The sequence below is a fragment of the Mycetomoellerius zeteki genome, unplaced genomic scaffold, assembly GCF_001594055.1.
Source record: "Mycetomoellerius zeteki isolate Tzet28-1 unplaced genomic scaffold, Tzet1.0 scaffold382, whole genome shotgun sequence".
Classification (NCBI taxonomy): Eukaryota; Metazoa; Arthropoda; class Insecta; order Hymenoptera; family Formicidae; genus Mycetomoellerius; species Mycetomoellerius zeteki.
This window is the reverse complement of record NW_017257373.1, coordinates 684,789-756,877: the sequence shown is the minus strand read 5'-3', so window position 1 is coordinate 756,877 and position 72,089 is coordinate 684,789. Positions and strand designations below refer to the sequence as shown.

Sequence of the window (72,089 nt, the reverse complement as noted above, 5' to 3'; positions counted from 1 at the left end):
CTTACTTCTTTTTCTCTCTTTTTGATAAAGAGGAGTGCAACAAGCGCTGAAATTTTCAGTGCGACAAAAACTTTTTAGGAAGATGTCCCACCAGTGGCCAGTTAACCTTAATTTGGAGCAACGCCAGTGCGCGGTTATTAAAACTTGGCGCACTGTACTGTAGTAGTTAAATATTCAATTTCCGTAATCTTACAGTTCTATATCGATTTCGCTGGTGAAAACTGCTAGAAAAGGGCAATGATTGTGTCAGTCGTATGTAAAATGCGCTTTGTTCGCAATGTAGTCACTCGTTTTCAAGGAAGAACTAAATTAGCTCGGGAAAATTTCCTGACAAACGAGAACTAATAAAACGAGAAAAAGTTCGAGGGTTTTTTGTTGCGAAATATTAAAAGTTTCTGCAATACGTTTATTCACCTTTTACACCGCGTTTTTCCTTCTTATTTATCGGTAATGTTGATTTATTTCTGCTACGTTTGAAAAATCAATAATGACAAACCTTTTGAACAAAAGTTAATTTAAAGCAAGTAATAAGTTGCCCTTTAAAGGGAAAAATAAACGTTTGCAAAGGAATTGCGAAACGTATTTTGCATTCAATATGCCGTTTGAACACTTCTCTCGGAACGACCTCAATTAGCAGATGACGGGTGTTTCGTATCATTTGAATTTTTCTTGCATCAAAGGAGGATACTCATATCTCGGAGCTTTTTTATTTATATATTCCCATGAGATACCATTTATATCATTTAATTTTCCGAGAATCTTTGCGATTTAATTGCACAAACATTTCCCAGAAACTTTGCCCTTCCGTTTTGTTTCTTTGTGTACTAAATGAATTAGTGGAGAAATAATATGCCAAAAAATAATTAATCTCTCTATTTATATAAAGCTTTGTAAATACTGCACCACTTCCAGTGCCTTTAATAACATTAATTAACATTCTCGGGAATTATTAAATTAAATTTTCTTTTCTATGTATTGCCTGTGCAACACACGTTTCCTTGCACGTTTATTTATCAAACTACTCAACTTCATTGCAAAATATTTCCGTTTTATGGTCAAATTTCTCTAAAGAGGATCTTTTTTTTATTTAGATTTTGTACTTTTTATCTTTTTATTTTTTCCTTTTCGCTCGCGCAATTAATGGTACAACTCAGTTGCTTTATTTCATGAAAGAACAAAGAGAATCGATGGATCCCACATTGTAAAGTCCTTTTGTGGATGCGGGCATTCCGAACGACGTTAATGCTCTCAATTGTACAAAGAATCAGCTTTCCATGCATTTGACTGTTAGTATATGAGTAAGTAAAGAGTCAAACGAAAGAGCATCGCTACGACGGATACATGAATAATGCGTGGGAGCTTTACCTGGATTTTGATGTCCGCGTTTACTTTTCCACGGCCTTAATTCGCTATCCAGTGTTTTTCGAGTACGGCTGCCTGGCGAAATGGTGTTGGAGATACCGCTTGACGGAGTCCCTTGAAGCTCCTTACTTATCACTGGCGAAAGAGGAGCATTCTTGATAAAAGATTTCCAGCTGTCGGGGATAAAGAAGACGCGGATCTGAAGACGCAAAAGGATTTCTCGGAGAATCCGGTCGTTTCCGCGACTGCGTTAAAATGTCCTCAAAGGTGAAGATTCTAACAAAGGAAACCTCTCAAACCCCGATCGTCTCCAAAGGTGTTACAATATCACTTTCGTAACAAACTTCTGTCGCTTCTTTGTCGTGTATTTACATGAAAAGAATATTGAATGAATCTCAAATTATTAATTTATAATAATGAAAGAATACTGCTAGTATTGCTCTTTGTAATAATTATATATTAAATATTAGTATATATACATACATCAATGTAATAAAAGTAAATCTAATGAAAAAAGTTTCTAATTTCTCTCTTTCATTAAAAGATGTTTTAAATATTTGTTTTCTTAGTTTAATCTTCCGGAGCTGACGTCAAAATTTGTAACACAGTTACTGACACTGGGTTTGTGAGACCCACTTAATTTATATTGATTAAAAGGCAATTCATTTCAAAAAATCAAAATCATATAACTCATGAATACTAAGTTTGTTTTAATAACAATTCAAAGGAGGAGAGTCAATAGGACTATTTGTGGGCTCCCTACAGATTTCCGTTAAACATTTTTTTTTAACAAAATGATATATTTAAATTAATAATTAATTAAGGTTTTATGAATTTTTTTTCTCATAATTATTTTTGATATTTCTAATGAATCATCTCATACCATACAAAAACTGTTTAATTGAAATCAACAGGGGTCTCAAAAACGGCTTTATTAATCTTCCTTTTTGTACAGACGTTTGTGTAACCTAAAGAATATGATTGAATGGTTCCAATAGATTGTCAGCTCCGGAGGGTTAATATGTTTGAAAAAGGGTTTATCGCAAAGTTTTTAAATAAGGCACGGATTGTAAATTATAATAGATTATAAAAAATAGTAACTCTATGTATCTATCGTGAAACAGAATTAATAACATTCCGCCAATGAAGAGATTGATGAAGATTTATCAGAGGGAGCATTTATTTTTTGTAGGATACGTTATGTACATGCGGCTCTACAAGCTCCGCCCAAAAGAGCAGGCCACCACTCCACTTCCTTTCAACATTTTTATTTAGTAAACATCGTAATATCATAGTATGTACAATAATATATCTATCTATTCTAACGATATCACTGCGATTACGGATTTCTTCTTCTGCGTTCACTTTTTTTTTCATCTTAATCTCTTACGCTTGCGCTTAGCAAAATCGTCGATTAGGATCTACGGCTCGTCGAGTTCCAGTTCCGTCGCACTGTTGTCGGAGCGCATTCTCGCCGACATTTAATTCACGATCTAGTTAATCATTAATTTCTCTCGGCGCCTATCACCTGTCGCTATCGCGAAATTTCGCGTGCGCTTGTGTCCGCAGTTATGTGCACGACGCGTAAATTGAGCGTAGCGCCACGGACGAGTCGAGAGAGGCGAGCGACGCTCCGTTGCTAAAACTCCCTATTTCCTAAACATAAAAAATTGAAAATTGCACTTTTCGTAGCGCTGAAATTTTTTTTCCGATAACGAAGCGTGTATACGAAAATACAAACGAGCAACTGCGGGTTCGGATCGTGTCTCCAGAATTCGTAAAAGTTTTTCCAGTATTTGAAAGAAAAACCGAGATTGTATTCATCAATGCCAAGAGAAAGATAGTTCGAAAGTGAAGAGGCAGAGAAGGAAACGATCGCATTGACTACGGCGTGAAGTTTCTCACCGAGTTTGGATATCAGGATGAGGATGTGGGAGAGGGCTCGCGGACAACCACGGACTTCGAATTGGATTCCAATCGCGCCTGGAATTCAATTCTCGACTTCGGCCAGCCACGTGGAATGAACGAAATTCGAATTCGTTTCATCTTTCCGAATTCGGGCGTCAAACGGGCAATGATGCCGCGTTCATCTCATTTTACGGAGTTGGAAATTCAGAGCGTGTCCGCTTCTATTTTATGCATTATAGAAAAAGTTCCGCTGGATTCTATTCACTACAAATTCTTCAGTCAGCTTCGATCCTTTGTCAACGAAATCTCGAGACACCTAAACATTTCAAGAAATTGATTGAAGAAATTATCGGCATTGAGCTTCGGGAAATAAAACAGATGATAAGGTTATATTCTTTAATTTCAGATTAATTTTATTTATATACAAATATATTTCTGATTTTATTAATTTAATAAAGAAAATGTATAGAAAAATTTAAGAATATTGCAAACCAATAAACTCCCATGTTTTCGATATGGAAACATAATTTATAAAGTGATGGAGAGACTGCGATTGAAATAGGCACCTTGTATAATTACAAGAAATTGAAAGAAAAAATTAAACATTATTTTTCTGTGTTATACTTGATTATAGTGAGTGACTTCAGCTTAAGTTCCTTTCATTTTCATTTGTAAATCAACTTTTGCGCAAAGCCACGCGATGCCTGGTACGATATTCGGTCACGACACTCGGTCGCGGTCGACGGGGATTTCGCTCGCGTGTATACACGCCGCGTAATAAAACGGGTGTTCCATCCAATAATTCGTATTATTAGAGGGTAATATCAGGAAGGGAGAGAGAGGTGGGCCACCCGAGCTTAGCGTCATTGCAGTTGCCAGTGGTTTTGCCCGAATCGGACAATAATTGCGCTCGAGTTACATTTTGGAAGATGATGAATGCCGCGTAATGGCTCGCGTGAAATCGTGTTTGATTTCAAATCCACCACGGACGTTTAGCCCGGTTAATCATTGCCCTGAAGGAATCGAAGTTACATTGTAAATAGAGGGAATATTATCACAAGCTATTGAAGCTTTCGAGAAGAATATTAACTGTTAATCCTAAATTTAGTAGAACTTTTTAGTAAAATTTTTATATAACAGAATTAACATTTTTAAACATTACATATTTTTTATAAAAATGTGTTAATTTATCATTTATTGTAAATTGTAATAAAGGAAATAGAATTAATATTAATATTATTTGTACGTTACTTAATCACAGCCAAATTGTATCTCCTTAATTCATATTAACGTATCTTAAAGTTTATAATTTTATGACAACCAAATTTATATATATATATATATATAAACGTTGAACAATAATAAAAAATAAATCTGTGTACAAAAGATTGTTCTTCAATTAATCCTCATTAAATGGAGCTTTTCTGATCAAAAGCAATTTCAAACAAGCTTTTCTAATCAAATGCGATTTCAAACGAGCATTATCCATTAGCTAAAAAGCGCGTGAGAGAGTTTAAATAGTACTATTGATCGAATGGAATGAATCGTAATAGGATATCAACATAACACTGAATTTCAAAGACTATATTTATTCTTGTTCGTGTAAATGTAATTGGAAATTAGAATAGTGTGTGTTCACTTTATTTTCGAATCACTCGCGGCGTATCGGTTTGATAATCATGGAAACGTGATAGTGTAGAATTTCAAACCATGAGGTTAAATAATTTATTTGCATTTCGGTAATTGTTTATCATCCAGACATCGTTTAACTGTATCGCTACCTTTTTTTATGTTATGCGTATTTTTTGCGCGTTTGCAAACAAATCAACTGTAGATTGACTGAACGAATTTCTGTTGTACGCGTTTGCGAACATCTTGCATTTAACCGGAACAACCAGGGTCATCGATACGCCTCCCAACGTCCGCCCGGTAACGGGAAAATCGATGTGGCACGCATTGCGGACTTGGTTCCGCGACTCAACGGCGCGCTTCCTATCTCTTACACCCAGTTTCCGCCGAAAAGAAAGAAAAATGCCTGCAAACTTTTGTTTCGGCCTCGACGCTCGTACCCGCCCGCCCGCGCAATTATTTTTCACCCAACTTCTCATTGTCTTTGGGAGCCGTATATTCCACCACCGAACCACACGTGTAAGCGTGACTCTAGCAAGTTCGCCCCTCGAGAGAACTTCCGAAATATTATCTTTTCCACCCGCGCTCTTCTCTCGGAATTATGAGCTCATGTAGCAAGGCGCCGAGTGGCTCGAGATTTCTTTACGACCTCTTTTTTCGACTCTTTATTGACCGTTCTTTTTTTTTTTAGCACGATATACAAGAGGAATAATGCCAAGAAAATATACGAATAACTCATAGCGAATTCGATCTACATTTCTTTATTTGCACTGCACTAGATTAGTGCATATTAAAAGCTGCTACACATTAAATTAGGAAAGTTAAATATTAAATGTAAAAACACATAAATATTTTACGTGATTAACTCTCAACTATAGCTATGAAAATTATATCTATGTAATTGTAAGTTTTTCGTTTTATTTGAAGAATGCAAATAAACCACCTTGTACTGTTAAAAAAAATTGTTCCATTTACAAAATTATTTTATTTCTTGATGAAGAATGTACGTATATTTAAGTCAAACATATATTTGAATTAGATACATACACTTTCTAACAAAAGAAATGAAGATGAACTATATTAGTTTAATCAAATGAACATTTCTTTCTCAGTGTACGACGATTGATAGAGGAAGGTTTAATTTTTTTTATCTACAATTTAAAATTTCATTTATCGTACAAATTATATAATTGCCCAAAAATGTTCTCTTTGAGTCCAGATGACCCGTTGCTGTAGTCGAGAATTAAATACCCAGTAACGATACTGTCACGTTGTTTAACAAAATATACATGTATTATTTCATTGTTAAAGTTGATTAAATTAGATGATTAAATGCCACTGTATTTAGATACTTTATATAAAACAACCTTTTTAATGTGCATTAATTTCAATGTAGTACAGGTGACCGAATTCACCATCAGAAAATCGCTTTACAAATGCATCGAAAGATTATATCACACTGTTAATTACGATTGTTGTGCATTGGAAAAAGAGTCTGATTGCTTTAATTGGAATTCTGGTTGAAAATGGACAAATCAGAATTTTGAATCTGTTACAATTCTAGTTAAAATAACCAGATTTCTGATTGATATAATCAGAATCTTCTGGTTCGTTCATTTTCAATCAGAAATTTTTCTTAGTGTAGGTAAAACATATTTATTGCGAAAGTTCGCGTGATTTTGTGGTAAGTCTTTCTACCGAGATAGTTTGGCTAAATATTTTAGTGATCTAAATAGAGCAGACTGAGAGAAACATTTCGTTTATATTAAGCGACGAAAAAAACGAAAGCGATCGTGCGCGTGTATATTATGCAAACAGTATACAGCATATAAAGAAAAGACACTCGACCTCAATACATATTTTTCAGCATCGCCATTTTAAAAATGTGAAATTCTTCGAAAATTCCTAATCTAATTGTAAAAAATTTAACAAACTCTAACAGCTGTAATATAAAATCTTCGATAAAATCTATATTTCTTACAAAATGATAATAAATAAATAAGAAAATATAAACGGTATTCGCGCGTTTTAATTTGGAGATCCTGAATTTTCCGGGAAGATTTTTCTTACATTAAGCAACAAAAAATATGAAAAGTGCGTATATGTTGAAGAAAAAATTAATTTTAATACGCGCATCATTCTAGAAACACTCGTCATAAAATTCTTTGAAAACTTCTCGCAATCTAACGCATAAAAATTTAAAAAACTTTTATAGTTGTAATATAAAATCTGTTTCTTACAAAATTATAACAAATGGATAAGAAAATATAAGTATACGCGTGTCTTCCAAGATTCTACTTTTCTGGACGGTCGTGGCAATGCGTGTCTCTGCCTTTCTTCATATCGCTTCTCTCTCGACTCATCGCGTTACTTAAATCGCTTCTGACAAGCGACTATCCGTGCCGCCCTGGGAAGTTCTATCGGATCAGGTGGGAGCATCCACCTTGCCAATATATCAGGGTCGCGTAGGAGCGCGAAGATACAAGCGACTTCGTTTCGTCGAGCGCGAATGACCCGAGCGATACTTTCGATACTGTCCGATCGCACTGGCCGGGCAACTGACGATTTTTCTTATCGGCTTTTCTGGACGATTCTCGCGACTTCGACGTTTCTGCCGATGTTAGCAAAGTAAATGCATCGACAAATAAATGAGCGGTATATTTCATCCATCACGTGCTCTGTTGCACTCTTAAGCTGTACCTCTTCAATATATAGTTGCTTTCCATTTACACCAATTCTCACTTGTGACGTCATAACTCAGTTGAATGCGCGTTCCTCTTGCATTCTGACAAGTGAGATTCAGCTGAGTTTTTACCTACAATCTGCACAAGATCGAGATCGCATGCTTACTGATTGTGAGAGAGAGAGTCTCGTAAACTTATTTCTAAAAATAAACTTATGAACCTCTGTTGTTATGTGATAACTTTTTACCAAAATAAGCACAAGTAGTGACGTCATTAATTTGAGTATGAAATACTCAGCTCTCCCTTTAGACTCAGATTCATTGGTGTGTAAATGGAAAGCAACTTAATTGTTCGATAGAGTATAGCCAAGAATAAATCACATATTACGGAATATTCTTGGACATTCGAATGAGAGAAGTACGTAATGGAAATATAGTTTTACAAAGAAACTTAAATTTCCCAACAAAAATAAAATAATCGATGATAGGATAAAAACTAGAAACATATTTTTAAAAAATTAACTGTATATGAAAATCAAAATACGCGATTATAATATGCATTAAAAAGTCTTAAAAAATGTTATCTGTGAAACATTTTTTTTACACATTTTGGTTTTTCGATGATATTCTCTTAAAATAAAATATATTATTTTCAAAAAAAGATTGTTTTACACCAATTAATTTTCAATAATGACATAAAAAAGAACGTATCTTTTAAACTTTTTTTAGCAATATATTTTAAAGAGAATAAAATTGGTTTTTGACAACTGTGACACGTTGTTGTCAATACCAAATCACATTTTGCAAAAAAAGTTCTGTTCTATCTAAAAGTCATATTTCAAAATTATAAATATGTACGTTTGTATGGACCATTCTATAACGGAAAAACAATCTAGGCTAAAACTAAAACTTAAACTAAAATAAATTGGTAGAAAATGCATTTTCCGCGGGAAGCGAAGCTTTTTCCGATCAGGAAGGGAGGTCAATCGTCGCTGGCCAGTGCTATCTGGCAGCATATCACATCGAAACACACACAAATAGAAAGTGAAATTTTCTCCCTCTCTCTCTCTCTCTCTCTCTTTTTCTTTCTCGTTACGAATTTGGATCTATGATTCTTTCACGCCACATTCGTCTCGGATGCATCAAAAAGAGCGAGAAGACGAGAGATTGGCTCGAGCATCGAAGTTCCTCCATGCGGAAAGGCGCAAGGCGTGTTAGTGTGACATCGCGCAAGTTATGATACAGACATTATGTACAAATTCGCGTTTGGTACACGCAAATGCTAACGCCGATTACGTCGCGATCGCGGGCGCTCGCTTTTGAACGAAACAGATTGAACCGATGCATTAAGATCGTCATTAGACATAATCCGTATGTAGCTGCATAGGAAGCGTGTGTCTGAAACGTCGTCGGTGTGTTTGTACTTCACAGATCGGTGAATTCAACATGTGTCCAACGAGCGCGTTAACACGCGCGTCATGTTGATTTGTGTCTATATGTGTGTTTGTATGTCTGTGTGTGGTCTATATTTTGCGCACGCGGTGAAATCTCTCTCCGTGCGTCCGTCTTTCTGTCTCTGCCTATCGCGCTCTGTTTGTTCGTATCACTATCTCGATTCTGTTACCGTTAGTTCAGCGATATAATCGTTAGATGGGACAAATGACGACAGGAGTGCTCGACGTTTGATCAACCACTCTCCAGTAACGAAACAATACGTGAAAACTACCGCCGATACCGTTGCATTGATACCATTGCTTCGTTTCCGTGCGCTGATCTCGTGAATCTCCGTATAATCTTTCCTCTGTGAATTTAATTAAAGCAACAATTTATGCAGCATAGCTTAAGCGCGTAATTAAAGTTGAAATATAAAAAGATATCGTTTTTTACGATCTCCTTGGTAATCCAGCCCGAATCGTCGAGAATGTTAGATAATAAGATAGCTATTGCAAGAATAACAACGTATTAATGAAATATCATTATACAAGCAGCATTTAATTATTGCATTCAGCACAAATTAAAGAAAAAGTTACAATTATGGCAGTGGAATTGCGTTCTTCTAACAATGTGTATACATGTATGTGCGTTCTCATGTATTGTTTTGTTTTGTTTCTACAAAAAGATACAATAAAATGCAATATGACAATTATTGAATATGAAATAAATGGGCAGAACTGATTGCGGAATGGAGGAAAAATACATCGAGAAAGGTGTAATTGTGTGACGCATACGATTCTTCTGGTCTAATCAATCGTCAAAATTTAAAGCGCTCATTTATATTGACATAATGATTATTTATGCGCGGCTCGCAATAATCGCTGGCGATTATTGTATTAAATTGCCGTGCACGGTGAGTCCCGTTTCGATTATCCAACCGTTTCATTCGCATTTATTTGCAAATTAACTTTTACACGCGCGTCTGCTAAGTGCGTTATTATCTCTTTTTCATAATCACGCTGCACTGACGCATGATTACGCGTCGTATCAATCATCATGTCTAATTATTAGTTGCACTTAAACAATCAGGTAACAATACTAAGGTTTAGTTCTCATAAATATATGTAATTCCTAATATCTAAATTTGATCATTTTTTATGCACACAATATGTGTACATTATACATATATCAAATAAGTACTCTTAAAATATTTCTTGTATATACGTATTTAACATTTTTATATTTATTAATAAAAGTATATAAAATTTATATTATAAGGAAACAAGATAATAGATATCTGTGAATAAAAGGTTTTATCCAATATTTTAAATGTAACTACAAGGGAAGTTTCACAACTGTCCGGAACCAATTTAATTCTTCATGAAATATATTGTAAAACATGAAAATTTAAGAGACGTATTTTTTTATACGTGCGTTAACTTATGTTTAAGTGGTGAAACACCCCCAGTTGTGAAACTTCCTTTAAGTTAACGAAAAAGCCTTATCGGTTTAAGCTGGATCTTAGTGTTTAACTAATATTTTGGTATAACTTTATATACATATTCAGTTCTGTAAACTGCCGAAATTATTTTCAGTTTTGAAACATAATCCTAAACTGAACTGGGATAGTAATATTACACATTAAATTGGGAAGCGATTTATTGATGTTAATAAGTATCTTAAAAAGTTATAAATAATGTGATGTTGATAAGTATCATCAAGAGCTGTAAATAATTATTGCGAAAAATATCACTTCAGCCACGATCACACATTTCAATTAAGTTAGTAAAAAACAATTAAGTTAGTAAAAAAGCCTCATTAATCTGAACTGAATCTTATAAAGTGCTTAAAAATTAAAAAAAATTTTAGTAGAAACTGGCAAAAATTACGTACGTCATTCATGTTTTATATTGTTTACACATTAATTTCGATCATTAACATCGGTTAATTTTATGTTTCCAACAGGAAATTCCGTCTTTGAATGTATTTCGATAACCTCTGTACTGTTGAACTGCGTTAATTAACGGCTAATCATGGACGATAGAAAATTAGGCCATAATCCAAGTGCGTAACAATAGACTACTTAAGCTTACAATTAGTTTATGCTGATTGCATTCAATTATTGAATTTCGATGCCGTTATAATTCAATCATGAATCGAATGAACACAAATTTCGATGCATTTTTCATGATATGTGAATGCACTCTGTCTTAAAACTCATTCTTTGATATATCAACTTAAACTGAATATTTTCTGAAATTTCTACATATAGAAATGTATTTAATATAACATTTATGCGGTTATAACTGTGCAAATTAATTGCTTAGTGCTATCTAATGCGTGTATCCGATCAATAATTATAATTGATATAATTGATTTGAGAGTGGCTACGTATTTACAAAGCGAACAACATAAAATCAATATTTCGTTCAGTCTAGCATGCGTCAAAATTTACGTATGAGAGTCATTAATATCAATTTTAACGTTTTGTTATGAAAAAATGCTACGGTAAAAATAAATAATACTTCCAGTCGTTTAAATTTTTTAAATTTAACGACGATACATATATATTTTCTGAATAAATGTTAAAGTATTTAACTTTGTTTTTCATAAAAAAAAAAATAAAAAGGATAGCGGTTAAAAATGAACAATAATAAATGTTACGAAATAATTAATGAATTAAATTTATTCTTTGAAAAAATACGAAAATAACAATGTTTCGATTCTATTTATGCTTCATCAGTTTGATAAAAAGTACAATGAAAAAAAAAAAAAGATTGGCTGCTGCAGCAAATTAGATGGTAAAATATGGCATAGCATTTTTAATTGGCTGCAGCAGCCAATTTTTGGTTACGGCAGCCAATTTTTGGTTGCGTTAGCCTATCCGCAATGTCAGTATAGGATTTCGATAGGCTAACACAACCAAAAATTGACTGCAACTAATTAAAAATGCTATGCCATATTTTACCATCTAATTTGCTGCAGCAGCCAATCTTTTTTTTCCAGTGTATTAAAATATTATATAATATGATAATGAAGCATGGTAAGAAGAGGTGAAAGACTTTAAGCCGTAATTAAAATTAGACAACAGCATAAATTGAAAATATTATACAGAGAACAAAAAGTAAAACAGTTATTCAGTTATTCGATACATAAATCTGTGAAATCATATAGCGCTATTAGAAAAGAAGAGAAATCAGAATGTGAGAACCTTTTGCAGATATAAAGTGGAATATTACAAAAAAGGATTATAAAACCGATCAATTCTCAAATCACCTACAGTACAAAATCCTATAAAGTGGCTGTACAATTTATAACATTGAAATACGCGATTTTGGAGAAGTGTCAAAATTCGAGGTATTTCCAAACACAATATAAAACTAATCACAGAGAGAGAGAGAACGATCCGAGCCCGAGTTGCCAACTCGGCAAATCGCGGTGAAATTTATCGCGAGAAACGTCGCCAGGACTGAAGATAGCATCTCGGAGAGTATGTGAGTAGCGCGCAGCCGATTATCGCGCCGGCAATTTTATGAAATACGGAAAATTGCCGGATCGAGCACTCCAGTCACGTTTTATTTTCCATTGAATCCCATCCACGTAGCTTGCATTCCCATGATTCGACTGCTCGTAAAACGTAAACCGTAAGGCAATCGCTCCTCGCCTTAACGCTTCTCGTAAATCGGTTTCTCGCGATGCGGATTACTTGGATTATCGTAGGGGGATGGAAAGGGGAGACCCGCGACCTCTCGATAGCGGTCTTCTCATCCGTTTGTGGGTGAAGGAGGGCGGATTTCGTGCACCAGATCTACCGCGAAGCACCCGCGCTTCCGGCATTAGCATCGACGTTTACTTAACTAACATAAGTACCTTCCTTACCGAAAGATGCAATTCTCCCTCACCGAACGCGACTGCGTTCGCGTCGGGAACGTGTGCGATTTCATCGCGACCGAAATGACGGAAGTACGCGTATTATCGAGTTTTTCGCCTTAAATTCCGGTGCAGATCAGCGCGAAATCAATAATCAATGACGCACGAAGTAAGCGTTCTTCATTTTCTTATAGGATTGATGAGCAACAACTCAATACCATCGTCCCGTTCAATGTCAGAGAACAGGAGGATCAGATTTATAGGAGCATGTATTCGTGAACGTTCATGTGTCTTGCACTTTCTGGTTACATAGTACGCATCACATAATCTGGCGTATCGCAAATAAATTATAATTCACGATGCCTTTTTAAGGAGTAATAATCAATTAACCGAGGGCTGCTACTTACAAGAAGAATCGCTATTTTTCCTTGATTGGCAGTTTTCCCTCCTCTCGTAAAAGCATCGTGAATTATGCGCAGCGCGCCAACTGAACATACTCTATCTCAGTCCATTCACGGAATCGTTTCATGTCCCGTATAAATTGCGGTTGTCCCGCGATCACGTCTGCTGGGCGGACGCACGTGAAAACGCGTTCGCGTAGACAGAAGGAACGTACCGCTTCGGCCGTTGGCGTTGTTTTCGTTTTCGTTTACACCGAGGATATGTACAAAATGATGAGGGACACCAATAGACAACTCGAGGACAATATCGGCCCCGCGGTCCCCGTCTGCATCGCTTCCGGTCGCTCGCCTGTAATACAAAGACATCCTGGTTAAGGCAGCGGTGTCTTAGCGCTGAAATCTCATTTTAACATTTCTACACGGAAAGGTTTTGTGGAAGTACCTAAAAAGGACTCCGCACTAATCATGTAGAAAATTGGAACCCGGTGAAGTTAGTTTTCATACATAATGTAGCTGCGTAGTTGTATAGTGAGTTAAGTCTGCGATGTTTGTTTTCTTGCTGGATTGCTTGCGTTTTAGTAAATTACTAGAAATTCTGCGTTCTGTATGGTATTCTAATAATTTACTGAAACGCAAGCAATCCAGTAGGAAAACAAGCATCGTACACCGCAGGCTTTAGTTTTCACATAATGTAGCTGCGCAGTGAGATAGTTTTCATAAATAATATAGCTTATAATATGGTGAACAAAGGATATCATAGACAAGATTCAATAATAAAAGTAAAACTTGTGTTCTGTGAGCACAAATTTTACACCGTTGAGAAACTATAACTCTAAAATTATCCATTATTAAGTCTTATGTATGACATCTTTTGTTTATTACACTATATTATACGTTACATTTGTACTCATAGAGCATCTTTGATACACCATAACTAAAAATCCATTATTGAGCCTCGTGTCTATGACATTCTTTAGTCATCATATTGTGAAGACTAACTCGTTTAATCGTGACTCCATTTTCCATCATATAATTAGTATGAAGTCCTTCATAGATACACATCTAAAAATAATTATTTGATCATCGAAATAATTTTATAGAACTCCCAAATTGATTGAGAATATTAGAACTTTTTGTAACATTCCTCATCATGCTTGAGATTTCTACATAATTATTTTGATGTAATAAAATTATTTTCAGTTCTGTATCTATTACAGCTAAATTTTTAGATTTTAGACATTTTTAGATCAGCAAAATCGTTCTTTTCTTATTACGGTAATTCGCTGAAGAGAAAAAAGAGATAAAGATTATAAAGAACATATAGTATAGGTATCTCTCTATTTTTTCTCTCTTCCATCATGACAGGTGTTGTATTATCTTTCTGACTAAAACTCGGCTAACCAGCTATACATTTTTATTACGTCACTCCTGCTTCTGTTACGTGGTAAAACCATTATTACGAAAGGTTCTTCGGGATTTATGCCGCGAGAATAAATAAACCATCCATCAATCTATCAAGTCTCATTCAGCGAATATAATTTACTTCACGCGAACCGGAAAGGCAAAAACGGGGATGGTGGAGGGAGAGGGTTGAAGCGGCTCGGAGTTCCCGGGCGTGAGCTGGATAACGAGAGCTTACCGTGCAGCGCGTGCTGGTGCCACTATGGATATTTTCACATGGAAAGTTATTGAAATACTAGTGACGTGTACCGCGCGAAGAAAGTTTCTCCGTTGGTGTGACTGGTGAAATTAATTGAATCGCTCGCTCGCTCGCTTGTGAGCGCGTTCGTTCCGCGTCGCGGAATGCGTCGGCTAAACTTTTTAATGAATGTCAACTACGAACGATACATTCGAATAAATGATCCTGTTTTCTGGCACGCAATTTGCCGGACCGCCGGGCCGTGCGATCGCCACGCCGGGAATGTTGATCGCGACGATTTCGCCCATTGTAAAAGTTTCGAGCGGGCTGAAGCGGCGTATTAGGCGCGTCCTCTCTATCCGACATTCTATCGGATATCGGTCACTTCGTAAAACGAATCGAAGTACAATTTCCGGACGTCCCCACCGCCTGTAATGTCCGCGGAATTTTCCGACTCGGCCCTCATAAATTCTCCAAGTTTCGTGCCCACGCGAAAAACTTTCGTCCCTGTTTCCGTTTGTTTGTCCGCCATCCGCATTTCTTATAGCGACATAGGAAATTTCACAAGGATTTTTCGACGGCCCTTGCTGAAACGGTGGAATATAGAGGCGAACTTTTCGAAATTGTTTTTAACGCGTTGTAACTGGAACTCCGAGGGATTATTCCGAGATACGCGGCTAATGGCAAAGTTTTCATGAAGTGGAGGACCTATATATTTCTTTCGATGCGGAATATCGGTCGCGCCAGCTAAGGCGAGCGCCCTCGTTCTACGCGTGTGCGAATCGAAGAGTAATTTCCGCCCCGTTCAGGCGGTATCAAGCGGGCAGCTGTAAATTTCTGCGAGCTTTTAAGGTGTCGTATTCTACGGACAGATCGGGATTTCGATGGTAAAATTTTAAGAGCGCGTACTTACAGGCTATTTTATTCTGCTCATCGTGGTTTTTTGTTTTATAATAGACATGTTAATCGATATTGCTGCAATAGATTTCAAGCTAACATTTCGAAGAAAGTTATTGAGTTATTGAGAACGTCAAAACATAACGGAAATTGAACACTGAGGTATTCTACCGTATATAATTCATTAACAAGTTATATACTACTCACGATATTAAAACATAAAAAAGCGACGATATGAGTATAGCGCGATAATTGATGCGAATAAAATGATAAACAATAAATTAATTACAAATAAAAATAAATATAAAAATAAAAAGTAAAATTTCTATACGAGCCACCGTAATTGTTGAAATTGTTACAAACTGAGTTTGTACTTGACTTTCGCACTGCCAATGAGAAGGACTCAATCCAGAGTCAAAACGTTCGCAGTTAACTTCGTTGTTACAACTTAACAAGTACACTCTGTCTATAATTGTTCGCAAATTGTATCTTGTCGCTTTATAAATACATTATTTATGCACCAATAACCGTGAAAACTTATATAGGCATTTTACTTGTACCTATTTGATTTATTCTAGAAACCACTAAACTTTTTTTATATTTTTATAAATAGTTAATTCTTATTTCGCAATTCATGCAACTCGTACGCTTAATGCAGATTTAATGAAAATATCAATACATAAACATTAAAATTAAAACGAAAGGTCAAGTATCCATAATTGGAATTTAATAAATTAAATTGATTGAAGTCTGACTTATTAAAAGACAAAAAATTATTATTCTACGTTTAAATATATTAAATTTGAATTTTTATTATATTTTTTATTTTTAAATTTTACTAAATAAATAAATTGTCAAATAGAAAAAATAAAATTATAGAAAAAATATTATAACCTGAAAATAATAACAATGTTATTTAAAATATTTAAAATGTTATATATATTTAAAATAATAAGTCAAATAACTATTTTTATTATTATATGTACAAATTCATTTCTCTGTATGCTCTATGAGATATGAACTACCAGTCACAATTTTTAAACAATAACAACGTATTTCTGTCATGTACAATATATTTTTAATAGAGAGCAGTAAAAGTTTATAAATTTTCAATGACAGGTTTTGTTTAATTCTATTAATAAAAAAATCATTGAATAATGGTATCTCTTCACGTTGAAATATATCCGAAGAGTTGAGATTGTATAATTTAAATAAAAATATACTGTTACACTTTTATAACGTTTTGAAAATGGTCGCTTGTTATACATGACACAATATATATCCGGATTATTTTCGCGCTCTATTTCGCAATTCATATATTCCACTAAACGAGATGTATAATAGGAATATCCACGAAAATACCGAGGAAAATTTGATCCGTGCTCGCGCGATGTTGTCGCGTTGTGAAAAACAAGTCGTGATAACGAGCATAATTCAATGCCTCCCGCATGCGCTTCATTAATAAATTATTCAAGCTGGGTTATTGAAGCATTCGTGAACTCCGTCAGCACCTTCGTTCGTCGCGAATGACGAAGAGCCTTATTATGCGGAACCAGTACCTCGTATTCGCGCCCTGTTAACGCGGGCGGTAACATATATATAATACATAGATATATATTTATATGTATACGCGAGTGAACTTTGCGACCGCATAATTGCTAAGAGTTTGATAGAGCGGCAAGTTTCGAACGTGGCCGAAAGCTGGGAAGGGACAGCTGCGAGCATAGACTAAACTGATATTCTCCGGCTACGGCGAATACACGAGACAGGTATACGAGGCCGGAAACCCATTAGAGTGATAAGAATTAAGAGTCATTAAGCGTGAGCCATAAGAATGAGGGAAGAAAAACAGCTAACATAAGAGAATGTGGTAGAATACATGGAAAAAACGGTTTTGCCGTATTTAAAAATGTATTTAAAAAGCTAGATACAAATCTAAAAAAAATTATTTCATTGGACTATTAAAATAATTATAAAAGACGCTCAAGCATAATGAATACTACAAAAAATTTTGCCATTTATGTATTTCAACAACGGACTGACTGTTGCAATTAATACATACATAGAAAGAACGCTTTTATAAAAGTATTTAAAAATTTAGCTAAATGCAGTAGATTTAAAAATAATTTTGTTGAACTATTAAAATAATTATATAGGTCGCTTAAGCATGGTGAGTAATATTGTAAAAAATTCTAAAAATATTCTACTACTAAGAAAAATGATTACTCAGTTTTTTCTTTTAACGGTTATCTTTAAAGCATATTTTCTTGATAATAGTCTTAAATTGTCGTAAAATATACTTGTTACAAATTAAAAAAAAACTTTTTTTAAAGAATATTGTAAAATTTTATTGAAGAATCGACTTTATAACTATAATAAATTAATCAAATTTGATTTTATTCAATAATCATGATAGAAGTATTAAACTTATTAAGATTCAGAATATAAATTTTGAATATATTTTGAATAAATTTAATGCTTGTGATAAACTTATGATGGATTTGCAGATAATACAAACTATTGAAATACTTAAAACGAGTAATTATTTGAACACAGTATGTATTTTTCTGTGTGTCAGCTTGAATGTCTTACATAATTATTTTGATGGTTTAACAAAATTATTTAGATCTGCATCTAACTAAATTTTCAGCAAAGTTCTTTCCATGTAGATCTTTAGCGCAAGGTGCTATTTATCATATCCTCGTATTTCCTTTTACAAATTCGATTTCTAGTTTGAATCGTGAACAGCGAAACTAGACGCGCATTTCGGTGTATACAAAACTTTTCCGATTCACTACCAGCCCTGAATAGTTTTAATGACCGTGGACGTGAACGGCTCGGGTTTACGAACTGACTATGTGAATAGTTAACGTCAACAGCTCTTCTGCGTAGGAACAGTGATGGCTAATAAAATAATTTCGTACGCTATAAAGTAAGGTCCGATGACAGCCGGTACGCTTTGGGAATTCATTTCGGGGCGGAAATTGCAGCTTGCGGATTGGCTAGGTCGATTCGGAATTCTGGCGCCTCGAAACACGATACTTAATCGTCGCACGACAGAATTATATTAATTCCACGAAGTCGAGAGCGAATGAGAATTTAGCCAGACAAGCACATTTTTATTACTCCGTAATTGAAATTACCTTAAATCTTTTAGTGCTAATTTGGGACAGTTCGCCCGGTATGGAAATCTTCCGTCGTTACGAATTGCTTTCCAGCAATGTAATTAAAATCCACGAAGATTCGTTAATCGACGTAGATTTATGCACGATATATGTACACTGTACACAGAAAGAACCATTTTGCTAAAATATCTAAAAAGGACTCTATACTAATTATATAAAAAATTAGATCTTGGGGAGATGAATTAATTTTCACATACCGATAATCTTATTATAATGTGACGAACAAAAAATGTCGTAGACACAAAGCTCAATAATGGATAGTTTTTGAGCTATGATATATCAAACGTGATCTGTGAGCACAATTTTTGCAAATTGTTCATTATTGAACCTTGTGCTTATGTAATCTTTTGTTTACCACATATTTATAAACTACATTATATGTGAAAACTAATTTGTTTCACCGGGACTCAGTTTTACATATAATTAGTGTGAAGTCCTTTAGCTAGATACACATCTGAAAACTTTGTTGGAATCATCAAAATAATTATGTAGGACGTTCAAGCTGGTTGTTAGAATGTTAAAACTTTTTGCTGCATTGCTCGTTATGCTTGAGTTTCCTACAACATTATTTTGATAGTCTAGCAAAATTATTTTCAGATCTGTATTTATCTGAATTTTGAGATATTTCAGCAAAGTTCTTTCTGTATATATGTATATTAATTAATCCCAGCGGTTGGTTAATTCGTTGTTTAAATAAATGACAAATATGTTCACCGTTTTAAAAAGAAACTTCAAATAAATATAAGAAAGGTAAAATTTTTTTTACAGTTGATAAAGAAATGACGAGCGGAGCCTCTGCTGAAAATATATGACATGTTGTTGTCTCATGTCGCTCGTAAAATGCATCGATGAAGACGAAGCCGACGTATTCATAGAAGCAAAGACTCACCATTTAGGACATGAACCCTGATGGACGCCGTATTGGCGTTACTGGGTTTGCAGCTGTACTCCCCAGAGTCCGAGGGCTGCGCCGTTTGAATGAGAAGCCAGGAGGTAGTGACGTCACCACCCTTCTCGGTTATCACGGAGACGCCGCCCCTGGGACTGTCGTAGCTCAGGACGTTCTCATTGTAGTACCAGAAGATGTAGGCTGGTGGCTCCGAGCTGAAGCGTATGGCACACGTCAGGTTTATCGTGCTGCCTGCACCGACGTACAACTCGGGGCCGCCCAGTATCGTCGCTGTAGGTACTGCGATAAAAAAAATTTTCTTTCGTCTTCTTTATCCCTTTCCTTCCGTTCCCCTCATTCTTCCCGTGCCCCTATCTCGCCCACTCCCACTCCCTCTTGATCATCCATCTCGACTTGGATAAACTCAAAGATCCGTACGTGACAGGAAACGGTGTTTAGCGAACGAGAAGAACGAGATATCTTTAAAGCCACCCCGTGATCCGTGAGAAGTAATGAGATGTGAAGTTTCATAATAAATGCCATGTAAGTTAGGGTAATTGAAATAATGAGGGTGACACCGTCGACGTTTGCCTCTTCTAGCGTTAGATTCAGCCCCGGGATTATCGTTAAATTGAATTTTCATCAAGCGTAACCTTTCTCGTTAAATTTACTGAGAGTCATAACCTCTGAATATTTTAATGAACGAAAGCGCTGCATTGAAGCTATAATATATAATTCACACATTCTGGTATATCGGTTAATATTCGATCACAACGAATAATGTCAAATTTTTTTACGTTTATTTTTTTACGTTTAGTCTGTTAATTTACTCTTTTTCTCTATTCTTTTATTAATCATAATATTAATTCAATCTCGTTGCGAGCAGAAATGGAATTTTTTTTAAAGCTAAAAGCGAGCATGCCGCTTCGATATTACGCGAACCGATATTACGCGGACTGAAGCTGAAACGCGTACCAAAAGCGTTTTGGGAATTTCATCGAATGGTAGAACGCACGCAATACGATGAGTGAGATTAAATTTAATAAGATATGTGGAACTTACCAACGACATTCAAGTGAAACTGATACGATTTGATAGGTATGGTGGAAATCTGACATTCATAGATTCCCTGGTCACGCTCCTGTGCCCACTTTATGCAGAGGGTCCACTCAGACCATTCGTTGCTGTGGCCCGTGTTTTGTCTATGTAATGCTTGAAATCGTTGGTCACTTGTGTACGTGTATGCTCCCGCCGTCAGGATGTGGATGTCCCTGTGCCTGACCCAGGATACCTTCGCAAACAAAGTTGGCAATAATGGTGATAAATGATAAACCGATAGTCAATATACGAAGTGTTCGAGCTGTCTTTTATTGACTACACTACATTTCATTTAAACAATTGAGTGATCTCAATATCATGTGCTTCCTATATAACGCATGTAATCTTTTTATTATTTTTTCTTTTACATAAAAGTTATTTTTTAACTTGTACTTAATAACTTATAATGATTTTTTTCAGTATTTAAAGATGAATATTAAAGAGCTTTTAACGTATTATTTATTTCTCTCTAAGTATATTTGAATTGGTTTAAGAATTAAACAAATTTTTTTTTATTATCTTCTTTTAAATGAAAGATATTTTTTTTTATTTATACACTTACAATAGTAATTTATTATGTGAGATTTTTTCAGTATATTTAAAGAGATTTAAAGTATTATTTATGCTCTTAGCACGAGACATTACCGTGTCTCCTGATATTTGTCTAACAATAAGTCTTTGAATTAGTTTGAGAGCTAAAAACCTTTTGTATATTATGTATATGTAAATTATATTTTACATCTTTTACTTATTTTACTCGATAAATAATTTTATAATAATTTCTAGTTATACCATGATCTCCAACAAATTGAAAAACATTCTAATTTTCAGAAAAAAACTTAATAGTAGTAACTATATAGTATCCGCTATTTAAGTCTTACGTTATATAGAATTACATAGTTGAGTAAATTATATTTTATAACTATGAAATAGTTCTCAACTATATAGGTACATTAATTCTACATAATATAAAACTTGTATAGTTGTCATCTATAGTTGCTAGTACTAGTTATGTATTCTTCTCTGAATAAAAAGAGTAAAATTACCAATTTTCATATTATTTTTACAAAGTAGATAATGAAAAAGTTATTCTTTATATTTCCATTTATCCAAAATAATTTTTATATTTTTTAAGTGATGAATTAAACTACATATATAGAAATAAGTCTTATATAAATAGGATTTAACTTCACGAATTTAACGCGTTGTTTTAAAATTCTATCCGGCAAGAGTAACTTAACTTTCGGAAAAATACGCTCATTGGAATGGAAGCTCATCTCGATAACTCTGATAACCATTCGTGTCGGATTTTTTGCATCATGAAGTGCTTCGTACAGTACGCCTGACCAACTTTACCGCGATTCTGGAAAGGAAGGAGTGAACGAGAGGATCCGTCTATTTCCTTGCCCGCGGAACGCCGAAAGCCACCGACCCATGTCGAAACGTAAGAAAAGTTGCGGAGGAATACAGAAAGTTTCCCGGTGAGAGTTTCGGGCGCTTCTTCCGTTACCAGCGCACGCAAAGCAGATTCCCAGGCACCAGTGCCTCTCGTTCACGCGGTGTTGGCGTCAGAATGTGAGACTTCGAGAGTCTTCGGCGATTTTCTGGGAAAGACTTCGAACGGAAAATAAAAGGATTCCGCGGAACGCGGAGCGATCCAGGCGTCTTACATTCGAGATCCTCTCGGAAATTCTTCAAAAATAATATTATCTTAGAGACACCTTTCTGACATTTCAGCCCTATGCATTTTTTCTCGCGCGACTAACTTTTTTACCTTGAAGGTAAGATTAACGAGTCATCTCTCGCGCACGATATTATTAAACTTTGGATTGAATTAATCCTAAGCGATTTATGCTACGTATTGCAGATGCTATAAATATAAAATTACGAAGTGATACGAATTTGCACTAAAGATCAGTTTGTACAATTAAAATATCATTTCTTATATAATTTAGATTAATTGCGTTGCATTGCTGAATTTTTAATTGTAAGAACACCACACCGAGTGTCTGTCTAAAATTGTAATTATCATTTCAAATAGGTACAATAAAAGGACCGGTTTAATCACATCATCTATTCTTTCGTGGAATACATCGCGATGATAAGTGAATGGAGACGAAAAATTAAATTTTACTCGTGAAGAAAGTTCGGTCACTTAAAAGTTAAACCGTAAGAAAAGGCACTCTCATCAAAGCTCACCGTCTATTTTAATATTCCCGAGGATTATTGCGCAGAGACTCGTCGAGCTTTCAACGAAGTGTATGTATTTCTGTTCCAACAAAGCGAATACTTTTATTTTCCTATAGGTTTCAGATATGAAGTATGTAGAGAATCATAAAAAATCTGCATGCGAAAAGAAATTGTGTTATTATATAGTAATAGATCATATATGATAAAAAATAAATTGTATCTCTCTCTCTCTCTCTCTCTCTCTCTCTTTCTTTCAAAGAAATTACGACATTGACATTTTCGTCTCAACGATTTTCATATTATTAAGTTTAATTACCTGAAAATTATACTTGTTATATATTTTATTATTTACTGCATTAATGTGTGATTAATTAATTAATATTGGATACAACACTGAGAAAAATAGTCTGGTTAGATTAAATAATAATTCTGGTAGAAAATGTACGAATCAGAATTTTTTGGTTGAATCTACTAGAATTCTAGTTGAGATAACTAGAATTCCGATTGATATAATTATTCTCGTAAAAATAAGAATTCTAGTAGATTTTACCAAAAATTGTATAAACCGAATTCCGGTTATCTCAACTAAAATTCTAAATAAATTTAAACAAAAAATTCCGATTTGTCCATTTTCAATCAGAAATTTTTTTCAGATATATATTCTTTGACAATCAATTTTATACAAATATGTGCACTAACAAGTTTTCATGATTTTAAAAATCCCAAACGATTCACATTTTTAGGTGTAATGCGCCATATGCGTGTGTATGTATGTGTGTATAACACACAAAGTTTTAATGAAACGTTATATTCTCGCTCTCACTAAAAAAAGATTAAGATTATAATTGACATTTTCATCTCAACGATTTTCATGTTATTAAATTTAATCAACTGAAAATTATGCTTGTTATACATTTTATTACTAAATGCGTTAATGTTTATCGAAGTAAAATATATACATACATGTTTTAATGAAACGTCATAGTTTTCTCTCTTTTTCTGTCTCTCTCTCTCTCTCTCTTTGAAAAATTAAATGGCATTTTTCGCTCAATAATTTCCAAGTTTGATTATCAGTTGAAAATTATGCTTGTTATTTATTTTATTATTAAACGCATTAATATATGCCGAATTGATTAGAATTTAATTAGAGAAATGTACACAAATGCTTTCAGTGCACCTTGAACTTGTATATCTTCTACACGTTTTCGATCGTACATTATTGTATATATATATATATATATGCATCACTAAATCATAATGCTCCTAAATCATAGTGCTCGAAAAATCATACGCGCAAAACACTCGTGTTAAAATAATTTATTGTTATCGCCTGTCAACTATCCATCCCGAAAGCAATCGCGAGGCAATGGAAGCAAAACCATAACATTGGAATTCGCGGTAACGGTAAGTTCGACGCATATTAACGTCGAGGTTTTCGCACGCCGGGGTGCGCGTCCGGGGAATGCGGGAAATTTCAACCCTCCGCCTTTTCCCCTACCGGAAGGGTTGGTCTTTAGGAGTGTGAGCGGCTTGGCTGTTCGTCGATATTTTCACAGAGCTTCGACCTCGTATATAAACCGGGCGAGGTCAGGAGTGTGTCGGTTCGGCACACTGTTTCCCACGTTGCGCACGTATATACGCGCGGTGCAAATGCCGTTTACATATGTGCCCAGCGTTGGCACCACTTAGCGTATTTACTCAACGAAGTTTACGTCTTTCGCGGTGTCTGGCTAGCGGTAGCTATTGCATGGGAACAAAAGCAGTTTAGCACTTCCCAACTTATCCATCGGGACGAATGGGGCGACTCGCGGACGCGCCGGCGGCGCGAGGAACGGAGAGGAAACACTGCATCCGCACGAAAACTGCAAGAAGACGTCGGCAATGATGAATGTCGAACGTTAAGTGAAACCAAAGTGAGCGTAACGTGTGGCAAATGGTTTCTCATATTGCCTGTAAGATGAGTTAGCCGGGTGCATGCCTTTGCTTACAGAAAGCGCAAGAAGATTGCGAACGTTTTCCACCCCTTTCTCTGTTAATGACTCATTAAATCATTATTATATTTTTTTAATTCAAAAGATAATAATCCTAGCTTAAAACGTAATTAAAAATTTTTATGTTCCATTTCTATTGATTATACATATATGGGGTTCTGGTATTTATACCATGCGGGAATTTACACTGCAGAAGTAAAAAAAATAGAGGTGGGGGTAATTTGCAACCATTCTATTATATGTCTTTATATTATATTAATACCGTGTTATGATTTCAGTATTTTAGTGTTAATATTAAGCTCACCCCTATGGGATATACGACAAAAATGCAAGGGTTCATTCTATTTTTATAATCGTCTCTTTTTTATGAGCACTTTTGTACTGATTGTTAAGCGTATGGTTATCTATTTTGTTAGTTGATGTTTTTTTGCTGATTCGTCTCACGGAATCAATGGTTTATTTGTAGCTTTATTCGTAAAATATTTTTCTTTTTGTCATGTATATACTAACTGTTATCTCGTTCGATATCGACACAATAATTGTTAACATACGCGCGTTGAAAGATGCCTCGTGACGCACGTCAGAATACATTTCCAGCCTGAATATGATGGCACAAAAAACGTGCCTTCGCAAATGTCATTTAGAATTTTACAATATTCTTCGATGTCATTCGAAATCTCATGCAAGTAAAAATCAATCAAAACAAATCTTTATTTATAGTCTCTCGACTAATATTGAAAATAATCATTGAATTAATTTATTGAAATTTTTTAATTATAAAGAGTTGCAAAATATTTGCTTTGGTTGTAAAAATTTAAAACACAGGCATTTTAATTTAAATAAAATGATCAAAGTAAACGTACACGATGTGTGCTATGAGTGTTTTGTTTTTTGTCCGTGTGGTTTTCTGTTTGCAGATCTAAAATATCTAAATAATGAATAAAGGAGAAAAGGTTTTCTGCACGAAATTGTAATTCGTAAAATTGTTGGCAAAGAGACACATCACAAATTCTTGTGTTAATAATGAAAGTACAAATAATTCTACTGTTTTTTAATTACATTTTTATTGCTTTATTATTTTGTAGAATATTGTATTTTTACTTCAGTAATTTCGCCTCTTTGACTTTTTTTTTAATATCCATACGAGCTGCATTGCGTGGAATTTTGTTGTTTTTCTCCTGATAATCCGATAGCGTTAGCGCGCTAATCAGACGGGCGTTTGTATCACGAAATACGATTAAAAGCTCTCTCTCCCCTTTTGATATCACGTTGCATCAAGTGTGTATCGGAATTTAATCTATCAACATTGAATGAAGATAATTTCAGTATTGTGCGTTTCCTGAAACATTCGATTGTATGCATGCCTTCAGTTAAGTAGCGAAAATGTGAAATACAATGTACGTGCAATATTGGTAGAATATATGTATTAGATTTATTTATATTTATAAAATACATTTCCTCTCGCAAAGTATTTTGTGTTATTAAAAAAATACATTAGAAGACAGATTTGATAGTGTTACAAATTGTTCAATTATTTTCAATTTTTTAAATATTTTAAGTATTACTGAACTCTTTTGCAAATGTTGCAAAGTTTTCATTAAAAGGAAAAAATATCCTGTATATTTTCTTTTAAACCGAATAACATAATAAGGAAAAATAAAATGTAATAAATACTAGTATTTCTATTTTAAGTTAAGAACTATTTTATTAAATATTTATAATATCATAGAAGTATTTAATACTTTTCTGGCAAACATTATTTTTGAAGCGACATTCCTGCAATTTTTGATTGAAAAGTGATACAAATTCTTGTTTTCTTTTTTATTGTTACAATATTCGGTAGCAATTGATAGTTATTTGATACAACTTTACGAAATAAAATCAAGTGATATTATGTCTGGTGACCTACATAAATGTTTACAAAATTGATCACGTCCTGACTATCTGTTTCCAAGTTTCATATTTATTATTTTACGTATAAATATAAATCTCGTAGAAAAGAAACATCAGCAATATATCCAGAAGAGAAAGTAATTTTATTGCTATTTTAAATGGCCGAAACAAATCTCTTCGATATATACAGTATTTATCATCCTGTATATTTTTATTCATTTAATACGAGCAACGAAGTTCTTATTCTGATTATGTTTAGTGTAACATTAGAAGTGACGTTAGAATAATTTACTTTTCTTCCCATAGAATTAAACATAATAAACGTTTTCAAAACGTTTCAAAGAAAGGAAAATAATTTATGAAATGTAGAGAATACGAAACAATTTACACATATTTTTAAGATATTAGAGTGAATTAGTAATACTTGCTCATACTTACTTTAGCAATACTTACTTATTGGCTTTGCAACAAGTAGCCTCAGGGAAAACTAAACTAACTCGTAAATTGACTTTCGCGTTGCGATAGCTTAACCACTAGTGCGCGAATAATTAAATTGCTTTGTGAGAAAACAGAAATGCGGAAAAATTTTTCAGCGAAATCCTAATTCTATCATTAAACATAGTTACTACGTAACGCAACAAAACAATAAAGAAAATCAAATTTTTTCGTCTATACATGTTTATTGCGACGACGCTTTTGCAGACGTTGCACAATAGTGTTTCAATTTAGTCTTCTCTCTCTCTCTCTCTCTCTCTCTCTGTTTCTCTCTTTCTCTTGTTTTAATTGTTTTATCGTTTTAATTATTCCGTGACAATTAAATACAATAAAATATTGTTTTTAATAAAACAATTCCTAAAAGATATATTATTCAAGTTCAAGATATTTTATTCATTTGCATCTTATGTTTAATTAATTAGTTCTCGATGAGAGTTTAATGAAGTGCTATCTTCTTTTTGTTAGATTCTTAATCTTTAATTTTTATTCTCAATGGTTATATCAGAAACTTCCTAAAATATTACTGAAGAAAATATAAAATAAAGTTTTGTTAACTGTTTCTACCACTGAAGTGTGAATAATTTAATTTAAGTTGAGGGAGCTTTAATATTTTCAATTACTTAGAGTTCGAGAACTATTAACGACTTTTTTTTATTAAAGGAAAGTTCCAATGGTTCATTCCAATTCAATATGAAATCCATTGTAATTTCTCCGGAGAGGTTTGCAAAATCTTGTGTAATGTTTTACTTTTGTCAAACAGTTCTCTTCTTTTCTATAACTTTTCTATTATTTTTCATAAAGAGTGAAATCGGTTTTAAGTTACTGTTGCTACAAGGATCTCTATTGTCATCGTTAGAACAGAGTAACTAAATCCCTGGTTTACATGAAGGAAAATACTGTATTAAAATGAATATGAATCGACATGTGATATTCAAAGGATGCATTTATTTGAAATAAACAATGAAACTGAATATATTTTAGAACAATCGTCGGTACACATGAAAGATTACATCGGTAATGATGTGTGCAAATTCGATCAATTCGACCACCTCATAGTTCTAATCGTTCCTTTTAATAGAGATTGTAATAATAGTATTGTGTCTACGATAAAATTGAGTTTCCAGTTACTTCTAAGGTCAATTAATGCTCAATCGACTCTGCGCAACTCGATTATTTCCTGCAGGTCGTTTCTTCTAAAATCCCTTTATGGAGATCGGTTTCCTGTCTACCCTTTGTGTGAGAGAGAAAAAGTTTGTGTGTATTTGACGATAGTTTAAATGCCTTCACAAACTTAATTTAAATGTATAACAAGAAGAAATAGTGCTTCAAGAAATTTGTTTAATAATTCCTAATTGTAAAATGAAAAATAATTCCGCTTATAAATTGAAGATTCTTGTCTATTCAATATAACAATTGCAAGAAATATTCCAAGCAGGGTGAACGCTCCTATTATGTAGATGATATCTTTGTTTCGTAATTTATAATTCACAAGGCAATGTAATGAAGGTTCTTACGGTCTTGTCGCCTAGATTGCGAACTCGGCACGTGAGGTATGCAGTTTTTCCAATCAGGGCCGTCACGTTGGTATTCTGTGAGAAGTCGAAGGTGGGTTCCGGTTTCGACTTCGGGCCGGAAGAATGATCCAGCATTTGTTGCCGAGGTCTGGTCTGGATCGCGTGTCTGTCCATGTTATCTATCGTCCGATCTCCTAGACTCAGCGTATCTGTAACACGAGAGAAATTTGCTGATTGAGTATTCAGAAGTTGTAGTGTATGTTGAATGATTAATGTTATACTCTCGACAATCCGCGACAAAGGGAAAATATAAATTTTATTTCTATTGCTACAAGTTTATAAACATACGTACTGTATGTTTGATGAATTCCATTGAACTACATTGCATCGAGACATAGACTTTATTTTAGCATTTTATTTTTTTATTAGCAAAAAGTTTATTTGATGGACATTTCTGATTATTTTTGAGAAGTTTAATTCGTACTAGTACACAAACTATGTTAATTTCTGTACCAGTTAATTTCCGGTTGACAAATTAGCCTTTAACCAAATTCCGTAGCCAAACAAGCGATTAGTGAAATTTCCGGTTAATTGAAATCTGTAATGGCAGCCATTAAATACACGAGCGAGGAGTAACAAAGCTCTAAAGCACTCGACACTCGACAAAACGTTTACTACTTTTTTGAAAAATACAGTACCGTGGATAGCGTATATTTTTCAAGTTAATTATTAAAAATCTAATAAAAACGTGGAAATCAAAAACCGATCTCCTCTCTGTTTCATCGATTTGGTTATTTCAATATTCGCAGAAGCCAAATATAAAAGGGGACACAGTTTAATATGCGAGCAACGATCGAACTGTCCCTTGAAACAGAAAGCGATTGGTATTTCATTCAACAATTCAAAACTTTTAATGTCATCCATTCGCTATCGCTGCAATCGTTACTATCGTATGTATAAAAGCGAAAATGTTCACACTTATATTTCTTAAATTATAAAATATAATGGGGAATATATAAGAGTGCTGCAGAGATGATTGTAATTGTCAAATTATTTACAATAGTTGTATAAATAACATCGCGCTTTTAAATAATTAATATATATTAATTTTTAATATTTGAAGAAGTTCACAATATTCATATATTTATGCTAAAATATTTCATATATTTATGCTAAAATATTTACAATAATATACGAGAAAAATTTAGAAAATAAATTTACTACAGTAGTTGTGTAGTGTAGATTTTAAATAATATTAATATTTTTATTATTTAAAAACGTTAATTTAATTATATTTAAATAGTATTAATTTTTAATATTTAAAAAAATTTATGACATTTATTACATGTTTATGCTACAATATTTAAAATAAAATAATATATGAGAAGAGTTCAGAAAATAAATTATGTTTTTTAGCAAATCAAGAATAAGATTTAAAAAAATTAAAAGTAAGATCGCAGTGAAAGAAACATGTTCGAGATATACGTTAAACTTTTGAAGAATCTATGTGCGAATAAAGATTATGATTTTTATTTAATTATAATTTAATCGATAATATGTAGTTAATTGTTGAGGAAATTTAATGGCATCACTCGAGAATTGTGACGTCAGTGTAGCTGTGCTCAGATGCTGCAAAATGGTCCGTAGCACCCGTGCACTTTGTGCACTGCAAGTTGTTGAGTTAGAAATGCACTCAGGAACGGTCGATATATGTCTCAAAGTAGTAGAAGTGTTTGCTTAGTGTTTGAAACTAACTCCATTGCATATTCCGGATTTAATGGCGGAAGATATATCCATCGCTAACATATGAACTCCATATTTAGAGTATTTAACTCTTTTCCTATCGTTTGGTTTTATTTTAATAGTATTAATCCGATGTCACTTTTAAAATTAGGATAAAATAAATATCTTCAAAATTTTTCAAATTTTACTTCTGCCAATTTTAATAGGTATTCTTAATATTTTGTTATCAAATACTGAATATTCAAAATGACTCTCCAGCGACTGAGATTCAAAATAGTCGAGGACGATGACACGATTGACTGCGTCTTTTCAATGCATGGATGGAAGGGGGCGAGTAATTCTAACAGGCAAGTGCATACAAAGTCTATAGTTGAGTAATCAGAGAACTGTAATAGCTGGGATGTATCTATAGCCGGAGGAAGATTGGATGGAATTAGATTAGATCAGAGCTCATTACGCTTCAGCTTAAGAGTGAATTAGGTAGAGAATGGCTTGTACGAGTAAGGGACTCTACTTTTGGTTAAGATAAATCTTTCTTCATTGTTTTTCTTATAATACATCACGTTGATGATAATGGAGACTACCATCTTGAAGACAATGGCGATGAGCCGCAATGTATTGTAGAAGTATCTTGTCTCTCGGGACACTGAGTAGTTGAACGAACTTTAAGACACCAATATAGCTCTTCAACTTTGGCATCTTCGCAAGATCTGATACGTATTAAAAATAGAACGTTTCTTCTTATAACTATCTCGAGCGAGTGTACTCTTCTCTAAAAATTAGAGTGATTATTCTTCAGTTTTTATACATATACATTCAAATAAATATTATTCTGAATTGCCTTACAACATGTCATAAAAAATTTTTATTAATGTAAAAATTCTGCTTCAAGTGTATTTAGATTAATATATCATATTTTGTTTTTTTTATTTTTGTAATAATTTTATTTCTGGCTTATTTGCATTTTCAAAGTTTTACGCCAAGATTTAAACATTTTAATAATTTAGTGAGTTTATTTATGTAAGTCAAAAAGGAAACTATATTAAAATAATAGCTACTCTGTCGTCGGCTAATATATGAGCGATAAAATACACTTGTATTTATACGTTTTCTGGAGGAAATAGATCACTGCACTCTTTATTTTAATTTTAACAACGAAATCGTTGAAGCTTTGTTTCTCGCAGGATAGCAAAGGGAGAAGAGTCAGGTTGTTAGTTTGATGTCAACGCATCCGAATGGAAACGGTAGATTGTAACCCCTCTAATTAACGAGGACATATCGCAGCGAGCGAGCAAAAGCTGATAGTCTACGTGGAAAACTTTGCACTTCATTAGCTTTCCACCGAGATACGCCTCAGGTGCGGCAGTCTCATGCTCCAACAATGTGATATCCGTGCAACGAAGTGTGCGTGTATGTGTGTGTGGAGATGCTCTCTCGAATCTCGATATACGAAGACAGCCGTGATGATATATAAGGGGCGAGTTCTAGGAAAGCCAAAGAGAAGGACTCCCTGGAGTGCATGGAAAAGCTCGTTATAAGCTCTTCGGTCTTAGTTGCCGCTACGAAATTAATTAAAGCAAGTGCTCGCTCAGGCGGGCGCGAGATATCAAGAAATGTCCTTTTGTTGGTTGCATAGAGAATTCGCGTGCGGGGCATCATTCGCGAAAGATAATGAACGACGAGTGGATGTATTCTTACGAATGCCGAAGTGCACTTAAGATCAGGAGGGCGGGAGAGAATGGAAAGATTATTAAGATAAAGATTAAGTTTCCTCTACGCCATAACTTGGCCAAGACGTTGTTCGATGTTCGCTTATATCTTGTTCGTCGCCATTGTGCCGTCACGTCTATAGTACGATATAGTTCAATGCTATAATACACGCGGCTTGCGTGTTTCTCGCGAAGTATATCATGTTAGACGTTGTATAGGACTGCTATTCAGATTTTATTAATTTATATATTCCGCGTTATATCTATGCATTATAATTATACATGCACAGTAAAAAAATTCGTGTATTTGTGTTGGAAACGGTCCACTCACGTTTGTGTTAACAGTTTGTGTTAATTTATTGTAACATAATGTGATTATGTTATTTAAAGGTTTTTTATGAAATTGATATTCAATGTTTCTTAGTGTCAAAATGACACAATTTATGAGTAAGTGAACGAGTAATATAAAAATAATGTGTTTTAAAACGTAAATTCTAAGACAAATGAATGAAATGTGTATTAATTTAACATATCATAAATGTTAATTAAAAAAAAAAATATGTCCCCACGGTTTACAATCGATGTTATTTTTCTTTGTATTTATTCTCTTACATAATATTTATTGTCTTCTAACATATTCATCTTGTGTAAAATTAATCCAAAAATTTGAATAGACCGTTTGGGACATGCGATTTATGTTAAATTCAACACATTTTTTCCAACTGTGTGCAATAGAATAGTTCATTCTAGCTTCCGTAATGTATTTTTTACGAGAAAGCTAAATAATAAATAAAATTTATAATTATAAAATATAAAGTAATAAATAATATTAATTTTAGAAAAAAAATTTTTGAATGGAGGCATTCTTATCGCGCGAAAAAACGTTTTTGCTGAAACATCTAAAAATTTAGGTAGATACTGTCTGAAATTAATTTTGTTGAACCTTTAAAGTAATTATGAGAAAATTCAAGCATGATAAGCTGTAAAAAATTATAACATTCTAATAATCAGCTTGAGCTACATAATTATTTTGATAATTCAATAAAATTATTTTTAAATCCGCATTTAGCTAAATTTTTAAATATTTTAACAAAAGTGTTCTTTCTGTGCATCAACCGTTAGACTATTTGACGAAAATGTCACGTTCCTCTTTGTGAGAAAAAAACGGAAGATAACGAAGGTTACGTTCAACACAGAAAAAACACATTTTCGAAGCGAGATTGTTCGCAGATAGATTTGAAGTATAACCCAGATAATTTTCATCGATTTATACACGACTAGCTGTTCAGCAAATTACGAACCATTCGTTTTCAGGGGAGTTGAGAAAAAGCTGGATTTGCTGGCGGGTTCATGTCGGCGCTTCTTTCCTTTTTTCAGAACGATTCCCAGTAATTGCACCTTCTGTCACTAGCGGCGTCATTTGACATGGGTGGTTACTCTTGTTATTACGGTCGCGCCCGAGGTTATAGATTTACGACAGGTGCAACAGAATAACTCTCTGCACATCTCGGTCAAAGATATTATAAGAAAGAGAAGAATAGAAAAAAAGACATGACGTTTTTAAAATTATCTTTGTATTTTTCGAATCTGGCATTTTTATATTAATTATTTAAGCATATATAAAAATAAATAGAGTAGGCTAATGAGAGTCAGTAACGATAAACGGCGCAATTTCTTAGTGAATAATTAATACTCAGAGATTGGATTGATGTCTTCTTTCTTGCTGAGGAGGACTCCAAAGAGAATTGAAACGTTCAAATAAAGAAGATATCAATCCAATCCCTGAGTATTAATTATTCACTAAGAAATTGCGCCGTTTATCGTCGCTGACTCTCATTATAATTATTATTGTTGTTTATTTAAGCATATTATGCTATTTTAATACTAATTTTGCGAATCCACGATAATGATTCATAAATTGAACAGAAAAGAGAGCGTTATTAACTTTATATTCATTAATTCTTTTCCTCAAAGACTGAAATTTTAAAAACAATACTAATTAAAAACAATATTAATTACTTTGATATAGAGATAAATCAATCATGGGGACAGATCAATCATGGAGAAATATTAACCATAAACAATAAATACAGATAGATTTCCAGCAAAAATTCGCACTAAGACGATAAGAACATCAATTTCAGTAGGCAGTTTTTCAATGAAACTTGGACTCGCGAAGGACTGACAAATGTGGTTTCAGTCTCAACGCAAAACTTCTCGTAATTCTTTTAGTAAATTGTATGGCATATCGTGAAATAAATTTAAAATTCCAGATAATAATTTTCGTTTACGAGCTCTTTAGTTGCTTCACTACCAATTTAGGTATCGTGTGTAATTTAGCGTGTTATTGCTACAAGCCCTTCGTTCACGCCCAGCGGTGGCGGATGTCGGGATGTCGGAATTCATTACGCTGGAAAATGGTTTGCGGAGCGGCCGCGAAAAAGAATGGCATAGAGTTATCGATACGAAAGTACCGATAGATATATTGTAACAGCTGCAGCAACCGCAGCCGTATCATAAAACGCCGATGATGGAGGAGGAATAACGATACCTCCAGCGGGCACATATTTCTCGCGTTACTAACGTATCGATCGTCGCAAAATAATCTTCGCAGCCGCGCCTTTTTCCCCAGAAAATCCGAGTCGAGCGAAAAATCACTTTTCGTACCGAGATGTTCGATGCCGACTACGTTGCCGCACGTGACCCCGAAGGATTTGCACGTGAATCGCATCGGTGCTCTTGGATTAAGGTATTTAAACGAGTACGGATCGCTGCCGTCTTTTCGCCCGCATTTCGTTGCAATTTCCCGACATAGAGGAAGAGAGAAAAAAGAGAGAAAGGGGTAAGGAGGAAAGCCGAGGGGATTTCAGACCGCCGTTGCGCCCAGCGATCTGAATATTTAGATCGCTCTGGGGCACCGGGCGAATGACCTTCGCAATAGCGAGGGAGGATCGTTTTCCGCCTCCGTGCAATGGAAGTGGACGGTAAAAGTTACGATCTTATTTCGAGCTCATCGCAATTTGCCCGACGCCTTCATTTCGTTTCTACGGTTCGACTCCTCAGCTTCGACCCAACGAATCGAACGAAGAGAGATAGGACTTCTTTTTACGAGTGAGGAATATTTTAATTGCATTTTTTTGCGTTGACATCACGTTTACATTAAGATTAAATCCAACTCATTTTTAACATTTCTATAAGGTATCCAAGCTATTAAAAAATCATTAAGTTATATGCAAAGAGACTTGAGAAAAGCAATAAACACACAATTCAAATATATTTTACTTTTCGTTATATAAATTTCGTTATGTAAATCAAATATGTTTTACTTTTCTTTATATATTTTTTCTGTTTTTTTACTTACAGGCTATTTTTCATAAAATCATTAAATGTATTTTAATTAAATCATTTTCAGGTTGTTTAACAATTTAAAATCGATTTTTTTCGTCAATAAAAATACTGAAAAATAATTTTCTTTCACAAGAGGTTTTTTTATAATTAAAAACAAGGAATGCTTGGTAAACAAAGCTTCAAAAGAAAAAATAAATGATGATAAAAAAATCATTTTTGTAACCAATTTATGCATATTTTAAAAAAATTTTAATTTTAAATTGTTTAGTTCTAAAAATATACAATGTTAAATAGCAATTTCTCTCGATACTTTTTCTAAAAAGCGTCAAATTACAATAGATGTGATCTTGGTATTAATAAAATAATTTTAATAAATGTAGCAAAATATATTAAATATATATCAGATAAATAATAAAGTTCACATATGTTCAATGTTATAAATTAATTCATTGAAGTTAAAAGGCTAGAGAAAAGAGTGCAGATACACATTTATCCATTAATCGAATTTCAATCCTTTTATTAGTATCGTGCATATATATATATATATATATATATAGAAGCGTGGCGATTTGTAACGATTTTAATTTCCGATACATATTTCAAAGGTATAGATATTCATCCCGATTTATCTTCGCCATTTATATTTGTACCTCGTGCAGTTAGTACTCCAAGCAAAATGAGGTCACGCAAACCTAATTACCCCACTTCACATTTTCCCGTATCTGTACTTTTTTCCACATATTTTATTGAGTAATTATTCGTTGCGAGCAATAAAAAAACTCGGTTTTATCTTAAACTCCGTCGCAATTTGAGACTTTTGCGTTTTCAGCCTATTTGGGTTACGGCTCAATCAAGCTGACTTCATGATATCACCTTACTTATCTGACTCGTAAAACTATAATCCCCGGATATGCATGGTTATAAGATTGAAACGTTCCTTTTGCTCTATCCGAATTACTGATGTGCGAAAAACTCGCGTGTGGCATGAACAAATTAGTAGATATAAACTCACAGTTCGCAGTAAATTATCACACATTTGTCGCAACGAAGTTCGTGTTTTCACTGATGGATTGAATTTTTTTCAAGACGCGAAATTAATATACAACAATCCTAAAGAAATCCTGCTGCGAGACGTTTACAACGCGACGTTTCGCGCATTGTTTTGCGACATTCTGCCGTATTACTTCTGGCGAAATCCCATTCAGAGAGGCATCGGAATTGTTTTTGCAGAATTTAATAAAACCCCCGCGAAAGCTCGATACGTCGGCAGGATTTACGACCGGCGGAACGCGTATTCTGCGTGCCGTTTCGAACAATAACGGGAAAGCCAAAACGTAATTCCACCCGAGAGGGTGGCTGCGTGTCGTTATTTCTTAAAATATGCATCTCTATGCAGACGCGCGCGCATGGTTATGTAAATTTAGAATAAATCTAGAATCCCCGCGTCTTCTCTCGTCGGTGCTCGGGGAGGCTCGAGAGCTCGGTCGCTCTTTAACGGTCGTTCGAACGGGTAGTACCTTCGATAAGTAAGCTAGATAAAGTCCCGTGGCCCCTTATCTTTTAAACAGGCAATGTAATTTAATCACACCGGCGCGGCGCGGTAGTCGCGTGACTCCGCATCGCGGATTTGTCTTCCCGGTGCCGCCGCGTCGCCGTTGGTACCGATGTTATACGCTCGTGTTATATGCGAGACGCGTTATTTTTTCTCGTTGCCCGAGATTGCGCGAAATAAATCGCGCCCGTTCGTACGCGCACCGCGAGCATAACTTTTGCGCGTAGTAACGAGCGACGTAAATGATTTGTGGGTGGGCACGAAAGCGGAATAAAATGGGTACCGCTGATAGTATGGCGTGCGAAACGCGCGGATATTTTTTTAAATAATGGAATTAGACGAATATTTCTCTGAATTCGGAAAGCCGGTACTTGTACTGCTACCAGATAACGATATGAGAATTAATCTAATAAAGCGAACTACTTTTTGCCTGCAAATAAATATATCTCCACACATGTTTTGTATAAACAATAATATTTCATTCAAGTAAAATTTTATACGGATTTAAAATAGCATTTATACATGGAAAGAATGATTTTGATAAAGTATCTAATAATTTAACTATATATATATAGATAAAGATCTGAAAATAATTTTCGTATATATAATTGGTTCGTATATATAATTGGTAATTGTATAGAATCTTATATAATGAGCAGTGCTAATAAAAGTTTTGACATTCTAATAATCAGTTTGAGCATCCTATTTAATTATTTCTAATAATTTCTAATATTTTATAATAATATAATAATAATTCTTTATAATAATTTATATAATAATTATTTTGATGGCTCAACAAAATTATTTTCAGATTCGTATTTAGCTAAATTTTTAAATAGGATAAACTCGGATAAGAAATCCCCATAAGGGGAAGATGGCCATAGGTTTTTATGAATGACTACAAAAATGTTCTAATTAGCAATTATTGAAAAAATTACAACCTATGGCCATCTTTTCCGTATGGCCATAATATCCTAGTTTACCCTACTTCAATAAAATCGTCCTCTCCGTTTGTATAATAACAAGTGGAGTATAATTTAGTAAAGCATTTCTTACCCGTAAACAAATATATCTTCTTATGTTTTATTAAAAAATGAACTCTTTACATAACATAATTATTAGTCCTCATATTCCTTACATAATATACATTTTTATATTAACAAGTTAAAACAAATTTTATGTTACGTGAGTAGAAAATAAATTTATCTCAAGATAAAAAATTCCATTATTTAAAATAATTAAGTTTAAAGTTCGATGCAGCATTTCCTTTCCAATTACCATCGGGAATGTAATTTTCGATTTTAGCATGTCATATACCATATTGTACATTTGCGCACATTATATTAAATTTGCTAGTTTTGTGCCCGACACTATTTCGGGACGCAACTGTCGTATCTCCCAGTTATCCCAGCGTAACATGTAAATGTAATGTATTTAATTTAAAGTTGCGTCACACCGGCCGCTGTGCAACGACCAACGGTAGGAAGAGCGCGTTTAGAATTCTCTAATCAAATAATATCACGGAAGTTGCAGTAGTCGAATAGAGATTCGAAAATGTAAAATGTAGTTGTTATTACGTTTATCATTATTATTTCGTTATTATTATATTCCTAGTTTGTTCGACAATCCTTCGCCGTGGTCAGCATTTCCCCAAATATCTCCAGCCGCAACGAACGCGAGTTGTACTTGCGTTTTCCGAACTTGAAGTACTGTCGGTTTTACGTTGTTACGTTTTTTATTTTTTGAGAGAGAGATTACTCGCTTTCGTTGCTCGCATCGTTTTCTCACACGCAGTGGTCACGTAGGATTTTCCGCCGCTAATAACTGTTACGGATTTACGAAGCATTACGATATTTAAATGCAAACTCTAGTGGCGTTGTATTTTGAACGCATATAGTCTCATCACGATATTTTCACGTAAATTCCGTCTATAAATGTAAGCGATTATGATTTTTATTACACGGGGTGCCTGAATAAAAAGGAGTGATATCCCGTGAATATCGGGAGATCGCATGAATTTATCCGATAACACAACTCATACTATATTCTATATGCACAATGTACTAATCTGGGTGAATTGCAATAAATTCGTTTCGTAATAAATTGTAAACCTCTGCGCTTGTCACTTAAATTTCCGTTTATTGCATGAAATAATCCAATATTACATATTACATAAAATGAAATATTTAAAAGATATGATCTATATATCTGTATATCAATACATATTTGCCGCTTACAAGTTTCGGATTATCGAAACACTGACGCAAGTGCCAAGAAATGTTAATTATTTAGCTGCGCGCGACAAGTAAAATGACAAAATATTTGTATTTATGCTGTTATTACTGTATTTGTACTAATATACTAATATTTGTACTAATATACTAGTATTTATACTAATATACTAATATTATATATACACTGAAAGAAAAGATTGGCTGAATATGGCATAGCATTTTTAATTGGCTGCAACTTGTCAATCTTTTTTTCAGTGTACTATATTGTACACGGAGAGAATTTTCTTTTAAAATTTACCCTGAAACTATGGTAGTTGTGGTACAATATTTAAAAAATTTTTACCATGCACTTCAGTAAAATTGATCAAACTTATTTTATACTTCATTGTAGTTTTATTAATCAATGAGAGATTTATATTAAAAAAAAAAAATTCTTCGAAATACAATGAATTGTCCCACAACTGTCATATTTTCAGGATAAATTCTAAGAAAAAATTCTCTCCGTGTACTTATACTTTATCAAAAATTTATATTTATGCTTAATAATATTGATAATGTTTTATATATTCGCTAGCATTTCGTGAGACTTCAAAGGATCTGATGCGCAAGACAAGTACCAATTTATTGACGTACAAGTCTCACAGCGCCCTTCATTACAGCGACTAATGGTCTCTAATCAGATCTCAATGTTCCGTTCTTTTTTCCACTTTGGGAGATGTTCTTCTTAACTTTTCTCTCTCGTTGCACAGGAAAAAAGGCAGTCTCGCGGGGCGACAGGGCAGTTAATTAGAAGCGTTCTTTCTGTGCAAATACATCGTATCAGGTTTTTCAACGAAGAGACACATCAAATGTAGAACGAGCGAAATAATAATGGGATGGCCAATGATCTCGCGGGTTTATCGCTCGCCGTCATATGACGGAATTGCAGCGGGACTGCAGGAACTGCGTTTAAAGCGGTCGAGAGGCGCTTGTACTTTGGTCTCGTAATTAAAACACAGCGGAGGGAAAGCGGAGGGAAGAAACTTAATGTTTCCTTCCTTTCGAGGGCTCGTGAGCAACAACAGTTCTCCTGGATCGCGTCGCGCAGTCTAGTTTAAATCGCGTTTGTATCGTGCCGAGAAAGCGATGACGTTTGCGAATCGCACGCGAGAAGGTGGGCGAACTAGAGAGATTGGAATAGCAATGAAATGCTTTATTTGCATAACAACGGTATAATAACGAATTCGTTGCAATAATTTCTGAGTCTGAATCTAAGTTGATTGTACTGATATTCGGATAATATTGAATTTTCTTGCACTTATTCGTGTCGATGTATTTTATTCGTAGCTCTTATACTAGAGGTAAATGTCTCAATAACTGAATGTGCTCAGTGAGGAAAAATCAATATATTTATAATTATTTATTAAGATATTTGTCAATAACAGCAAGAAAATGACAAATTTAAAAAAGTTAAATATTTTATATCAAAATAAGCAATGAAAATATATAATTTTGCAAATTTTTGTTCATTTTAAATTTTACAGGATCAGTCATATACTTTCGTTTATCTTGAGCAAGCATAGTGTCTACATTTTTTAATTTTAAAAAGGAACATTTCAGTGAAATTTTATTCATACATTACTCTATAATATATGTATCAATAAAATTTCACTATAAAGTATTTCTTTTTAAATTCATATGATAGTATTTTTCGATTAAACAAACAACAAACCAAAGCTTCATAGATATTAGTTCCTTTTGTAATGCCTCGAGTTAATAATCAACCATAATATAGTCCTAACTGTATATCTTCTTTTTATTTCGAGTCATTGGGATATTCACCTTACCTACCTAAACGGAGACTGAACGTAGTTAATTGAATATACCTCCACCGCTGAGCATTGGTGAGTAATGAAATATGTTTATTTTCTATCAAGATATATTTTCTATAATCTATTTGAAATCTAACAGATCTAAAATATAAAAACGCCATTAAGTCCTTACGAAGAATGTCTGCTTCATAATTTCGTAATATAGTGGAAGTTATACGGATACACATTTATCACAAGGTCATATTATCATAAAATATTCTTCTATCTTACTTTCCTTACGTTGTCCGAAATGAAAATTTAATTACTTGCGAGGCGCGTAACGAATTCTGCTGCTTAATAAAACCGCTCACGTTCTATAACCGGCGTCGAATTTTCCCGGCGGCGCGGCGTGGCGAAAAATTGCGAAACACGCAAGTAGCGCACGGCTATAATAAAAAAAAACAATTCCTAATGGCGTTCCCCGAGGTACATCCGTCGGTCTTTCAAGATTTAAGAGGATTAAAAGCCGATCCCTGGATGGTTCAGTTTCACGCGAGAGCTTATTGAGCTTATTTCGCGATGTCGTTTCCGTTTATTTTCTCGCGTAACGTTGCGCCAACCGTAATCTTTTCGCTGTGATATCGGGTCAATTGAGCGCAACTCGAGCCGCTCGGGTAAACTAACGGTGTTACTTTCGGAGCGAACTTCGTAGAGTAGCTTGGCAGGTGCGCCGTCAATCTCGAGAGTTCACCTGCCAGACTCCATCCCAGAATCATTTTATCTCGCCCCCGCGCCGCGCGCCTTCGCTCCCAGAAAGTATGACGAACCTTGAAATAACTTTTCGCAATAATAAAACGAGTACGCGCTTGGCTGAGTTTACGGGACCTGGAGTTCCTCGCCTCGACGAAATGCCCTCCGGCACGGTGCCTTCGTTACTACAGCGCAGCCGGATCTCCTTTTAAAGGACCCATAGCATACAGATTGGGTGGGGTGGAGCTTGAATAAGAATAAAGTGCCCGGTAATTATTTTTACGCCGTGTGAAACTCCCGAGTTTCCATTAAGATCCGACAGTGCTGCGCAGCAAGGAAAAAGAACGATTCTTCCAGAGATTACGCTGGATTCAGTGGCATTCCATGTCGCGAAATGATTTCCACTCCACTTAATCCAAACTCATCGCGCATCGGGATTTTTATCTCGCTACAATGGTAACGCCGCAAAATTTAAATTTATCGAATAAGTCGGTCGGTAGCATTTTGCGTCTCTGTTGGAAACAGCTGCGAAAGTGGATTGATTAGATTGCGCCCTGAGAATACGGGGACGTGTCGTGAAACTTAAACAAAAAGATCTTTTACTGTATAAATAACCGTGAATAAAATAGGATTTCACAATCTATGGAAAACTTTTTTTACAGTTCAAATATCGCATGAAATTAGTATTAGGAATTAATTAATTTTTAATTATATGTAGACATAAAGTAGGATATCAACATTTTGATATCCTATACAAAAATGAAAAGAGAAAATCCGAAATATTTGAAAATTGTAATTATAAATTTGTAATAATAAATTAAAATATAATAGATTTTGTTTCAATTCACACATTTTGAAATATATTTTATGAAAATTTGAGATAATATTGTAACGATAATTATTATATTATTATATTTTTGAAATATTTTTTTGATATTAAATAAGATTTTTCAACTTATGTTTTATAATTTTAATAAAACACGAAGAAAGCGGAAACACGTTTCTATACTATCTATTTCTAATAATGCCGAACGAGACTTTAGATGAATAAATTGTTATCTTTCCTCTATCCCCGTGGTCCCATGAATTTATATAAATGGATATCTCTTTAAAGTTCAGAAATAACCTCTTCGACAGCTTTACTACTAGTACTTAATTAATAAAGTTTCACCTCGATCGCGCGAGGAATAACCTTTCTCATTTGCGCAAACTTCTAGAGACAGAATAGTGGACTTCTTCAAAAAGCCCAGGCATCGAGGTGAACTGATAGAAATGTCTTTATCTAAACTGGAGCTGCTTAATTATTCTCATTATACTTATTTTCATAACTAAACTTATACCTTTCGTTTAATTGGATCCAATATAGAGTTATTCGCAATAATGATTCACATATTTCTTATTTATAAGAAATAAATTTTATCCGATATACCTGCTGAATGAACATAAATAGATGCATTGAGTGACATTAATTTCCAAATAATGTTTCATCGACACGAACGTACATATCGATTGAAGCGAGCACTTGCGCGCGCTAGGTATTATTGAAATTACAATCAAATTAGTTTTTGCATCTGCGTTACCTCAAATACATTTTCGTTTATTTGCCTGTATATTACCATGTGTAAAATTAACAGTACTAATCAACTTTGCGTGTTCTACTTTAGATATTCGGTTGTTATTTCGATCATATCAAAAAATACTGATATCCTTGTCGAAGAGATTTTTTAATCCAATTTTGAAATGTGGAAACAAAAGTGAAACTTGAAATGGAACTTTAAAAATAAAGAATAACAGGAAATATATTTGTATAATTATCATGTCAGAAATATATTTCTGTTATTCTTTATTTTTAAAGTTATAAAATGTATTATACTGATAATAATTATAAGTCTTATATTTCTGAAAGGAAGTGACTAATGGCCTGTAGTAATAATTAAAATACTAGCAAATTATATTAATTATTATTATAATTATCTCTGTTGCATCCAATACATTTTTTCATAATATTGTAGAAAATTTCTTATAAAGAATTTGATGATATGAAAATACGTAATATTTATGTTACATATTATAATTTGCGTATCGAAAATTCCGCGAGTTGAAAGCATTTCGTTAATTAGGTTCCAAAAGAGCAAATGGATCATAAAATCTCTTTTTTAATTAATTTTACTTTAATGTTTTAATTTCATCGAAGAGAAATTGGATTGTGTTTTAAATATTTTAATGTGCTGTCATTACATTTCTGCAAAGATAATGTCAACTTCAAAGATTGGTAAAAAGTCTCTCTCTCTCTCTCTCTCTCTGTGTGTTTCTTACTCGTTAAGATTTAATATCACGAGATACGCGCGTGGCGAGCATCACACATTCTTATACAGGAAAATTCTCTAGCGAGATTCATATATAGATAGTCGCGATGCTTCGAACAGCGGGGAAGCAAGAAATTTCGATTTATCGTCGAAATAGAAAGCACGAGAGCGATCTCTCCTTTGAACGACGCAGGGTGATATTTTTCAGGATATATACGGCGCAAGCTCCATAGTGAGTCGGTATAATAAGGTGAGTTACGTGGCCCAAAAGTTTTGCACTTCTGCGAGACAGTCTGAAATACATTACGCTTGCAAAAGGGCACTGTCAAGGGATTTCGTAATAATTATTCTCCGAGACAGACACACGTGATGTAATGTGACGACGCTGATGGGATGCCGTAGATTCGTCGAGGAAGGTCGGTGTGTGCCCGCGGGATACTTCGCGTAATTTTCTGTGGTGTTTCACTGTCCACGATCCATCTCGCGATAATATCTAGACTGCGTCGCGACGCGTCACGCTGCGCCGCGCCCGCGGCAACAGATAATCACTTTAAAGCACGATTTTAGAACGGTAATCTTTTGTGTAATATTTTTCTAAAAATAAATGACACATTGCAAAATACAATTTGGGAGAGAATTGAAAGTTAACTTCCTAGTGTGAAATTCGTTCACAATGCAAGGTATATAATCGATATTTGATTTTACAAAGTTCTGTTATAATAAAAAAGTATCTTTTGCTTTTTTGAATATATTTATATGTTATTATATAATTTATATAAGGAAAGAACGATTTTTGATTGAACTATCTAAAAATTTAGATACAGATTCGAAAATAATTTTACTGAATTATCAAAATAATTACGTAAGAATCTTAAGCATGATGAGTAATGTTGCAAAGACATTCTTGCAATCAGTTTGACAATCCTACATAATTATTTTGATGATCTAACAAAATTATTTTCAGATTTGTATCTAAATTTTTAGATACACACATGTCTGATACTTTATTGAAACCATTCTTTCTGTGCAATATTATAGTTTTGTTATGTCTAGCTTTCATAGTCGATACATATCACTAATGATTGCAAACGCTTGGAAATGTTGAATAAATATGAAAACATGATCCGTTATAGGCCACCAAATAAGTTGTGAATAGATATTCCTATTTGTAGTTATATTGATTTAAAGGTCTATATGTTACAGCACGCTCATCGATAACTGGCTGTCTGTCGCAGGTTTGATTGCAATCATGCTGGCGAGATCAAACATCTCGTATTTAGAGAGTGTTAAAGAAATAATTTATGATGTGAGAATTTTTCTGATGGCTCAGCGTACGTGAAAAATCCGATACGTACATTTCCTTCTCTGGCAAAATTAATTCCCATGAATGTGTAAGGTATCCCAACCTGCGAGCTTAATTTTAACGACATTTTCTTTATTAATTTTAGCAAGATGTTATTTAAATTTCCAATTTTCAATATTATAAGCCTTTTTATTTTCCATTACGTTTTCGTAATGAATTTACTTCATGAAAAATTCTTTTTTTATATTATTTACAATTTTTAAACCATCCTAATATTTTCATTAAAGAAAACACATGAGTGCAAATTTTTGAAGAGAGATTCTCAAAATTTTTAAAAACTAAGACGGCAACTTATGAAATGTTTTATGTATACTAATATTTAAAATAATAAATGAAAGCATGTATATTTAACAATTTTAACTTTTAATTAAATTTCAGTTAATTTTAATTTTTTAAATTTGTTTTCAGTAATGTAATATTGTTATAGTCTTCATATTAAACAATAATATTATATTGTAATTTGAAAACTGAAATAAAATTTTTGTATATTTACATGTAAACTAGAACAAAGTAGAGACGAATCTTTTCAGTGCTAGAATAATCTTTCTAAAAAAAGTATTCATGTTAACATTACATAACAGTTATGAAAAGTAATGGATAGAGGAAAAAAAGACAAGAGATGTAATTACAACATTTAATTAGACAGTTAATTTAAATGTGAAGTGTATTAAAGTCCACGAGTTGCATATATGTAATTATCATAAATAAATAAGATAAATGAATAAACAATTAATTCAAACAAATTTATTTACACGATTTCTCAAATATTTGAAAGCAAAAATAGTTTTAATTTGGATCAGTTTTAAAATCTTTGCGACAAAATTCTCGAAATTTTCTGGCGGAGAATTAAATTTTTCGAACTTTAAATTAAGCAACTCAATTTAAGTTATCGTATGCGTCACGTAAGAAAATTGTAATGTTCATTTTTTCCGATGCATTTAGACTAGAGATCCTAACAGAGTTTAGCCACGAGTAATTTTAAATGTACCAGTTATGGACATGACCTAATTATTGGACGAAATGAAAAAATTTTTTAAATTAAATTTTTAATGTATGACTCTAAATAAATTTATTATTTTACAACGAATTTATTTAGAGTAATATATATAATTAAAAAATTAATATTAAAAATTTTTGTTATTTCGTCCAATAATAAGGTTATGTTCCACTAACTGTCCACTAGCTAGTATATTTATCTTATTATCTGTTTCTTTTTATATGTTATCTTATTTTAACTTATGCTATATCTTACTCATTCTCATTTAGGTACTGAAGTTGAAAAAGACGACGGATCAATCAAAAGTTTATCATCTCGTGGCCAGACTTTGTTATAGAATCTCTAATTTAGATCGCCTTGATATGCCGCGAGTACTTACTTCGCATTCCACAGTGAAAAAGACCTTTTTCTTCTCTTTGCTCACGCGCCCTTATCCACCGATAAGCCGCACGCACGTTGCTTCTATTGCAGGTTCAAGTACTACGGGTCAACGACTCGCGTTCGCGATGGCATACACGATCGAGCTATTATTGTTGAAGGCGAACGCGAGTTCTATAGCTCGTATTACTTTCGTTATTGTAGCCGCGTTGTATTGAGATGACGATTAGTTAAAGTCGCTTTGTTTGTAAAATATTGTTATACGCTAATTAGCGCGCCCATGCAGTGGTGTTGTGCATGCGAGAGAGATCGCTCTATTGCAGTGACACGTCACGAATGTCACGATACGTCTCGTATGCAGAGGGAAAATAAATATCGCTACATTGGCCCTATCTGGTTTATCATTAAGATAATATCGAGCTTGTATATTCCTCTCTTGTTGTTTATAACTACATTATTATAGCGTATTATTAACGATTATTATCGGTCACTTTAAATTGTAAACTTTATCCGGTAAATTTGGTGTGCATTCCGTTACACACATGATGTACATGATGTATTATTTTATCCTTATTTTCACCGAATATTAACTCTTAGTATACACGATTAGATCATTCGTGTTCTGCATATTTCTTTTCTTCAAAAAACTAGGAGTATCAAATAATCAGTTATAACATTTATATACAACTTGTTTAAATACACAACTTTAGAAATATATATTTTCCAAAGATGTTAAAGTATATGTAAGAATCACTTAATAATTTTTGTATATTCATTAAAGCGATGAGAGAAAATTAATTTTGAACACGATTAATTATCGTGTGTAGTAAAGGACTGAAAAATTATCGTATAAGTACTAAGAGTTAAGGGGATCTTAAAGTTGTCTGTTTTATCGATTCAATAGGACTGAACATATACGATTTCCCTGTCGTTGACACATCACACTACTACATAAATATTGCACGCATACATACGTACAAATTTTCTAACTAATCCTTCAATCTAAACTTAATTCTAAGAACTCAACATTGTTTATTCATGTAATCCCTAGTTCAAACCGGGATTGTTTTATGCATACAAAGTATAAAACTTGTATATAAAGCAAATATTGGCATAAAGTCGACCGGTTTGGACTACATTATCGTTTATACTTCAACTGTGGAAATGTATTCTTAAATCTGTAAAAGCAGTGAGATTGTTAGAAAAATATTTATTTTCAAAATTATCGGTAAAACACATATGATTTCAGGATTCTCCTTAAGGAAGGATAAAATGATACGTCATGTGCATCATACGTGAAACGCACTCTTATTAATCTTAATATTGTGATAACGAGGTGACACGTTATCATACATTTTTCTGTGATAACCGTGCGAATTTATTAAGCCGATAATAACTTTAATTGAACGAATCAGCGTATCGCTACTGACGTAATTAAAGTCTTTGGAGATAAACTATGATGTCAAATGTTACTTATCGCCGATATTTCCGTTACGTTTCATGTTCTCGATGAAATATGTTGTATTTTGGTCCATATGTCTTAAGTTGTTTTTAACTTACACGAGATATACCTAAGTTGTGAGAGCGGAATAAGCAAATATTCCAAGAATGCTTATAATAAAGCGCGTTCTACTTTAGAATAGTAGTGCATTGAAATAGGAAAAAGGAAGAAAAATGGAAAGAGAACTGCAAGAAATTCAAAAGTTTATCTAAGCTATCTGCTGACTCTAAAAATGTCGGAAAGTTTTTGTAAGCTTCGTAAAGCTCCGTGAAAATGATAATGTAAACATTTTTGTGGAGACTCTTGGTATGCATTTAGCTAACAACGACGAAAGTTCAGAATCTGCGCAAGAGTTTCGGAAGGAATGAAGCAGGAAATGGTATCATTCTGAATATCCGAGTATTAAAAGCTATAAGCCTGATTTCCATTATACTGTTTCTTAAATGAAATGCAAATACCTTTTATTATTTAAGAGAAATAAATAGAAAATTGTGTAAAACTTTCTAAAGATACAAGTAAAAATAAAAATTTACGTGTGTAGTTATTACATTGAGAATCTGATTGAAAATGGATGAATCAGAAAATTCTGATTATATCAATCAAAATTCTGGTTATTTCAACTATAGAATTATGGTAGATTCAGAAAATTCTGACTTGTCTATTTTCCACCAGAACTCTAATGAATGCAACCGAACTCTTTTTTCAGTGCATAACAAAAATGTCGGAATTCAGAAAAATCAAAGTAGGGGAAGGTCACCGATACCGACATACCACTTTGTTTTTAGACAATATTTCTTAAACAAAAGGTAAAAATACAACTTCAAAAACATAAATACAAATATAAAAAGTTCTTCTATCAGATAATATAAGCAGTTTTTATAATACTGTTTGCAATTTTGCAATAATTAAGTTTTTTTTAAGTTATGCAAAAATGAGCGTCTGATAAAATGGGTTCCAAAACTAAGATAGTAGGCAATAATGCCAACACACACACATTCCTATTCTATAAATGAAGATACATCCTGTCCTGTAAAGAGAAAACTAATTTATGAAACTATAAACATTTAAAATGACATAATATTATCAATAATACAGTCACTATTATTTTAATTACGCAATTTGCAAAAGAATATCGTAAGAATTTTTTTCTCGGATTCATAGAATTTGTTTTTAGCTGATTTGGTATAGAAATAAGCCACAAATAAATGAATTATGAGTTTGTACTTCTTTAATTAGCTAAACAGATCACGTTTTTATTAGTATTAGTAAGGTGCAAAGGTTAGTTTCTAAGAAATAAGGGGATGTCGCTTTAGGAGATCTATGTCAGTATCGGTACCTTCCTCTACATAATTTTTCTTTTAAAAAAGTCTTTAACTAAAATGTTGTAGTTCTAAAAAATTAAGACGCGCGCAAAGTTTTTCATTTTTAAATACTTTTTACGATATTTTTACAGTCTTCCTACATGGAACCTATTTTTAGCAATTTTTCGTGAAAATATGAAAATCTCCTGAAATATTTGCTGGGCATAAATCTGTTAAACCATAGGTGCATTTCCAGAAGATTAACTTGACTTGATCCCATAATAACGCGAGATCCAACGTGAAGCACCTTCGCCGACGATGACTATCTCGCAGCGTCTTAGCCAATTAGCATGTTTTAGCCCGTTTAGAACCGTGAGGAGAAAGTTCCAAGATTGTAAGGAAAGTACAAATTTGACGCTTTATATACAAGAAAATTTATTAAACTTTAAAACACGACGGATTTGATATATTTTGTTTGATGGCAAAACATGCGACAGTGTAAAATGTAAAAACAAATTTCAGTATTTTTACGAATATTTTAGATTAACATATTTCAGTTTCCAATTTTTTCATTAACAAAAATCTATGCGGATTTTAGATCCATTAAATATTTTTGTAATTAGAAATAGAATTCTTGAAATTATAATCATATAATAAAATTTATAAGGCATTTAAATTTACTTTGGAAATATAGAAAAAACTAGACAAGAATAACATTTTGTAATTTATACAAAAAATATTTACAATTTTACAAAAATTAGTAAAAACTGTCATAAAAATTAAAAATTTTTTATTGCTTATAATTGATGTACTATTAGCGCTGTAGGTATGTGATATTTTTCGAAAAAATCGATTCGAATAAATTCACAGCGATACATGTTTGTATAATAGAAGATATGGAACACGATGCATACCTAGAACGTTGTTACTTCTGTCATGGCTGATGTTAATATTTGCGAATGCGCAATAAATGAATATTTGAAAAGGGAGTAAAAATACACCACGTAGATACATATATAGTTTATGAACTATTGTCCCAAACCAGATATTATATTCCAAAATCGGTGTACCATTGTCGATTTCGGACACACTATATATCTACGAATTGTAAACACATGGAAATGGTTTCTGACGTTTCTATATTTGTTCGCGCAGTAGAAACATTCATCTGTCACATCTATCGAAAAATCGAGGTGAAATTATACTACCACTTTTAATCTCTGCCACTTTTAAACCTCCGACATTCCGCTCCTCGCCTATTTCAACCACGGCCTATTTCGACCACGCTACTTTTCCTCCAGCGACCGGCGCTTTTTATCATTTCACCCGGAGCGAGCGACGGTAATTGCTTGAATTTCCGAGGCCCTTGGGCAGCTGAAGCTCAGCGAGTTAGGCATCACGCGAGCGGAGACAAGCGTTTAATTTACCTGGACCAAGTTCGCGCGCGAAGTCCTTGTCGCAGTCCGTGGCGCCGAATGAAATTGCGAAAGTTGTTCGTCTAGAACGACAATGGCGCAAACGAGGTGTGAAGCAAGGCTATGAAATATAACGGCGACGACGACGACGACAACGACGACAACGAATCTAACGAATAGAACCCGCCTGAAGGCCTCTTCTTCGGTTGACTTTTTATTACGCAGCCGTGTAACATCGCCAATCGATACCACGCGCAATCTCTCGTCTACCAAATCGATATACGCATATATGTATATATATATATATATTGGGAAGGAGAAACGTTTTACTTGCATGAGCACCACAGGCGCCGGCACTGGCCGACTTGGGCCGAGTTATGAATAATGTATGCGATAAATTTGCGTCGCACGCATGCAAGCGCGCTCCGGTAATTCCATTAGCTGTACCATTTTATCGCCCGATACCGTGGATTCAATTGAGTAACTCCTTTCACGCCGCCAAGTACCATTCCGTTATTCCCTACGACCACCCTTGCGCCACGACAAGTCAGCGGGCGTGGGATATAGTACGTGATCTCGATATTTCTCGCGCGCGATAAACGTCGTGCGGCATGTTAACTAGTTTATTAACGTCTACGTTGAATTCCTGCGACAATCATTTGCTCCGCTTGTTAATAAGTGAAGTAGTGAAATGAAAAGTTAATAAGTTAAATTAATGTAAATTAAATATCAATATGTACTATATATATTTAATACACCTTAAGAAATGATTTAAAACCAAGATTTCTGTAAAGTTAGTATCTTTTTTACTTTTTTATTTTTTTTAAAAAGAAATTTCCGGAATTTATTTTAAAAAAAGTTTTGATATTCAATTCTAATTATCGAAGAAACGAAAGACAAAATAAGAAACTCTAGTGATTTTTTTATTTTTAGATGCAAATTTTTAATTTCATAGATTAAAAGCTTTTTTTAAATCTAGATTAAAAATTTCATAGATGAAAAGCTTTTTTTAAATCTAGTATTTTCTTACAAAGCGAAAAGCTTGTTTGTATTTTTAGAGCTGCATACAATTCTAATAATTCATGTTTTTTATAATACATGATGCTATATATCCTATTGTCTTCATTTATATTACAAATCAGCCATGTCTTCCTACTCTCACAAAATGATTCATTAATCATTTTAATTAATCGGCGAAACGACGAAAACTATACTTTTATTACTTCCGCCGCTTCATCTAGCAAGCTCTAATTATCTTTTTACATTCAACAATCTATTAAATGTTAGAAACAGCTAAATAACCATGCAACTTGGAATAATTGTATAAACATTCATGTTTTATGTCAAAGTTACCATTTGAAAACATGTTTGTTATGTATATATGTATTTTTAATTATTTTCTCGATTCATTGCAAATAGTATATTAATCACGCGTATCATAAACTTCATAATATATAAATGTTTGAACTAGTTTTACTTCTCTTTATTACAAACGCGGTTATATGCGTGTACCTCAATAATAATAATATGTAGTTAAATATTTTCTGTCCGATATATGCACAAATTTTATCTTTTGTACTATTTAATTCAAAGAGGTATCAAAGCATCTCATTAAAGTATTGAGTTTAATTAATAATACATCTCATCCTCATTAAGTGATTAACACATAGTATAGCTGTAGGTGCATATTCATATATTTTCATAAATTTAAACAGTATATTATGCTCTCTTCTTACCTATTTTATAAAAAAATTCTATATTTTATTCTAACAATTTATTATCTCAAGTTTGCGTTTAACTTCTTATTATTATCACATTATACATTATTCCCGTTTTTCTTTCACGAATTACTATATTGTTTAATATTTGTGAATGTTAAATTAATTAATTTCGTTTAATATTTGTGAATATCTGTGGGTGTTTATTTCATTTAATCAAACGAATTACTGACGATACAAAAATACGCATCAATTTTGTTTTTACATCAAATATTTCAAATTGAAGATTTTATTTCTGCACATAGAATATTTTTCATTTTAAGTCCCTGTTAATATACAAGTACAATGGCTTCTAAAAAAATGTTATTTTAGAAAAAATTAGAATTTGTATAAATTGAAAATTTTGCTTCATTCATATTGAAAATATTTTTTAACTTATGAGGAAAGACACGGAAGTGTGTTTTATGATTTTGATGCGTTTTCAATATATTGTTGACTAGATTAAAATAAGAGACACGGAAATTTTGGTTACACATACGCAGAATGTTTTCGAAAAGTTTTTGCTTCCATCATCATCTCCTATTACAGAAAAATATGAGTAGAATGTGTTACATGAAGAATCGAGCGCATGAACGAGTACGAATATATGCATATAAAAGCGTTTTGTAAATGAAATCTCGATAACGATATCTTGGAAAATAATTTTATCATAAATGATTGAATTCGTATTAAAACGATCTTTAATTTAGTCAAAATTTTGAAATTTGAAAAAGATATTAAATGATGAGAATATATTAAAAAATAAAAATTTAAATTGTGTTCATCGTTACTATAAAATACTCTTAAAACCATTTTTTTCGATTTTTATTTAAAAATTTGTTTTCTATCTTTTATAGTTTCGACGGAAAATAACCGATTTTTTCAAAGGGATGTCCACCTCCTAAAAATGCGTATATTATAAGCACGTATATATAAAATAATACGTGTCCCTTATTTTGGTTTAGACAACAACATTAAAAGCTCGTCGAAAATGGAGGGACACTTTCATCATTTCATTTCATTCCGTCAATCCGTACCTGGCCTTGTCAATCTCGTTTAAATATATATTATATATTTGATGACTTTTACAAAGCGTGTCTATAATTTCAGGAAAAAGTTACGTATATTTTCTCGCAAATTCCTTCATTTCTAGATACTCATCTGCAATTGAAAGCTCAAATTATAAATCATCTTCCTTTTTCAGTTTACGTCGACCATACGCGGTGAAGGAATTGTATGAATATCGTAGGCAAACAGCAAACAATCGACTTCCTCTGCGTTTACGAAGCGCAAACATGAGCCATAAATCTCTACGTTTCTTTCTCGTACCTCGCTTTCTCTTTGACTAGAACAGCAGTCGTATATCTCTCTTTCACTTCGAACAGTGAACGTCGCGTTGCAATTAACGTAATTAAACTGAATCTTAATTATCGCAGACGGCAGTAGATGAGATTTTATCTGTGTCATGAGGCACCACTTCGCTGTTTCGTATGCGTGTATGCCTCTTCTACTAAAAGCCTATTCCTCATCTCTTATTATCATCATTTCCATTCTCTCCTACAATATTGATTGTGCAAATGGATTTTGTAGATGACTGCAATTAATAACGATTGCTGACAAGAGTTTCCAAGTAATCATTCGCAAAACGAAATGGTAAATTTTTCTTTTTACAAAAAAGTCAATAAAGGATACGAAAAGTGTGTGTGTGTGTGTGTGTGTGTGTGTGTTTGAATAAAAGTTTAATGTTCATTTCTATCAATGCAGATTAATTTTAATCTTGGTTTAATTTACTCTTTACTTGTTTCTAATTCCTGGCATTAGAGAAAGATAAAAAGTGAATTAAACCGAGATTAAAGTTAATCTATATTGATAGAAACAGGCAGAAACGTATCAGTGCAGCTTTAGTATTTTTGTAACTTTTAAAAAGTCAGCGAAAAAATTGAGCTATATATAATAACGTTTCGCTAAATAACGCGGTGCGAGATATTGCACACTGAAAACTGCGAGGAAGCGCTGAAAAAATTCGACCGACTTAAACAAGAGCACATAACAATGCCACGAATTAAACAATACTTGTCTCATTTCTTCTTCGCGATTCAAAGTACTTTTTCATAATTTTCCTAACGGTCCTCTAACGCCGTGAATGCACGCCATCCCATTTTTCCATTGCAGACACGGTTCATGCAGGGTGATTAGAGAGCGGTAAAATAATTACCTTCCGTACACATGAAGAGTATGGCAGCAATTGAGAGCCTCGCTTGCCATCTCAGAGCCATTTCCGCGACTGTTTCAGGAGACGCTTACACTTCGATACTGAAACGATTCACATCCTCTTTACGAGATAGCTAACAATCACCATTCACTCACTGATATACCCCATCAGACAACGATCGGGTTATCACGTCGACTCGTTCTGGCTTTTACGCCGATTATTAATACACGCTTTCGCACATCCGTATCCGCGATTAGAACGAGATAACTGGCAATTTAGTCACGATTAGTTTGAGATTTCAATCCGCTCGAGACAGGGATGAAATCACGACGATCGACGGTCTATGCGCCAGGTTTCCCGCAAGAGATGACACGTATATATGCGCGCCGCACTATTATCCGCACTTCGGTGTGTCGTCTATCCCCTGTAGTCGTCTTTCCACGTAGGCGATAACGTGCACGGAAATGATTATGGCGAAACTTTCGACGAGCGGCGTGCCGCGTGTTGCGAAACTTTCCACCTATATATCCGCTCCGCTTCCGCGGAATCTTCGCTAAAGTCTTTGCGCTTCTCGATGATTTAAATCTTCCGGTCGCTGAAAGAATCGCGTAGCGAGTGTTCTGGAGGAACTCGGCGATTTGTAGTGTCGCGTGACGATTTCAAAGATTTTTTTTAAAACTGCAAATCCGAGAGTCCCTTTATAGGGCGGTCCCAGCCTCCGTCTCGCGATCGCGCGCGGTCCGCAACGTCGCAAGAATCGACGATTGCCGTGAAGTCGCGAGACACATAGCGAGACACGATTGTCTCACTTCCCTTTCTCTCTTCGGCTTTGTTCTCGAGTCTTTTAGAGCAGTGACAAAGCACCGGTGATCGACACGGAGCGACCGATCGATCGCGCGCCAGTCAACTCGAAAGTGTAACTCCCGTAAGCACTGCTCGTTTCCGTTCCGTCGCTCTCGAGATCGCTCGAGATCGCGCAGCCAGCGGTCCTTGCAGAAATGTTCCTCGTTCACCGCATAACTGCTTCCGTCGCAATCCACGTCATAGTTCCTTTTTATGTGATCACAATTAACAATTCATCGGCTGAAATCGTTCCTCCTCGTTCCCCCCTTTTTTTTTCTTTTCCCGTCTTTCTTTCTGGTCCTCCACCTCCGCGCCGGCTACGTTTTGATGATTAATATGTAATTCCACTCGCCGCGAATCTCCATGCCGATCTATCGGCCCGCGAGCTGTCACCCCCGCGTTACTTTTTTAAGAAATTGTCACGACCGTTCGCGTACGCGACATTGTATATAGCATAACGGCACGCACCACGTCTTGTTTCGGTGGCAGATTTACCCTGACTGGGGAGATTCTCGGCCGTAGGAGCATGCGCGCTTCCGATCCACCCCCTGTGACGATGGAAGAGGGCAGAGGGTCCACGGACACATACACACATAGAGATGCACACCGACGCGCGCACACACTCACCCCCCGGGGGAGGACGTCGACACACGTTTGTTCGGGAGGGCGTACGCACACGCACGTACATGTACATGTGTGTGTGATAAGGGAAACCTCCTCTCTCTCTCGTCCTACCCCTTCTCTGTTTCTCTCTCTCTCTCTCTCTCTCTCTCTCTCTCTCTTGTCCCCCTGTCTCCTTATCCTTCAGGACGGCACAGTGTGTCACGGACAGAAACTGTGGCAGGGCGTGCAAGGAGTGCAGAATCAAGGCACGAAATCTACGGTGCTCTTAGAGATGTTGCGATGGGCTTAAAGATTTACTCGCGTCTCCACTTGTCAATCCAATCACGAATATAGCAGATCCTTCGACTGCCGATCTTCTCAAGGTTTTTTCTCAGCGGTATGTGGAAGAGTTCCAGCGACATAATGATGAGAGCTTAGAAAAGAAGAATCCCTAATTGATTTTGTCCTAAAATCTGCATTCCTAAACTGTAAATTAGCATAGTCATATAATTGATTGTATCAATTATAGGTATGACTAATATTAACATCACATTACATTTAATGGATTAATTAATAACAAAATAATATATCATTAACATATCATGAAATTATAACACCGCGAATCGATTTTGAAGAAATTTCTACGTTTAGAAAGATAAATAAAAATAATTTTGTCTCTAAAAAAATATTTAAAATCCTACTAGTTCGATTAAAAAAATTGTATTTAATGAATTTTAAACCGTTCTTTAACATCATTAAATTTTTATAGAATAATTATAATATATTATCTTTGATAATTTTCGATATTATATTATTTCACGAGGGAATAAAATTTCATAGAATCGTTGAAACATAAATTTAATTAAATCCAAAATAAAAAGCTAATTTAAAATCATGATGTAATTTTGAACATCAACCATTTTAATATCAATATTCATCTTATTAAATAAAAAATGTATTCCTACATTATTTAGTTTCTATGCTTATAAATATATTCTTCTGTATCTTCTCTCGTTCATTTGTACTTCTCCAGTACCCAAAACACCAAGAATCGAAACTATCTCTATACTTGGAAATACTCCGAGAATGCAAATAACACAAGAACTTGAGCAACGCGGTTAGTTCGACTAAAGGCAACAGGAATATGAATTATAAGGAAACAAGTAATGCGAATGGAATCGCTCAACGAATACGAAGAAAATGTATAAAACTTTCGGAGAGTACACTTAAAAAGCCATGGACGATACGTGCGGACTCTACTCGGCTCAGCCTCAGAAGACACGAATGCTCATCGATATCCGAGAAATGTATATTTGTTCTTGTATTTATCTTCTTCTGTATTATATATTATTGATTGCAGTACACACATATGCCGTAGCTGTTCTTACATTACATGAAGGACAATCGTTATTTTTTATATTATACGTGAGCACATATAGCATACAAAATTAATATAAAAATAGAGAAAGATTTTTTTTTAGAGAATTATATACAGAATGTTAAATAAACGGTCCTTTTAGAGGATATATGGACATAATCTCAAAATAAGTGAAAGTTGCTTAATTATAACATAAATTTAAAAATGCACTTTGAAAGTTAATATACGGATTATTCGTGTTCTACGCATTTCCTTCCTTTGAAAAACTAGGAGCACCAAATAATTAATAGTAACATTTATATGCAATTTTTTAAATACATAACCTTACAAATAAAGTATATGTAAAAATTCTAAAGTATATGTATAAATTACTTTTTTGTATGTTTGTAAAAGTGATGAAAATTAATCTAGGATACGAACGACACAGGATCAGAAAATCATCGTGTGTATTAAGAGTTAAGAGCGATTTTTGATGTTGATAATACAGGCGAACTTGATTACTTTTACGTAACGCTTGCTACGTGTAAATACACAGGCTGCAGACAATGAAGTATCACGGGTAGAATTTTGTTCTGCAAAAAGTATAATGCTGTATATTGGCGGAACTAATCATACTATCAGTGATCCAATTGATACAGACGAATACGTCAGTCGCGTTTTCAAAGTATGTCAACGGTGCATGAACTTTTTACACGAAAGTGTTATTGGTAATTTTGAAAATTGCTCGTATTTTTATTTCGCTAGCTATATCGATCCGCGGTCGTGACAGGCGTTATTTTTACGCGGTGAAGCAATGTTGGAAACTACCGACATGAATTCTTATCGTAGAAAGATAATTGATACAAATATTCTCGGAAATGTTTTTGGAAATACCGATTGACTTGTGTCTTTATTAAAGTTAATAAGTTGCGTTTACTTAAAAATAGCATTTTAAATATCTCTATTAAAAATATTTGTGTGTCTGCTATATGAACAAGTTGAATTAATTACCAGAATTCATATTGTTATTAAGTTTTTTTAATATGATTATTAATAATATAATGTAATAAAGAGATAATTTAAATTCTCATAATATCTAAAAATAACTTTAAAGACAATTTTAAAAAATATGTAATTAAATATTTACATTTTGAGACAAAGAGCCCAAAGAACTTAGACTTTGTTTTGTTGTATCTTTTACTTTCATTTGAATAAAAATATACAATAAAATAGAAATCTCTGTAATAATTGGAAAAACAACATATTAGCAGGCAAATTTCATGTTTCACTCCACCCGTTGAGTGAAAAATACAGATTTACGGTATAAACGTAAAAGTGCAAATCCAACGTTTGTTTATATGGAACGCGCACCCGATTTGCGCGTAAATTTGCCACGATTCAAAACTTTTAACTGGTTTACCGCGTCGCGACAAAATGGAAGTAAATATCGTGAGAGATTTTCCTACCGTTATTCGACGCGACTTAACGCGACCGAATTGGGGACCCGTGCATTGAAAATACTTCACCGTTTGATTTACGTTTGCATGTATCATCGCTTTTAAGCTGCCAGTAGTAATCAGCCGAACGCGGTCGGCCAACATTTCCCCCGATAGCGCTTTTTCACGGTGGAAACGCGGTGAAACTTTTACTTCCGTTTCAGCGCGGATGGAAATTCTGTCATCCCGAATCCCGTGTGTAACAACCATTAACGTTCCCAATAGCGAGCATATTTTTTTCGCCGCGTTTTTAAGATACAAACATGCAACTTTAATGTCACTCAATGTTGTTATCCAAATGCACATATTTCGAGTTATAATTTTGGAGCTTTAGCGTCGTCTCAATTTTTTGATTGGAATAATAAGCAGCATGCCAAATAGCGACGGATATTCATAAAAAGGGACTTACAAATAAGTTTTTTTTCTCTCTCTATCACATTTCTATATGTTCTATAAATTATGTTATATTTTATTGTACAATATTGCGCTATAATATATAATGTTACGATATTATGAAAGCACATTTGTGTTGCATTGATGCAATATGAGCTGGATTATCATGTAATATTCTACTAAATTTTTGCGCTCGAGGGAATTTATCCCAGAGCGTTTAATAAATAATATCCTCTTTCTCTTTCTCCCGCTGTGTTTCATACTTATTGACATGTATTTTAATATAAATATTGAAATAAATTCTTGTCATTCTGATTATGATTTAAATGACAATTTAAATTCTATAATTGCTTTGCCTAGAATTTCTTAAAAATGTTTGAAACAGAGCATGAAACATTATATACAATAAGTTACAATTAATTTATATATTATGCATCCGTTAAATACTGCTTTTCTTTTAATAATGAATAAGGACTTAAAACAACTGAACTTACTTCTACATTCTGAATCGTTTTATGCTATTGTTCTGTTTACGATGCGATGTTCCGCCAGTTATGATAAATTCAGGATGGTACACACTAATCAATATAGATCGGCAACATTACTAGAGTCCCAGTAAATATTCGGGCATCTATGATAAGGTCAGCACGGAGGCTTTGAATATTAACTCATGTCTCCATTTTGCATGTCGACACGATCATGGATACCCGGACTCCGTCGGGCAAAGCCTAAACGATCATGCGATATTGCAGTATGTCAGTGGTTGGAGCACTGATGTGTATCCGCACGAAAGTACGCCATGTGTTCACGTGAAATACGTACCATTACTTGGCTGGATAAAGCACAAGTGACGCTCTCTATCGCGTAGCTGACGGTACATTATTAATTCTGTAAGACAAATGCATCGAGATCTATGGTAAATACGGTTGATAGGCAAATATTACACGTTTAACGTCGATGAGATAGCATCTTTTTCATAGGCGCGATAATATTTTGAAAACATTTACATTTATTTTGATATGGACGAAAATTATGTTCTATAATTTTGAAGATGGACTGTTGAAATTAAATGCTAGAGAAAACTTTATGAAAATAGAGTATAACAGCAAAAAAACAATGAAAGTTGGAAGAAATATAAAAAACTGATATATATAGGACAATATTTTCTGATTTAATATAGGAAAGAACATTTCATTCCTTGCATATTCCTTTAAAATGTGAGATATAGAATGAAAATTTAAAGGATCTTGCTCTTTTAAAAATTGATCAGAATTCTGTTGATAAAAAGAAAACAGACAGTCTATTTTTGGACGAAATATGTTGTTAGAGAGAAAGAAAGCAGCCGGTATTTTTTCGTCGAAATCTCATCTAACTTTTTCTTATCGAAGATTTCTGTGTCAGTATGTTATATTCGTAAAATACGTCTGTATGAAATAAAACAACCATTGTGTGATCTCAATTGATGATTATTCTACAATAAATTTAAATATCTTTTTAACTACCCCATATTTATAACAAGCCTTTTTAATTTAATTCAGTGTTTCATTAATTTCTTCTATAAACACTTTTCTTAATACGAAACATGCACACTTTAACAAGCGCAATTCATCTCCTGTCACCTCAAAAATGTATTACAGACACAAAACAAACTAGTGCTAAACTCTTAATAAGAAAATATCAAGTTCGATATATGTTAACGATTATTCCCCAAATTTCTTCTCGAAAACTAATTACAAAGCGGTATATTTAGCTTGACGAGTCTTAATGAAGAAAGCACATAAATAATCTAAGCTACATATATTTGTATTGCAGGTCATTTGGCGAAGAATTAACGACCTCGCGATTCGCTCTCATTATCGATAAATAATTAAACTTTTGGCACGTAGAGTGTCGTCCGCGAAGCATAGCCCTCGTTCAGCTGAGGAGGCTGAGGCTCGTTTCAACGATCAAGTAAGGATAGTGATTAATTTCGTTCTATACTTGAAAAAAAGTGTGATTGCATTAACTGAAATTAATTGAAATTATATTTGTAATCATAGTTGTAATAGGACGGTATAATTTTTTAATACAATAAAGATAACTTTCTATAAGAATCCAATAAATAGATCAAAATTTTCAACAAAATATACTAGCTAAGATGGCGCGTACTCATTTTTGCTGCTGTAATGAAAAAAATTTGTTACATCAGCAATTTTCATTGTAGCAAAGAATTAGCTGAATTATCATATTGATAATTGTTTACAGACATAATTTCTTTGTTTAACCATTAAATCTTCCTAAGATACTTAACTCGCGCAGCAAGCTCCATGGTTCTTTGCTGAACCATCCAATCTATTTTTTCCGTGCAGAAATTGTTCTCAGTGTACCGTCGGGTTGTGTCTTCGTCTCACGGATTGAATCTCCGAAGACGGTCGCGATGCGATACGTGTCGCAGACTCGTTTCGGGCGTTGATCGCGCGAAAGCGTGACTGCGAGGGTGGACGTTCACACGAAAATGAATGAAAAAGGAGGTAAAAAAAGAAAAAAAGCAAGGAATGTCCCGCTTGATGACGTACAGGCCTTCACGCCCCACCTCAGCGGGTTATAAATAACGTCTCGCGTGACGGGCCCGTACCTTGGCGAACGGGACCATTCATCAGCTACGCCTCGCACGTGAACGTTCCGATAACGACTCGACGCGGTGCGGCGCGGCGCGGTGCGCGAGTCGATCGTTTACCCGAAAGACACGCCGATCGACGAATCCGTCCGTCTGCCATCGTGCGATGCGATTTCTCGTGATCTTTCAGTGCCAGGTCATTTGGCGCAGCACCGTTGATAGCGAGGGACGCAAACTAGGTTGGCCGCCGCAGTTAAGATAGCGCCGCAGCACCGCGTAGCGATGTAGATGCGTTCCCGTTACATACCCAGGATGAATGATGACGATCGCTCCCGAAGATTTTGCTCTCGACTGCATTTCTCCGTCGTCGTGATCCTCCTCTTCGATCACGGCCGACTTTGCACCGAGGAATCGCCGGATTGCGCGCTCTCTTTGGAACTTTGGTTGTTCATCTTTCCTATCTCTCGCACATGGAAAGAAGTTTTGCTGAAGTATCTAAAAATTTAACTAAATAGAGAGCTCTGAAAATAATTTTAATAAGTTCTGTTTAGGACTGCGTTTCAAGACTAAAAATTAAATTCCATATGCAGGATTGGATTTATAGTACAATATATAAATGCATACCGAATTATTTAAAAATATATAGATTAATAATATGGCTCAATAAGAATAAATCAATAAATAAAATGAAGGGCTACGAGCCAATTAAATTTTTAAATATTATTTAAATACCGAATTATTTAAATACTAAAGATTCAGCTTGACCTTTAATCCCTATTTATTGTGTTACCTTACGGTTTTAGAAGGTACTTTGTTTAATAATTTCATTGAATTATCAAAATAATTATGTAGGATGCTTGAATGCTGGTTGCTAGAATGTCAAAATTTTTCGAAGCATTGCTCATTATGCTTAGAGTTTCCGACATAATTATTTTGATGAATAATTTTGATACAATTATTTTCCTACATAATTGTTTTAATTCAATTATTATCAAAATCATTTTCAGATCTGTATATATTCATATTTTTAGATATTTAAGCAAAATCTTTTCGCGTAGATCTCTAAAATCTCGTTTCTAGTATAGTCTTAAAATATGGATACGTAAATTTTACATACAAATGAGTGAGGTCATCGAGCGCAAAGCTATGCCTTCAATAGTCCTTAGAAAGTGCCATGTTAAAGGCTATATATGGTAAGCAGAGACAAATTTAAAAAAATTCTGTCCGTTCTTTTAATATATCAATTTGGACCTTAATAGTCAGTATTATGATAGAGACGTGATATGTGATTTCAATTTTTAAGTAGTTTTATGCGTGATATTTTATTTAAGTATTATGAGGAGACACACAGATTACATATCGTCATTTCAAGATTGAGTTTGATTGCGTTCATTCTTTCTTTTTTTTTAAGTTAATAATTAGGTTATTTCTGTTTATAAAGGTCTAGGTTATAAATATTTTGTCATTAAAAGTGTGAAATATATAACAAGCTAATCTAACATTAATTAAGAGAGTGACCTATTTTTTTATACGTAAAATTATTCGACAATAATTCGGTATCACTCGATAGCGATAGCATTTTAATTAGAAACGACATAATAATTTCAGTCTTTTAGTCAGGAATCGTTATTGGCATATCAGAATGTACGATCATAGACAAAGTTTCAATATCTCCCAAATATCTATCTTTCATTTCGCGTTATTTATTTAAAATTTATTTCGTTCAATATGTAGACGATATATATTTCAAAAGTTTTTGGGATATTTCCGTTTTTTCATTGGATTTAATTTAGATGGATTTATATGCGCGTTGCAGAGTTCTAAAAAAAGAATTAAATTATATCGAACTGATGTGTGTTATTGTAAGGAAAATCGCATGGTATTCTAAACAACACAAACAACACGCTAAGAAAACTCAAAATTCGAAATGATTGGTGGATAGGCAATATACAGCGACATACCGTATAGAACTTTCTGTGTAGTCTCCTTATGTAAAGGAATTAGATCTTGGCAAGGTGTTAGATGTTAGATGTTCTAAACCACTATGGAAGACACTGCTCCTGATAGCATTACCGTTTCAATGTAGCGACGTAACTCGATTTCACGTTTGAAGATAATCAGGGCTCTTAGGCTGGATAGGCTACGACTCTGATCAGTTCCATCAGATCATGTACAATACGATATACGATACACAGAAACGTAGTAGTGCTCAACTTACTTTAGTTAATCTCAGATAATTAAGATCGTATTCTGCGTCTGCTCTCACAATCAATCAGATTTGATGGAATTTCTTAGATCACGTTGTATGAGAATTTTATTGTATAATTTAATACAATTCTTTTCCAAAGTATAACTGTTTGCTAGAATGTTAAAACTTTTTATAGTATTAATTATCAATGTTTAAGCGTTCTATATAATTATTTTGATGGTCTAATAAAATTATTTTCAGATTTGTATCTAGATAAATTTTTAAATACTTTAGCAAAATTATTCTGTCTGTATATCTTAAAGAATAATTAATTAAAAAATTTTTTTGGAGATAAAATTTTAGAGGTAAACGGATAACAAAATTTTGTTTTCTAATAAATATCAATCTTTTAAATTTATTGGATCATATTTATGATATTCGAGGATTTATTGTGAGAATATTTAATGTAGAAAACGACAGTAAAAACAAGACAAATGAGAGAACGACGCGGTTAATAAGTTGTAATTAATAGTACAAAAACTTTTACTAATTTATCGAAATATAATGATATCATCAATGACAATTGAATGTTTCAACTCTTTTTGGAGTCCTCTTCAGCAATCAGTTATAATATACATCCTCAGTACGTCAAAAATTGAGTCACTCACATATCGCAATTGTATTCATAATACAATATAAAGCACCAAAACATGTTCACAGAAGAAGTGCTTACAGTCAAGTGTTTATATTAAAGTAATTCGTGAAGTCCGGAGTTATCTGCACTTATGTACTAAAATCTCTTTCCATATAGCACAAATCTCTCAGGAACATTCTGAAGACGTTTCAGAGACGTCTTGTATATCCTAAGGATGTCTTCAAGAATATCTTCAAGATATTCCCCTAATAAAGTGATGTATGGGTTCTTTGCAACAGCACATAGATTCATTCCCTGAAATATTCATATCGACTTTCGAGAGCAAGTATCCTCATATAACGATGGTAACGCGCTCTTTCTCATCCTTTAACGCTCTCGAAAATCGCCCCGTCGGGCGTGAGTAATCGGACGTAGTAACGAAGTCGTTACTCCCGAAACGCCACCGCCGCCCCCGTCGACCTGTGATCGTTCGGCTGATTCATTCGCCGCGAGGGCACCCGCTAATTTCGCACGCTGGTACGACGATTACACCCCTTTAAGAGCGATGTTAACTCTGGGGAAAAGAGAGTATAAAATTCTACCACGGAACTTCATGCCTCGCTGATAGGATTACCATATTTCAATCACAAGAAAAGAATACATATCTACACAATATTTTATTGGAAAATTTATGTTAAATTTAACATTAACACATTTCACGTGTTTTAAATGGCCCGCAGAAATTTTTATAATGTAATATAATTTTATAAATGTAAAATTTTAATTAATGACCAGAAGTTTTACGACCTCAAAAAGAGTACACATACTCTTTTAAAAAAGTACGGCTGATAACTCTAATCACAGATAAACCCGGGCTATAGTTGCGTCAATATACACGTGTGTGTGTGTGTGTGTGTGTGTGTGTGTGTGTGTGTGTGTGTGTGTATTTGTGCTTTGTATGCGGGTATATATGTCGTGTACCTGTATGCACGCGGCCACTCTCACGAAGTTAAGGGTAAACTTGGTGTGCGCTCACGGCATCGGTTAACGCGCCGTATGTAGCCGGAGGGTGATGTAAACGCTTGTCTCTAGCTCGGCAAGTCGGCGACCTCCTTCTTTCGCGGAACACGACCGCGACACGCTAAGATTTCCGATATTTCGAAACTGGCGCCGATATAACGTAGCCCACTGACGTGGCGCGTATTTGCTCCTAGGTTGCTCGTTTACGTGCTGTCTTATCGGTGCAGCTACGCCAATAATAGCCTTGCACGAAATTGAAAACGTCCCTCCCGAGAGACGGGGATGCAGAAAAATACGTCATGCACCGCGATAAACGATTCCGCACTCTGGAAATGTTTGTGCGCCGCGTTTCTCGTGGGGTTTCGTGACATCGCCGCGTCGGGCCGATTTTGCGAGATGCAACCAGGCGTTTATATCGTATTTGTGTGTCCCTTTTGAATTATCGGCACTTTAAAAAATAAAAATGGATTAAGCGTTGTGCGTTGATAAAGATTAAATTTGTTCGGATGACTGTTATCGGTTTGGATAAATTTCTCTTTTCAAAGAGGAATTTATCCAAAATTTTCCTTTTCACGCCGCGGTATTTCTTTCCAATCAAGAGAATTGTTGAAAATGCAATAGAACAATAATAGAATGGCCTGTGGGAATTATAAAAAGATATACTACAGCAATACCGACTAAATCGGATTGGAAGATGAATCGGAACATGCAAGTTCAAAATTCGAGTCCGGTAAAAAAACATTTTGTATTTATGTTTAAGGATGTAGCAGGTGTAGTTTCTGTAAAAAAGGATTGGAATTGGAAAGTTATACTTTTAATAATAAATTTTGAAAAATGAAATAGCCAATGTGATCACCTATATTCGTAATAATTACAAGTAAAATATTAAGTATATTTTTTATCAATATATAGTACAGTTTTACACATAGAAAATGTAACAGGCATACAATAATGTAAAGGTTTCCATCGTTATCCAAACAATTTCAATTTTCGACGTGTGTTTTTAAAATGGCTAATTCGGTTTAAAATTCGATTTATCTTTCAATCCTACTCAACATTGCAATGTTATTAGATTCGAGATTAATGTCCGTATTATGGCAAAATTGAAATGTTTCGCTGACTGCATCGTACTTGTAAGGTATTTTGACTAAGTTCCTCGCGTACTTTGAACTAAGTTATCCATAAACTAAACAGCCAAGTTCGCAAGATTATGGTCGAAATACGCGACCCTTAGGTTACTCGTGAGTGCGGATTTAGGTAGAGATCTTGGTTGAATCGAAAATTTTGACAGTCCGCCAAACGAGATAGTTACGTACAGTTCACTGCTTGCGTTTGTGGTTAATGCCGAACATAGTTCTGCATTACACCAGAGATCAAATGTAAGCGCGAATTCTCGCACTCATATAAAAGTTAGGGAATACAATTATAAAATAAAAATTTTACTGATTGTTACGTAAAATAAAAAATGTACGATATCTAAATCATTTACACAATTAAAATATAAAAATAATATTTAATGCATTATACATATATATATATATATAATGAGTTCAGAAACACTAAAAATGTTTAGAAATTTAGTATCAAATATATTCAAGAATCCCGAAATTTTCTAAGTTTAGATATTTACATATATGTTTTTAATTTATAAATTATTATTTATACATTTCACACAAGATTTAACATTAGAACGAATGAGTCATTTTTTTCAACTTCAAAATTTAATTTTGTAATTGTCGTTTTTAATATTTTAACATTGTGGAAAACTATCTTGCATTCTCGCATTAAAAAATTTTTTGTTAAATTTTTATAAATTATTGAGCGAGATAAATTATGGGGCAAGAATTATTAAGCGTTAGATACTTAACAATTTTAGAAATGAACGCGATTTCTATAAACGTCAAATTTAAGACATAATTTAGAGGATGTAAAATATTGGTGACATAACAAATAAATATTGGCGACGTGATATGAAATACCTACATATAGATGTCATAATCTTGATTATTTGAATGGAATATTTGATGTATGCCGCCGAAACTTACGTCACAGTTAACCATTGATGCTAGTCGTTTCCTGAATTCGAGACAATAGTTTCCGGTTGACATTCCTCTTTGTGGTCGAACAAGGGAAGCTGCCAGATAGAATTACTCGTGCTCACGACGACCCATAAGCTTTGTTACTAAAAGTTACGTCACGATAGATTTGTTCTACGTATGTGTGTACGCCGATCCGCACAAGTTCGCGGGAAAACGTAGCTCTCAGATGTGCGATTTCACCAAAGGGTTGGTTATTTAAGAGAAGTTGTTCCGCCCGGCGAGTTCCAATGCTACGACTCACGATTGCTCCGGGGCCACCCCTGACCGGATCGCAGGTCCGAAATGTTACGCGGGTATTCAGTTTGTTAACCAATCAGGTAGCCCACCGAATAGTTTGTCCTGCTTTCTGCGTGAATTCGGCTCTTTAACGGGGAATCGATTTCTGTCGCTTTGTGATACATGACTGTATGTATTGTCGTTCATTGTGCGGGTGTACATTGTGGAGTGCGAGTTGGAACCTCCTTCAATTTTTTATTGAACTTTTTCACGCGAATATGATATATTATGTATATTTTGTATTACAAATATATAATAATTCTGCTTTCTTAATAATGCGGATTTGCTACTTCGTATCATTCGGAACCTAACGAGAAGTGAAACCTACCCTCTTACCTTTACTACATCATTTTCTTTACGAGTATATTGAGGGAAAGTCGTGACGTAGCAGCCTTGTAGTATAATAAATTAAAAAACAACTCTGCTGATTATAGAAGGAAATAAGAATATATATTTCCATTCTGCGAGAGAGAGAGAAGTATCAAGAAGATTAATTTTTCTTATTTATATCTCATCGCAAACCTCATTTAAATATTTATTAGAGGAAAGCAGGCGGTTATGGAAAAGGTGAAGAGTTGTGAAATACTACGATATCTTGATAGCTTGCGCTACATTCTGAGGGCGATCGACAAAATTAGTTCTTCACAGTTTACGTTATAACATTGTTATTAGTATTTATTATGTTGTCGTTTATTATGTAACAGCAGCATTTCAATTTTGCAGGTAACAGATAGTTTTAGTTATAAGTTGTACTCTTTACGTAATTCTGAGTAACTTTACGTATTTGGGTAACTTTGTACATTCCTCGGCTTGGAAACTTTGAATGTGACCTTCATATGACATAATTGAAGTAAATTTGGTAAATGAAATGTGTGCATGTATTCGACTTGTAAAATTACATGATGTATAAGGTGAATATTCCAGTTAGTGGACAGTTCTTTTCCTTTCACTTCTTTTTTCCTCTTGAGTTTTTTATAAATTACGTTCTGTATATTCAAAGAACTTTTACCTGTATATAGCATAATTGGTATCACTATATGGTTAACAAACTTGTACCAAAAGTAGTTATGTGTGTCACATGAATATCTACTAAATTATTTCAATAAAATAAAACAATATTTTATACTCTTTTTACTTCTTCTATTCCCTCTGAATATTTACAATAATTTTTGTAAAAAAATAACAACTCTTTACCCAATTATGATATAATTAAAAATTTTTTGAATTGTATAATTATTAATAAATAAATATATTGCCTTATTAAATAAAAAAAAATGTGGAATAAAAAAGTATTCATTCTACCTATCCACTGCAGTTTGAGTATTATATAAGTAGATTGAAACATTTATACTTTACAACAAGAATTATAAAGTAAGAAACTCCTGTGCGCGTTATTACTCACTTTTGGCCTGAAATTGCTGTATAATTTTTATGGCTTCCCTGATTTTAGACATTACGGCCGATACTCTCGCAAAGAACGCAATGTGCTTTTTTACTGTCTCGTCTCCCGCCAATAGATCACTATCAGAACTTTGTTATTTCACCGGACTTATGCGCGAATTTTAGTCGAAAAACTGCTTCTTGAATGATTAATGTGAGAAGTGATTTATGGGGAACTACATTTAACATATATTGATCTCTAATTACTTGGAAGAAATCTAAATGTAAAAAGGATACGAGCGACAAGTTCCAAAAAAAGTGCGCTCATATATAATATATAGAGGTATTTTCATTTTTTCTCTGTTTAATTTTTCTTTTATTAAATTTTTATTTGCAAATTTTTTACATAGTTCAAGAATAACGAATAAAAAACGTTAGATATGGTTTTTGAAAGCAGAATGTAAATATTTTTAACACTTTGCACGTTCAACTTGTTCTTTCATCTTTTATTCGTGTGCCTTTTTGTCGTATTTTGTGCGCTTCGCAGAAAAAGAGCGCACAACAAAACACTTAATTAGTGGCGAAGGAAGGAAAAAAAATACGGGCGGAAAGCACGACATAAATAAAATGAAGAGAAAATTGTTACACGATGATGGTCAACTTCCTCCTTCCTTCTCTCCCCCTCTTACCCGCCACGGTTGCACGCGTGGTCCAACGTTCCCGTTTTAATTCTACCACGTAATTACTCGTATGAGGAGGAAACGGTTCGATGGAACGACAGCGACGTATACATCTCATAGCATCGTCGTGAGCCAACGTAAATTCTAGGACGGTTTTAAGGGTTTCAGTGGCACGGTAATTTTCAGTTAGCCTGCGGCTTGCGGCTTGCGGCGATGAGGCGAGTACTTAATGGGCTGGCCCAAGGCACAGCAGGGCAAACATTCTTGCGCTGGGATGACGGCCAACTTTGCAAACTTGCATGTGTAAGTGCTCGGCCGCCGCCTCCTATTTCTCGCGAATGGCATCTTCCTTTCTCCAAAATATCTAGAAATTCTCACGGTATCTTCGTATTAGTTAATTAAACGGCGTTTTGATGTACCGTGCGTTAAGTAATGTTTAGCTGTGCGTTGTGTTATATTTTCTAGTGGTCGGATATTTTCTAGTTGCTACTTATGTTAGCGAACAACGTGTCATTATATAAACGAGTACAATCGATTCGTGGATATAGATAAATTTAACAATGCTCGGGAAGTATTATTATCCTGCATTATATCGAATATGGAATTACAATAACATAGAAACGTTTGTTCATCAGATAGAACATATTACAGTATTATAGGGTAACGAAATAACACGGTAATATACAAACTATTCCGAGCTGTATTATTGTATCTCGTTTTTTATCCTTTTTAATTTAGAAACTGTATTAATTCAGTGAAATTTTATTCTACGAAATATAATATTGAATGATATTACGAGTTCGATATTATAAGCAACTTTTTGAAATAATTGCATGTACAATTGCGTTTAGATTTTTATCGAACTTCTTAATTTTTTTATGTGCGCAATATCATTTTCTCGAACGAAATTTAAAGAAAAGAGATTTTTGAATTAATTTAAAATATCTATCTTGTAAAAATGATATGATTTTTCATTAAAATGCATAATTGATTACACATTCAGATGGATTCCATTATATTAATAAAGTAGATCAAAACACTATAATATTATTCCACTCTTTATCATCAAATGTATCTGAAATTATGTAAT

At 33.9% G+C, this 72,089-nt stretch overlaps 1 protein-coding gene across 1 annotated transcript; it reads right to left on the bottom strand.

The window, feature by feature from the left end:
- Nucleotides 1-13,423: 13,423 nt before the first annotated feature.
- On the bottom strand, nucleotides 13,424-55,557 carry LOC108726071 (cell adhesion molecule 2). The gene is made up of 5 exons (XM_018453442.1): nucleotides 55,438-55,557; nucleotides 29,079-29,287; nucleotides 20,960-21,188; nucleotides 19,898-20,197; nucleotides 13,424-13,636 (listed from the first exon to the last, which is right to left on the bottom strand). Exons 1-5 carry the CDS (start codon nucleotides 55,496-55,498, stop codon nucleotides 13,536-13,538), a joined length of 900 nt encoding a protein of 299 aa, XP_018308944.1. The 5' UTR covers nucleotides 55,499-55,557; the 3' UTR covers nucleotides 13,424-13,535.
- Between the last annotated feature and the right edge of the window lie 16,532 nt (nucleotides 55,558-72,089).

Bases quoted from the DNA above. Each gene is read 5' to 3' on its own strand.
- LOC108726071 (XM_018453442.1), bottom strand. From the start codon at position 55,498: ATGGCTCTGAGATGGCAAGCGAGGCTCTCAATTGCTGCCATACTCTTC. The intron at 29,288-55,437 runs GTAATTATTTTA...CTCGTGTTACAG, and splicing joins ACTCTTCATGTGTACGGAAG to ATACGCTGAGTCTAGGAGAT. The intron at 13,637-19,897 runs GTGAGTCTTTGC...TTTGTATTACAG, and splicing joins CAGGGTTCATGTCCTAAATG to GCGAGCGACCGGAAGCGATG.